At 34.7% G+C, this 72,089-nt stretch overlaps 4 protein-coding genes and 1 pseudogene across 5 annotated transcripts; 4 read left to right on the forward strand and 1 right to left on the reverse strand.

Moving 5' to 3' along the window:
* Positions 1-509: 509 nt before the first annotated feature.
* LOC143538126 (caffeoylshikimate esterase-like) lies at positions 510-3,200 on the forward strand. Its single transcript, XM_077031747.1, has 2 exons — positions 510-1,051; positions 2,657-3,200. The coding sequence occupies exons 1-2, from the start codon at positions 512-514 to the stop codon at positions 3,098-3,100; spliced, it is 984 nt and encodes a 327-aa protein (XP_076887862.1). The 5' UTR covers positions 510-511; the 3' UTR covers positions 3,101-3,200.
* Positions 3,201-19,678: 16,478 nt separating this feature from the next.
* Positions 19,679-34,454, forward strand: LOC143538131 (pleiotropic drug resistance protein 1-like; annotated as a pseudogene). The gene is made up of 23 exons (XR_013136200.1): positions 19,679-19,860; positions 20,759-21,145; positions 22,971-23,108; positions 23,212-23,300; positions 23,744-23,828; positions 23,992-24,151; positions 24,242-24,318; positions 24,671-24,724; positions 24,813-24,903; positions 25,583-25,884; positions 26,332-26,613; positions 27,170-27,486; positions 27,566-27,726; positions 28,169-28,272; positions 28,365-28,515; positions 28,602-28,774; positions 30,028-30,360; positions 30,999-31,289; positions 31,377-31,460; positions 32,155-32,600; positions 32,680-32,850; positions 33,280-33,534; positions 34,103-34,454. The product of XR_013136200.1 is annotated as a pleiotropic drug resistance protein 1-like (transcript).
* A 14,166-nt stretch (positions 34,455-48,620) lies between these two features.
* On the forward strand, positions 48,621-50,478 carry LOC143535709 (uncharacterized). The gene is made up of 5 exons (XM_077029891.1): positions 48,621-49,178; positions 49,253-49,394; positions 49,478-49,585; positions 49,666-49,938; positions 49,982-50,478. Exons 1-5 carry the CDS (start codon positions 48,621-48,623, stop codon positions 50,476-50,478), a joined length of 1,578 nt encoding a protein of 525 aa, XP_076886006.1.
* Positions 50,479-52,019: 1,541 nt separating this feature from the next.
* On the forward strand, positions 52,020-54,211 carry LOC143536938 (gibberellin 3-beta-dioxygenase 1-like). The gene is made up of 2 exons (XM_077030819.1): positions 52,020-52,488; positions 53,029-54,211. The coding sequence occupies exons 1-2, from the start codon at positions 52,055-52,057 to the stop codon at positions 53,645-53,647; spliced, it is 1,053 nt and encodes a 350-aa protein (XP_076886934.1). The 5' UTR covers positions 52,020-52,054; the 3' UTR covers positions 53,648-54,211.
* Positions 54,212-65,906: 11,695 nt separating this feature from the next.
* On the reverse strand, positions 65,907-68,445 carry LOC143535719 (replication protein A 70 kDa DNA-binding subunit A-like). The gene is made up of 8 exons (XM_077029900.1): positions 68,426-68,445; positions 68,202-68,329; positions 68,021-68,111; positions 67,797-67,935; positions 67,539-67,714; positions 67,327-67,462; positions 66,476-66,532; positions 65,907-65,915 (listed from the first exon to the last, which is right to left on the reverse strand). Exons 1-8 carry the CDS (start codon positions 68,443-68,445, stop codon positions 65,907-65,909), a joined length of 756 nt encoding a protein of 251 aa, XP_076886015.1.
* Positions 68,446-72,089: the final 3,644 nt, after the last annotated feature.

Raw genomic sequence — 72,089 nt, forward strand, 5'->3', positions numbered from 1 at the left:
GGCGAAAAGGGGCCGGGGGGTTCTTCTCGCCCTCATGTCTGTGTTGTTTGCATATATTATTATTATATATATGTGTGTGTAAGATATATATATATATATATATATATATATATGTATATGTATATATATATATATGTATATGTATATATATATATGTATATATATATTATTATATTATTATTGTAGCTCCTACACCGTTACACCCTAAAAACAAATTTTCACCCCTTACTGACTGGGCGCCAAACGATGCAAAACATCCCAATTTGTAGCTCCTCAACTACGCATAGGGTTATTATTATTCTTTTAAAATATGATTATTTGTCGGTTGGTAATTGGTTTATTCCTTAATAATCACATTGAATCAATCAAGTGAACATACAGACAATTGTCCGTTACTTTACTTTTAGTCAACCCATCCTCTATACATACACCCACCTACCCCCATCCCACTTTCCTTTAAACTCTTATTATCACCACCACCACCACCACCACCAACCACCACTCACCCGCCATGCCACCACCAACCCTCCCACCCCTCCCACCACCCCCACCATTCTTCTGGGGCGACACCCCAGAAGACCAATTCTACCACTCCCAAAACCTCACCCACTCCACCTCCCACTACCAAACCACCACAAACACCACCATCTTCACCCAATCCTGGCTCCCAACCAACCACCCCATCAAAGCCACCGTCTTCATGACCCACGGCTACGGCTCCGACTCATCCTGGTGCTTCCAGAAAGCCTGCATCGCGTACGCCCAGTGGGGCTACGCGGTCTTCGCTGCGGACCTTGTTGGTCACGGACGCTCCGACGGACTGCATGGGTATATTGGTGACATGGATAAAGCGGCTGCTACGTCGCTTGAGTTCTTTGTTAGTGTTCGGGAAAGTACGGAGTATAAAGACTTGCCAGCTTTCTTGTTTGGGGAGTCCATGGGTGGGTTGATTACTTTGCTTATGTATTTTCAGTCGGATGTTGACATGTGGAATGGTGTGATATTTACTTCCCCGCTTTTTGTTATTCCCGAAGCCATGGTTCCTTCCAAGGTAGTTTCGGTTTCAAAGTTTTAATTGTTTAGTTAGTTTCGGTTTTTTTTGTCTATAATTGAAACTGATGATCGGTTTCGGTTTTTGGAAAATCCGTAACCGAAATTAACTGATAGCTGAAATTGGTTCGGGTTTTATTTATAATCGAATAGGGGGTAAAACAGCCGGTTAATCGAACGAACAGAAACCGAACTGGGTTGAAACCGATTATGTTTTTGTTTAAGATTTTGGAAAATCCATGACCGAAACCAACTGATAACGAAATTGGTTCGATTTTTATTCATAATCGAATAGAGGTGGGCAAAAGAACTAATAAATCGAACCAAACAGAAACCGTTCGGTTTGAAACCGATTATGTAGAAACATGATTGGAATTGATTATGTAGAAACCGGAGGTTTGGAACGCTTTGTAATTTTCTCCACCGAAATCGGTTCCAAACCGGTTAAGCGAACTGAAACTGGCAAAAACCAGTCAAAATTCAAACCGAAACCGATCAAAACACGAACCGAACCGGAGTTCAACCCAAGTCGGTTTTGAGTTTTAATTGAGTTTTAAATATGTTTGTGCACCTCTAATAATCGAAATCGGTTCGGTTATTATTCATAACCGAAACCGATAACCATTTTTTGGCTTTCTTAAATTCATTACCAAAACTGAAACCGAAACCGAAATTGGTTCGATTATTTCGGTTGGTGTGTGGGTTTTTTTTTGGTTCAGTTCGGTTAGATCAGTTAATGATCCAACCAACTTTTTGCTTAGAAATACATGAAATGGAGGTATAAAAGCAAAAAGTATATGAAAATGGGATATAAAAGTTAGTAAATATATGAATTGTTGTCCATGAGTCGAGTCAGGGTGGGTTAGAGCTTGAGCTCGAAGTTAAACGAGGCAGCTCGGCTCGAGCTTGAGCTCAAAGTTAAACCAGCCTAAGATCAAACCAACGAGCTGAGCCATGACCCGAGTCAAGCTCGACTTGGTTACAAAAATGAGCTGACTCGGCTCATTTCGTTTCAAATCAAGTTTTTTTAGCTACGTTTATTCGAGCTTTTTTCGAGCGAGCTATGAACCTTTAGCTTTTTGAACATATGAAAATATGAATGGTTCAGCTTGGTTTCGGTTAACAGATGGTACACAAACAAGGTCGTAACCAATTTTCGGTTAGAAATATATTTTCATATGAATGGTTCAGTTCAGTTTTGGTTAACCGAGGATACACAAAAACAAAAATTGTAACTGATTTTATGTTAATTTCGTTTTTGGTTAATTGGTCAATTCGGTTTTCGGCGAAAGTATACGAAAATTGTGGTATAAAAGCTACATTTATATGAAAATACTAATGGTTCGGTTCGGTTTTGATTAATCAAGGGTACACAAAAAATAAGCGTAACCGATTTTCGGCTAATTCCGTTTTCGTAATCGGTTTACGGTTAAATTCGGTTTGGTTTCATTGGTTTCCAGTTAAATTCGTTTCTGCACTGCTTCATTAGTTTTCGGTTAACATTTCAGTTTTTGCTCACCCCGGTTTCGATTTTAGTTTCAACTATGACAATTAAATAAATTAAATATGTGACCTACTTACGATTCTGTTTGTTTCGGAATTGAAGCTGCATCTAACAATGTACGGGCTACTGTTCGGACTGGCAGACACATGGGCCGCGATGCCAGAAAATCGAATGGTGGCGAAGGCAATTAAGGATTTCGAGAAGCTAAAGATAATAGCAGTGAACCCGAAACGATACACAGGAAAACCGAGGGTGGGGACGATGCGGGAGGTTGTCAGAGTGACAAATTACGTACAGAACAACTTCCATAAGGTGACCGTGCCATTTTTTGTAGCGCATGGGACAGCAGATGGGCTCGCGTGCCATTCTGGATCAGAAATGTTGTATGAACAGGCTGCAACTCCGAAGGAAGATAAGACGTTGAAGCTGTATGAAGGAATGTACCACTCGTTGATTCAAGGCGAACCCGATGATGCGGTTGAGCTCGTGTTGGGAGACATGAGAGCTTGGATTGATGAAAAAGCTCAAAAGTTTGCTAAAAAATAATGGTAAGTGTTATGTTCTTGTTGAAGAATTTGCTTCAAGTAAAATTGTTTTAAGAAAACATTATCTTGTGTTATTGATTTAATGTTCGTCACGACTTTGACGAAAACTTATATGTATGTTTGATTACTTATACGCAAATTTGTTTTTCCGTATTATAAGTTTGTCGAAAGATGTCCCTGTTATAGAAATGTACATGAAACATAACCTTCGGAGCAACGTGAATGTTGACTCGAATAGTTGGGTAGCGAGTGGGCGATAACCCTCTGGTTAAAAAAAATAGACACAATCTGAACGATCATAGGGAGGTAACGAAGTCATGGAGTCTCTGTGATGACACCGTATCATGAACAGAGGCGAAGTATAGTTAGGGGCCAGGGTGGTCCCGGCCTCCTGAAATTTTGCGTAGTAGTGTAAATTTACTCGTTTTCGTATGAAATTTTTTATAAGTAGTGTAAATTTAGCCGTTTTCAATCGAAATGTTGAGCCTGCCCCCCCTCGTTTGTGAATTGTTTTAATACATTTTGAGTCAGGCCCCCTGGTATCGTAGTCCAAGCTTCGCCACTGATCATGAACAAGGGTTTAGTGCGCTAGTGAAATACCGGATTGACAGCTAAGTAGGTGGCACTTATATTGTCACGCCCTAGAGTAGGCGGGCTGGAATGAGATAACCGCAACTTGTGAAGAAAAAATATAATCTAGTGAATCCCAATAGTTGTATGAGTTATGACACAGTACTCAACCTCGGTACTAGAACATTATCTTTATGTTGCTTTTCACGGACCGAGGCTGAGTGTCGACTAATAAGCCACTAGGATTACACTTTACATGGTACATCAATACATTGTGCACTTACGCGCACCTAACAATGTTAGCCTCGGAGGAGCATAAACTAAAGGCGATGTACGTTTCGAGTCTACAACGACTATGCTCTCATTGGGTCACGTAATTTTAGTATTTGAGAGACGGGGTATGGTTTGTCGTAAACTGGATCACCGAATTATAATGAGAATCTGTAAATTTTCTTGCTTGGTCACAATATGAGTAATAGTCTAATAGACTTTATTCCAACACCTCAATACACTTTGAAACCGTTAGACGTCGAACATCTAAACGAAGGCCTATAGATGGTACGCGTCTTTAGTGTTCGAGTCCAATGTCGCATTAATACTTGCAAAACATAGTTGTTTTCTATCGGACAACTCACTCTTGACAAGGTGGTTATGCCTCTCTAGAGGGTGTGGGGAGGTTTGTTTGTAATAAACTTGATAGTTTTTTAGTAGAGGTGTGTTTTTTAACCGTACCCGAATACCGAACCCGACCTGAAGCCACTCGGACCCGAATTAGAAAATACATGAAAAACCCAAACATTAAATGGGTCGGTTATCGGGTCATTTTTTTCTCAACAGCAAACCCGAACAACCCAAAACACGAAACAGACCGAAAATTTACTGTTTTTTCTTTATAGATGTGTTTTGGTTTGGAGTCTTTGGTATTTGAAATTTATGTTGTATGGTTGTTTTGGGACTTTTGAACATCATCATACGTCATATGATGTTTGAACTTTCATGATCTTATTTAGTAGCATGATGTTATTTTATGAATAAAAATCCCTTTTTTTTGTCATTTTGCATTTAAACTCGGAAACCGAACAACCCGAACCCAACCAAACAGAATTTATATGAGTCGGTTATTGAGTCATATTTTCCTGAAAAAAAACCCAAACAAGCCAACCCGAAACCCAAAAAATTAACCTAAAGAGCACCTCTACTTTCAAACTTTAACTGTTTTCTTTTCACCATTTGTTTTTACATAAACAAAACCTGAGATGTTTTGTAAACATCTTTTGTGATATTGATGATACCATTAATGTATGGCATTTATAAAACTATTCTAAAATTATTAAATCATCAGCTCAAAATTTTTTAAATTTGAAACATGAATATAAAATTTGAACAAAAAGGTTGAAGTTAACTTTGATAAACAGGCCCGTTATATATGAGTATGGGGCCGAGGCCCTATGTTTAGTTCTAAAAAAGCAGGCCTGACCCATTTAAGGCTTAAAAAACTTATTAATCACCTCAAGTTTAATTATTTATAAGTAACCAAGTTTTAAAAATGTTTCAATTAGATCACTCAAGTTTAAAAATCGTGTCAATTAATCGCTCAACTTTTATTAAATTAAAGGTTTTAACATATTTTTTAGCCTTTTCTTTTTTGTTTATGAAATTTTTTTATCTTTTTTTTTATGTTGACGTTAAGTGGTGACGCAAATTTTATTTGTTATTTTTAAAATTTTAATATAATTAGCGTTTTTTTATTTTTTTAAACTTAACAACATATATTGCAAATCTTGACTCCCCACATCTTATCCTCCATTGGTTTCTTAACGCACAAAAAAATCGACGAGACTCGATTTGAGGAAAATTTACATGAGTGTACTAATTAAAATACTTTTAATACTTTTGAAACATGTTTAATGCTTTGTAAATTAACATTCATTCCCACCCCTAAAATTTAACTAAGAGTTACATTTTTCTAAATTACTTCTCACTTTTTAACTCATTTCATTTATTTATTTCTATTCAATTGAATAATATTTCTTTGTTTGTCTTTTTATACCATTCACACTCACCATAAAAAAATATTTGAATAATGATGCGGGGAATGAATATTGATAATCAAATTTAGGGAATTGATTTGCTTTTGCTTTTACATACGTATATATGTGGTATGGAGATAGGGATGATGGACGTGTTGTTAAAAGTGGTATTAATTTAATATGGGTTAGAGATGGGGATGAAATGTGAATGCTCTAATGTCTTGTTAAAAGCGGGTGTTAATTAGTATAGAGAAAGATATTCGAACCTACAGGAAAACAATAAATACAAGTAATTCGAGATGGATTATGAATGAGTATTCGGATATATTAGGGTTAGTTTTCAAAATTTTGTAGGTTTAAAGAAAAATATGGTATCTGGCAATACCCACATAATTTACCATAAAAAGTGTGTAGTAGTGTTGATTATTTGATCCCCTAGTTCATAATTATGACCCTATATCTATATCTATAGTATATCTATAGGATACAATACAAGGAGAGATTATCTATATCAATAGGATAGAATACAAAGATAGATTATCTGTTAGTGATAGAATATAAAAGAGAAAAGAAGAAAGAAAGAATAAAAATAGTTTGAAAGGTGATTAACATGTCCAAAAGCAAACCTAATTTTCAAAGGTGGACGGTGATTCATAATTAATTATTTAATTAAGATTAAAATATACACACACCTCTCACGTTGAGTAAATCAATATATTATATCCTAAACCACTCAAAACATATGGACACCAAATATATTCATCAAAAGTTGAATCATAGACATTAGCATGTTGGATTAGCCTGGAACTAAATAATTTAAAATAGTGAGCTCTTTATAACTGTTTTTTATAACAATTTAACTTTTAATATACACACATATATAAAAACACACACACACATAAAAAGATATTGTAGTTGTTAGGGTTGGAGACTCGAACAAAGGGTATTAGGGCAGCCGGCCCTAATTAGGGTTAGCCGGCCCTAATGGGTCCCATCTTATTTGTTTGGGCCTAACTTGGAGAACAAGTTAGGAACCCTAGATTTAGTCTATATATACCCTAGTTGTAATTGTAATCTTGTGTGCCTTGAGCTTAATGAAATAACCTGGTTGCAGCCCGTGGACGTAGGTCCCCCACTGGGACCGAACCACGTAAAATTCTTGTGTCGTTTATTTTTCTATACCGCGTGTTTATATCGTTTGTGTGTGTGTGTGTGTTGATTCCGCTGCGCCGCTTTGTTCCTAACAAGTGGTATCAGAGCTTTGGCTCGTTGTTTACACACGGTTTTGCACGGGTATCGATCGAGAAAAAAGGTAGAAGAGGCTGGTTTGAGAAGGGCTGCTACAGTGCCGCCGCTACAGTGCCGCGGTGAACAGTATCCGGCATGAACAGTATCCGGCCGTGAACAGTGATTCCGGCGGTGAACAGTATTGTCAGAGATCTTCGTTTTTCTGGTTAACAGGGCTGTTCGGGGCTGTTTTTCAGGGCTGTTTGGGACGGTTTTCCGGGTGATTTTGCAATTAGAATTCCTGTTTTGGACTTCTTGGAGTTGCAGGTTTCACTCGGGCTTTGCAGGTGAAGGTCGGGTCAGGTGTTTCGGGTTATGACATCGCGGGTATAAATGGTTTTGTTTATAGTACCAGGTTAATCTCTTTGAAGCCGCCGATTAGGGTTTGGTTATAAAACTCTTGGATTCGTCGAATAAAGGTTAGAGATTTAGTTAGTTTCTGTTGACTGTTTATTATCAACTGTTTGAGAACCGAGTTACGTGAAAATCAATATTTGGGTTTAGATTTGTCTGCGAAGTTTATTGTAGGAGCAAATCGGTCAGTTGACAATGTTCGGTAGAGAACATCCGTCAAGTTCTGGCTCGTACCATTGATGTGTTCACTGTTTCGATTTGTTTCCTGATTGCTATTGTTATAGCTGAAGACGGGATGGGTATGATCGAAGGTTTGACCGGTTTGGATTTCGGTTGGTTGGTTTTGTCAAAGGAACTTGGATGTGGTACTGTGGGATAAAACAGGTGAAAATGGAACTAGCAGGTTGGAATGCTTTGGGTTTTAAGTATTCTGATTCTGGTGTGCTGGTGACGACATAAGTGAAAAAAAAGGGAAGTCAGGTTGAAAGGTTTATTCGGTTAGGATTAGCTGATCGGGTGTACAATCGCGGAATCCTTGGTACCGTTTGCTTTCGGTAAAGCTCTACTGCTGTTAGTTATAACCGTTTGCCGGTTAGCTGGTCTGGAACTATGAAATTATTTCTTGTTCGGTGGTGATCAGCAGTTCGACATTTGAGGGGATCCGGGATCTTGTGCTGGGTGAACACGTTTACCGGGAAAAGTACGATCGGGGATAATCTCATAGAATGTTGGTTTTGGTAATGGGTTGGGATAACAGGGACAGTGGGAGCTGGGCATAGTTGACTTCGTGGAGCTGCATGGAGGTTCGTGACATTCTTTAGAGTCAATGTCAAAAGATAATGAATTCTGCTTCTGAGAATGTGTCTGGGTTGATGCATTGGGACTCAGTGAAGGCAGTGAGACTCTTGGGTTCGAGATTCTGGTATACTTCATTTCATGTTACCCACTGTAGTGAAGTATTGGTGAATCTTATTGAAGACTTTGGGAAGGTACAAGTTTATGTATCGCTGGAAGAAGGGAACCAACTTCCGAGTATTAAAGTCTTGGCTCGCTGCATCGGGTAGAGCTAAGTGGATTCATTTTGCAAGTGTGAATCCTGGAGCCACCGGGATGTAGCTGAGTGCATTCGGAGGTTTAAACTAGGTCAGGGGTTTTGGAACAGTGGGAGCACGAACCGTGTTCTAGGTACAGTTCAAAACACCGTTGGGTTTTGAATACCGGAATTCCGAATGGGAAAATCTCTCCTGGGTACTTGCAGGTTTTGGAGAGTGGTGTTTTCTCTGGGAGTCTCTGGAGCCGGTAGTTCGAATCAGTGGGAGCCGGTTGAGATTGAGGATGAGTCAATGGCGGGTTTTGCCATGGCTGGGTCATTGATGACTGTTGGGTTGGAGCTCAATGGAGCTTCAACTGGCTCTTCAGGTAATTGAGGAGCGGGCCGCTGCAACTAGGAGGATTAGATTGAAGTCTTAGCTTGTTTATGGGAACTGAGGCTTGGAGGACTTCTTTTATTTGAAATCATAGCTTGTTCTTGGGAGCTTGAGGCTTGGAGAACTTCTGACCGTGAAGTTTTAGCTTGTTCTTGGAACTGGAGGCTTGGAAGATTTCTGTTTTTAAGATTACTGGAGTTACAGGTATAGGGTTTGCTTGGATGGTGGATTGAGGATTGCTCGAGCCTCCAAGTGGGAGATTGTTAGGGTTGGAGACTCGAACAAAGGGTATTAGGGCAGCCGGCCCTAATTAGGGTTAGCCGGCCCTAATGGGTCCCATCTTATTTGTTTGGGCCTAACTTGGAGAACAAGTTAGGAACCCTAGATTTAGTCTATATATACCCTAGTTGTAATTGTAATCTTGTGTGCCTTGAGCTTAATGAAATAACCTGGTTGCAGCCCGTGGACGTAGGTCCCCCACTGGGACCGAACCACGTAAAATTCTTGTGTCGTTTATTTTTCTATACCGCGTGTTTATATCGTTTGTGTGTGTGTGTGTGTTGATTCCGCTGCGCCGCTTTGTTCCTAACAGTAGTAAGTGGTGAAGCTTGGACGAGTTCGTCTGGGGCTGGATTCAAAATGTATTAAAAAAGTCATAAACGAGTGGGGTCGGGCTCAAATTTTCGATCGAAAACGGGTAATGTACACTAATAAGAAAAAATAGGGGGGGGGGGAAGACCTGGGCCCTCACTAAGCTTCGCCAATGATTGTAATAGGGCTCGGTGTAACGGTGTTAGATTCAGTGATTAATTGTAACATAACTGTTAGAGCGGTGTCGCTGTAGTAATCATCTTTTGCTTTTATCAATCATGTTTGTTAGTTGAATTATTCGGTTTCACTCGTTTTCATCTTATGTCTCTATTTCAGATCTTAATCAATATCATTACAATTAATATTTCACATATATCAAGCTTGCTTGCACTTGAAATAGGGATTAAGTGATTAACCATAAAGGGACCTACATATTTTATATAACGCAATATTCGTTCATATAATTACTACTTTGGGCATGCACATCAGCACATGATTACTTTTTATATTTGTTTCGTACAGTGTTTCTGGAAATGGATAATATTAAAGTACTAACGTTTCAACACAGCAAATTTTTAATTATTGGCGTTTGATTCCATTCATGTGTTCAAGATCTTTTCACATGCATTGTTAGCTGGCAATTGATATGTTTTGAATATTTTTTTTGAGTAAGGAACAAAGCATAGCTACTCAGGTAATCCAATGACAAAATACGACCTCTTATGCCCACGAGGCCACGATCACAAACAACTATGGGTAGCCCAAGCCTAAATCTCATGTTCCGGGAAAACCTAGTCGCCCGAAGGCTCCACTACTGTAAAACTCAGTTGGGAACTTGAAATCGGATTTGAACTTAAGACATTGCAACCACCCGTCTAAATTTTCACTTCGCTTTAAATATCAGTTGAGCTTTTAGCTCAGTGACGTTTTATTTTGAAATTATCAAGCACTTTATTTATCTTGTAATAATTATGTAAATTTACCTCGTGCTATGTAATAAATTATAGATATCAAAATTTTCATAAAGTTATTTAGGGGGTGTTTGGGATTGTTTATTTTAGCTTACTTATATTTATTAAAAATAATAAGGTATTTGGGTTTGCTTTTGGTGTGAGAGTAATAAGTTAATAAGTTACATTTTTATAACTTAATTATTAAAAAGTTATAAGGAGTTTCCTTAAAAAATCCCAAATACCCCCTTATAAAGGTCCAGATGACAGAATTAATGTTACATATTAAGAATGTAACTTATGTATGATTTCAAATTGACATCTATTGTGTAATCAGGCTTTTGTCATGTTTATGCTTTTGGGTATATGCCGGTTTTTAACTGAACCAGATGAGAAAAAAGCTTACGATTAACGTTAGACACTTAGACAAATAATATGGTCAATTGCTTAATGCTAGACTAGTTTGGTTTTGATTCAACCGGTTTTGACGTGTTTTTGCTCACCCTTAGTTGCACACGCTAATGCAATAACTACCAAATTATAACCATTTAGGTCATACAATTGGGTACAATGAGTCCGTGAAACTCATCAAGTGCTTTTAATTAATTGTTTTAAACATGCTTTTTAGGTGTTACTTGACAAATGACAATGACACGTTTGGAAAAAGTTGGTTATTTTGATAAAAAACCCCATAAGCCAAAGATCTTGTTCTGATCAATATAGACCTTTAGATGGGGCTTTACCTTGAAGACGCATAGTCGTCTATTTTCAAGCTGATATCAACCTAAATGGTTCTATATAAATGTACTATTCAGTTTAGCAATTGCATTAAAGCATTCACAATGAAAACCATATTCATATCCATATAGTTTAACCAAAATACACACATGTCCATAAATTTTGTTCCCTTTTTTTTATGAATCTTCAAATCCGATTTCCCATATATACTTATAAAGTCATAATCAATTAAATAATACATCTTTTCACTTACAACCACATTAAATTATAAGATATCATATGAGTTTAATAGTGAACACCCAATTATAATGTTATCTTTTACTTTTGTTTCTCATATAATTTATGATATGGGTTATGGAGATTAAGCCTCTATGTAAGGTTGAAAATTAATAAAACAACATACTGTCCTTCTAATTAGGGGTGTGCAAGAAACCGATTCAAAATCAAAAAGACCGAGAAATCCAAACCGAAAAAACTGAACCGAAACAAAAACCGACGCCTGGTTTTATGTTTCTGTAAAAACCAAACCAACATTTCGGTTTTGGTTTTGCATGTAATAAAAACCGAAAAAACAGAACCGAACCAAATTCCTAAATTTTTGTTTTTTTTATATTTTACATTACGTAATTAATCATAATTTAACAAATATGTCACTCAAATATTTTTGGTCAGATGTTTTAAGTCTTTTATTTTACAATTAACAAAATTATTTATACCTAAATTCATTATTTTTAGCAAACTTTTTTTTCGGTCTAAAATTTTCCAGATCAAATGGCAAAACCCGAAACCGTACCGAAACAAAAACGAAAACCGAAATTGAAAAAATCGAAACTAAACGGTTTCTAAAACTCCAAATATTGAAGTTTTGATTTTCAGTTTGTTTTAGCCAAAAACCATACCGACCCGCACCACAAAGATTTGCTTCTAATTTATATATATGAAAGAGGACACAGACTCAATTGTGATTGATGGAATAGTGAAGACAAGAATTTGGTGACTTTTAGGAGTTAGGAAAGTATTCTAGATTGAATCTTTTAAACCGCAATTAAAATATAAAGAAAAAGATCATTGGTTCCATAAAAGAAAAAGTTTGGATAGGTTGCATTAAAGCATTCACAATGAAAACCATATTCATATCCATATAGTTTAACCAAAATACACACATGTCCATAAATTTTGTTCCCTTTTTTTTATGAATCTTCAAATCCGATTTCCCATATATACTTATAAAGTCATAATCAATTAAATAATACATCTTTTCACTTACAACCACATTAAATTATAAGATATCATATGAGTTTAATAGTGAACACCCAATTATAATGTAATCTTTTACTTTTGTTTCTCATATAATTTATGATATGGGTTATGGAGATTAAGCCTCTATGTAAGGTTGAAAATTAATAAAACAACATACTGTCCTTCTAATTAGGGGTGTGCAAGAAACCGATTCAAAATCGAAAAGACCGAGAAATCCAAACCGAAAAAACTGAACCGAAACAAAAACTGACGCCTGGTTTTATGTTTCTGTAAAAACCAAACCAACGTTTCGGTTTTGGTTTTGCATGTAATAAAAACCGAAAAAACAGAACCGAACCAAATTCCTAAATTTTTGTTTTTTTTATATTTTACATTACGTAATTAATCATAATTTAACAAATATGTAACTCAAATATTTTTGGTCAGATGTTTTAAGTCTTTTATTTTACAATTAACAAAATTATTTATACCTAAATTCATTATTTTTAGCAAACTTTTTTTTCGGTCTAAAATTTTCCAGATCAAATGGCAAAACCCGAAACCGTACCGAAACAAAAACGAAAACCGAAATTGAAAAAATCGAAACTAAACGGTTTCTAAAACTCCAAATATTGAAGTTTTGATTTTCAGTTTGTTTTAGCTAAAAACCATACCGACCCGCACCACAAAGATTTGCTTCTAATTTATATATATGAAAGAGGACACAGACTCAATTGTGATTGATGGAATAGTGAAGACAAGAATTTGGTGACTTTTAGGAGTTAGGAAAGTATTCTAGATTGAATCTTTTAAACCGCAATTAAAATATAAAGAAAAAGATCATTGGTTCCATAAAAGAAAAAGTTTGGATAGGTGCTATAATAAAACAGATTTAATTATTAAAACCAGAGTATATAAAGATGATTCGCAACATAAACTATCTTCCTATAGTGGTAACTTTAGCAGTATAATTGTAAGATAATTTAGACTACTTTAATAGCAGCTGGCCTTATGATTGACTGATATATGCTAGTGGTTACAACTTCAAATCTTATGATTATTTAAAACCTAATTTAGGTGAGTTTTTTTTTTTACGATTGTAAGATTCCTTTTTGATGGTGTTCTTGGGTTAGTCAGGTTTTGATAGGTGTGAGCACGGTTTGGTTCGGTTATTGAGTGAAACCCAAACCTAAACTGAAGCTATCGGTTATTTTAAAATACCAATCGATCGGTTTTCGGTTATCCGGTTATTTGATTATTTGATTTTCGGTTTCGGTTTCGGTTATTTTCGGTTTTTTTATTGTGAGTAGACAATAAAAAAAAGAATTCAAAAAAACAGAGTACCTCATATATATTGAATTCAAAATACAAAAACAGACACGTGTTACGTGGAACCAAACAAATACAAAGTTGTTTGAGTAGTATAGTACAAAATTCAACAAAGTTCATAATAAAAAAATACTAAAAGTTTGGCCCGAATTTTCGTTAATTATCTTTTTCATCTTCAAAGTTTAGACCTAATCTTCAGCATCTTCAAAATCTTTATCACCATCAATGGTAGACTCTTTTGATGTTTTGTTTCCGGTCATAACATCTTAAGAAATACACGTAGAAAATATAAGTTCGATTAATCGGTTCAGTTTGGTTTTTTTAATATGGATAACCGAACCTAAACCCAAAAATCAGTTTTTCGAAAAACTAAAAATTAACCGCCGGTTAATGCTTCGGTTCGATTTTTTTTCGATTATTCAGTTTCGATTCGGTTTTCTACTCACCCATAAATTTTGAGTGTCAGAAACTTAAAATCAATGTTGAATGGTTGGTATTCTATCTTAGAAAGCCACATTCGAGTATTAGCCAGTTCCAAATGCTATTAAAAGGAAATACTATTTGATAGAGACAATACACTATATATCTTCCAAAAGTTGATAACCGTTATATTATTACTTTACCAAAGCATGATTACATGTGCATTAGATTGTATAATATTGTGTTTTCAGAGATAAAATTAATTCATTTAAATAATAAATTTAATTCATTTATTTAACAACAATTTACAAAACTAATATGATCAAGTTACTCGAGCCAAACCAGTTCACAAGCCAAATCAAAATGAGTCTTTACATGAAAGAGCTACATTCGACTCAAAACATTCATACGAGCCTACGTATTCAAGCCAAATCAGCTCAAATCAAATCGGCTAGATCTTTTAATAAACCAATTGATACGAACTGATGGTTGAATCGGAAGCCATGCACAAGCTATTTAAACAACCTATTTTGGTATATATAAAAGAGAAGAACGATATAATTTACTAAAAGTTTGAAGGAAAATAAATATTTATATTAAAAGAAATACGAAAGTAATTATAACTAGAGAAGTGGTCCAGACCATAAAAATACAGTGTTCTATACAGTGTATAAATTAAATTTCATATATTCTTAGATAAAAAAATGACAAAGTAATACTTGACATTTGACAAGTCAAAGAATATTACTGTCCATGTAAACTTCAGAAAAATGGTATTAAAATCCACACGTGGTTAACGTTTTGTGTTGTTTTATTTAAACGATATACGCATGCAAATGCATGTCAGTTTGTTAATAATTATCTATATTAATTACAACTAGGTAACAACTCGTCGCAATAAGGCTGTGTACTAAGTGCGTTACGCCGCCGACACTAAATCAAAAAAGAAATTTGAAAACGTCCATAAATAATATCAACACAAGTATAGGTTATGATTCATGTGAAGCGAATTCGGGCGATATTAGTTAAATTCGATACGATACCGAAACTAAACGATTGGTAAAACTTGGCTACTGGGGCGTGAGTCGACGCAAATTCAATCGGTAACGATTAGCTTCATTACGATACCAGAACTATTCTCAAATAGATTAAATTAGTTAACCTATTTAAAACTAAAAGAGAAAAAGGAAAAAAAAAAACATGGTTATTAACATATTTAAAACTAAAAAGTAAAAAAAAAAACATAATGAAACAAAAAAGAAGCAATATAATATTTTAGAATAAATTGATTGTGACTCAATGGTAGAGCACTCACTTCAATGGTGGATCCATGATTTTTTTTCCAATGGGTTCACTGTTTTTAAATGCTCTAATTTTATACGACCGGCCATAAAAATTTCGGGTCGATTCGACGGTTTAGGTCGGTTCAACGATTCGGGTCGGGTAAGGCCATAAGGTTCATTACATTTTTTTTGAACGGCGTAAGGTTCATTAGTCATTACATAACATAAATACGATAAATTAACAAAAAACAAACATCGTCATAGAAAGGATAACATACATAAGAAAGATACGATTGTCTTTTAAAACAAATAAAAAAAACTTATAGTTGTTCTTTACGAGTTTTCATCTTTTGGAAACGTTGCATTACATCTCCAAATCTATTCTTGAGGGTTGTTTACTACTTGAAGATGATGATTGAATGTTTGATGGTTCACTTGATAAATATCTTTTAATATTCATAATGCCTACAAATCAAATTTAAACATCACTAATTTTCTAATTCAATTAACAAACTTCAACATAATCATACTTTCTAACTGTAATTTCAGTAAATAAACAATAATAATTGAAGCAAAACATCAAAGCATACCTTACTGAGTCTGTGAAGATTGGAGTTAAGGAAAGATGGAGACTAGGGATGGAGAGGAAGACAGAGGAGGCGAGGACATTGTGGCGGAAAGAGAGATGGACGTCGGCGGCCGGTGGTGGTGGGGGATTAGGGTTTGAACTGCAGGTCTGATGTCTGATGTTGTGTGTTAGCGATGGGTAAAAGTAAAAATAAAGATAACCCTAACTTACTTTGCTGGATAAAAAAAAAGGAAACAAATCGGGAAATAAAAAAAATTAAGCTGTGGCTGAGACTCGAACCTGGGTCAACTAGAGGGATGGCGGGATTAAAGGGAGGAACATTACCACCAGACCAGAGTTATATATTGCTTATGGTTTCACTCTCAAAATATATATAGGTTCACTCTCACAAACTATACCTATATTCTATATAAATTTCGGAACTTAGTGGGTTCCCGTGAACCCGTATGACACTATATAGATCCGCCCCTGACTCACTTTACTAGTGAGAGGTGGGAGGTTCAAACCTCACTATTACCAATTTATATGGGAGATATGAGGGATGACCCTGACTTGCCAGGGTTCGAGTCCTGATCTCACCCGGTTTTACAGGCTCCTCGTTGTCGTGCCATTTGGCGGGCGTGGGGTCGGGTTTTATCCGGTGAATCCCTCAATAGGTGGACCGCTAGGGGTTCCGTCCGCCAAACTAGTAGCCGGCTCGGGTTACCTTTAGCCAATGGGGGCCACGTACGGAGTACCCGGCGTTACTTAGTTGGTCGTTCAAAAAAAATATAAAATATTTTAAAACAAACTTATGGCACACACACTCAACTTTTATAGTATGTATCTGTCCATATAAATGGGTTTATAAAAAGAATCCTATTGTCATTTTTAATTTTTGATTTGAGACTTCTAATGTGTTTGACATGAATTTGTGGGTATGGGCCTCGTTAAAACCGAATAGTTCTAAAATGAGTTATAATATCTCATTTATTTGTGAAAATATTTCATAATCAAACAATAAATTTCGCGGGTTATAAAAAGAATCCTATTGTCACTTTTTAATTTTTGATTTGAGACTTCTAATATGTTTGACATGAATTTGTGGGTACGGGCCTCGTTAAAACCGAATAGTTCTTAAATGAGTTATAATATCTCATTTATTTGTGAAAATATTACATAATCAAATATAAATTTCGCGGGTTATGGGTCTCACCAAACCCAGATAGCCCTTAAACGGGTTATAACATCTCATTTATTTGTGATATGACCATTTAATCATTAAACACTAATTTCGACTTTTCGTGGTTCATGGGTCTCACCAATCCCGAATAACCCTTAAATAAGTTATAACATCTTATATATTTGTGAAACACTTTCATCATCAAACCATTAATTTCTCTTCTTTAAGTATTATTCGTTAACGACCTATTAACTCCATCACTGGCTAACTTGTGATTACCACCCACCATCGACAAACCCTAAATTTAATCATTCGTCGGAATTAATTTTTTTAAGATATAAAAACATACATAAAAACAATTAGAAAACAATATGGACTTTTTTTCAAAAAATGTTAGGCATTTATAAAAAACTATATGGGCTTTACACCAGGGACGTCCCCGAGAATCCTTAATAAATTTGGGGCCTTATGCGAGGAAAAAAATGCCCCCCCCCTAAACATAAGCTTAATAACCTATATATATAATTTATATAAATGTGATACAACAAGATAAGGTATTCAAGCGGGTGAAAGTATAGAGCTACTAACCATAGTCAGAAAAGTTGGTTGGCATTCAAACAAGAGAGAAAGAAGTCCCGATCAGGCTACAAGTGGGACAGGAAGCGAGGGCCGCTATTCCGGTCAGCTTGTTAGAAAGGGAACTAGCACCCTAAAGATAGCTACTCTCGCTTTCTAACAGTAAACTAAACTGCCTTCCGGTCGCCTCACCAACGCCTTCTCTCCTATCGGTCGAACTTTTCCATCCTCTCTCGTTGGGAAAGGGGATCGATTACCTTTCTTAGCTAGGATAAAGTCACTGTCATCGCTCTCTCCTTGATTCGCTCGGAAATCGTACCTCGCCTCTCGTCCATAACCTAGCCCGAAGCTCTCAAGCGATTGATTTCACACAAGTACCAGGACCTTCTTTTATAGGGGAGTTAGAATATGCTCTAGAATAGTCGAATGAATGATCAGTCTTGCTCCGTGCCCCTTCTCCCTCTTCTTCCGCTTTACAACCGGAATAAGGAACCTTAGAATTCACCCCGATGAAAAAATGGGATTTGAGAGGCTAGCGAATCGGAATTGTATGGAATGTCCTACTCCTGCCCGAGCTTTCCGAAATTATGATAATAAACAAAACAAAAGTGTTTGTAGTGAAATTTTATAATAGAAACACTTGACAAATCGTGAGGCTTTTCTAGCATTTTTGGAAGTAAAGTTCTCGATTAACTCTTTGTAATCCATATTTTCTAATACATTGCTCTCAATAACTACAATTGTCAATCCGTCAAATTTTTCTCGAGACATTGTGAATTGTAAGTAAAGAATTCAACAACTTTATTTTTAAAATACTTCTTTATGTTTGAAAGTGCTCCTAACATTTGCGAAAACACCTTTGTTGATCAAACTTTAGTACCAAATAAAAATATTGCAAAAACCGTTTACAAGACCAATAGATTGTTTGAGTTTGAAAAAAAAACCATGTAGTTTTTCGCTAAAGTCTATGTCATAATGTTCAAAAGAAAAAACATTGTGCGCTTCGTTTTTTTTCTAAAGCTCAGCGAGTAAAAGTCAATTGGATACAATCAAATTAATATCACATAAAATATTATAATACACAATATAAAAAATAGTCATTCTTAAAATAAAAATTTGTTGTTCAAAATATATAATTCTAGTTAATCATGTTTATCCTGTATCTTTTGATGGAAAGGGAGTATGCTTAAATAAGAAAAAAAATGCTTACACAAGGAATCGAACATATTGTACGTTCGCCATTGCAAGCATGTTAGCTATGCGTAGTGGAGGGGCTATAAATGGGGGCGAATTGCGATACGTGACGCCCAGTCAGCAAGGGATAAAAATTTGTTTTTGGGGTGTAATGGTGTAGGGGCTTACAAATAATAATAATATATATATATATATATATGTATATGTATATATATAACACACACACAAAGTAATATAATAATAATATTCCTTTTCCTCTTCCGGCGACAAAAACATCCCGCCCCCGCCCCTTTTCGCCCGAAAATCGTGGAGGGGTGAGGGCGGTGTTCCAAAACCTTCTCGCCGTAGCCCACGCCCCAACTACGCACTGCCTTAGTAACCATCTGATCCTCGGCCAACTTATTGATTTATTTAGATTGGTTTTTCTTTTATATGCATAAAATGAGAAAAAAGAAAAGTATAATTTTTAGGTCTTATGCGATGACCAACAAAAACATTTTAAATTTACAGAAAAATTACTACATTCCTCTCTCCTCACTGATAACAACTTAAATTACTCTCTATCCTATAAAAACATCTGTCACTATGATAAGCATAATGTGAATGCTCTAATCTATTATCTAAAGCTTGAGATAAGAAATATAGGTGTATAGGGGGTAAAGAATAGGTGGAAAAGAAGCGGCTGTTCAAAAAAATATATGTATAATGAGAATTGATGTAAAAGGTTATGGAGTTGTCAACATATTTTGATGGTTTCTAGATAGTCAAACGTATCACATGGCTATTAAAAAACTATTTATTCCAACAGAGCCAGTTGACTCCCATGAGGGTGTGTTTAAATCCTCGCGCCACTTAATTAAACTTGCACCTGTGGCTGCATCTCTGATATTATTATTAACTTGTATCATGGAAAACCTCTTTCTCTCTAGATTTGATCAACCTTTTTAAAACACTAAAAACCCTTTTTGATCTGCATTGATTCTTCAAAGTTTTTCATAGTTTCAAGGTTTTCTTGATCACTGGTGAGTACCCATTTTCGAAGTTTTATACATAGTTTAAATTTATCATTTTTTACTCGGTGGTGTAAATTTATCATTTTTCAGCTGAAAAGTTTTTACATAGTGTAAATTTACCCATTTTCGACTGACATTTTAAGGCTGGCCTCTTTGTTTTTCGCTCGGTAGTATAAATTTATCCTTTTCCGGCCAAAAATTTTTATACCTAGTGTAAATTTATCCGTTTCCGCCCGAAATTTTGAGTCTAACCCCTCCGTTTTTTTGCTCGATAGTGTTTTTAAACAAATTTATGTGATTTATGGTGAAACACTGAAAACCCATATAAAATATTATTCATATATGTCCTTTCCAATGTGGTGTAGTGGTAAGCAACTTGGATGGCTCAATGAAAAAAGACTGGGATCTCCAATCCTGAGGGCGTCTGGGTTTTACCACTAGTGGGCCTTCGGGTTGGGTGGGTTTTCTCCGGAACTGGAGATAACTTGGAGGCACTTAAGGGCTCCGTGTGGCTGGGTTGGGCAGCTGGCGGTGGCCTTTTGACATTGGGTCACCCTGTACGGAGTACCTAGGCAATTCTGTTTGTTGGCCGTTAAAAAATGATATTATTCATATCAGCGTTTTTAAGGAAATTTATGTTATATATGGTGAAACACTGAAAACCCATATCAGATACTATTCATATCAACTGATTTTAAACAAATTTATGTTATTTATGGTAAAACACTCAAAACCCATATCAGATATTATTCATATAAACTGTTTTTAAACAAATTTATGTTATGGTAAAACACTGAAAACCCATATCAGATATTATTCATATATTTTTAAAACTTTTTATTTATTCATATCAACTGTTTTATAACAAATTTATGTTATTTATGGTGAAACACTGAAAACATTTCAGGGTGGTTTTGATCAGTAAATAAGCATGGATGGAAGTGATATTTACAAAGCTAGTAGAAGTATAAGATTAGGGAGTTTAAGAGCAACAAGTAATGGAGCAATGGGGAGTTTAAGATCTGGAAGTACTTCTCTATGGAGGAACACTGGCTTGGATGTGTTTTCAAAATCAACTCGAGAAGAAGATGATGAAGAAGCTCTTAAATGGGCGTCTCTCGAAAAGCTTCCAACTTTCGATCGTTTGAAGAAAGGTTTGCTTTTCGGATCGACAGGGCCTTCTTATGAGGTTGATGTTGATAATCTTAAATTCGAGGACCGAAAAAGATTGCTTGATAGGCTTGTGAATACTGCTGATGAAGATAATGAGAAGTTCTTGTTAAAGCTTAGAGACGTCTTGATAGGTATTCATTGTTTCCTAACTTTCGGTTTTTTATTTTAACGGTAAATGTTATTTGTATTTTAGTTACACCGATAGATTTGAACTACTTACATGTCTTGGTTTGAACTTGTGACCAATGTTTTCAGACCTGACACATACGTTATGCCTTACCGGGTCAAAGGTCGGATTGGACTGGGAGGAAGGACCGGTGTTTGACCCGGATGATGTCATAAATAATTTAATATAAATATATAAAAAAATTATAAATATAAAAAAGTTAATAATAATAATCAACTTCCATGTACATTTACACATATTTTTTAAATATTTAACATTTATATTTCTTTCATATTAAAATAAATGTAGTTTGGCTGGTTGGTTAGTATAGTATATTCAATAATACTTAATCTCGGTCATACACCCAGTTTCGATTCCCCGGCGTCCAAACTATTTTTATTTAATTAAAAAGCTTTTTTCCAGTTTACTGGGTCCAGGCCGACCGCCACCCGAGAAACCTGGCGGGTCCCAACCGGCCGGGCCGGGCCAGGCCGGATTTTAATGCCTACCAAGTAGACTAGCCTTATATTAACAACTAGGCGAGTTATTTCCTTCAAAACTAATTTCCCAAAAACATTAGCCAGCTCTACACTCTAGCTCCAAACACTCACCAAAAGTCAATGGCAAAATGCATATATTTCTGTACTCTTTTATTTCATAAAAATGGTTGAAAGTTACTCTTTCATGACATAGTAGTCAAAATTCTATAGTGTCATAGTGGTTGCAAGTTACTCTTTTATGACATATATTTTAAAACACTTATATGTAATAATGACCATAGCAGCCCTACACTCAAGCCACCATCATCAGGTGGCGGCATTTAGTGATGACAGGAGACTAGATGAGTAGGCGACGATCATTTTCATGGCCTAAAGCACATTAGAATACTGGAACCTTTTTCGTTTTTTTTTCTAAAGACAAATGTTGTTATTCATACTCTAGGTTACATCGATTAATCTTAAGCCACTTACCATGGCATGTGTATCTAATAAATAACTAGCCCCAAATTAGCAACTAGATGAGTTATTTCCTTCAAAACTAATTTCTCAGAAACATTAGTCAGCTCTACACATAACTCCAAACACTCAACAAAAGTCAAGGACATAGATTTCTAAATTCTTTAATTCGTAATGGTTGAAAGATACTCTTTTGTGACATAAGTCAAAACTCTTTTAATGTCATAATGTTGGCAAGTTACTCTTTTTTGACATATATTTCAAAACTCTTTTGTCATAATGGTCATTGTAGCTATATACTCTAGCCATAATCACCAGGTGGCGGCACATGGTGATGATGAGAGACTAGACACTAGGTGAAGGTTTTTCCTGGTTTGAAGGTGAGTGACTGAGTGTATCCTGATGCGATGGCTTTCGCCAGTAGCTCATTTGAAAGATTCATTGACCTTTCAAAAAAAAAAAAGAAAATGGGCCCAAAGCTTATGATTTATTTCACTACCCCTTGAGCCGCCTCCTATGCTGGGATATCGATTTTAACAATCTTAATAGTGTTTTCGTTTGCATTTAGTGATACTGAATGAAATCATGCGATACGATAGATAAACACAAGCTCGAGAGAGATAGTTAATATATTTCAAATTGTCTTTCTAGGCATATAATGAGTATTTTGCACAAGACATTCTAGCTGTGGCAATACTACTATAAAACTAAACATTAGCTAGCCTCAAAATGGTTGCAAATACCCATTTGTGATCGATTTATGACTACTTTACGGTTGCTAACTAATGAGTTTGTCGTTAATATGACGTGCCACATATTTTAAGCCGGAAATCATTTGCAGGGTTGGGATTGATTTGCCAACAACTGAAGTTAAGTTCGAGCATTTGAGTGTCGAGGCAGACGTGAACACCGGAAGTAGAGCTTTACCTAGTTTTATAAACTTCCACATTGATATACTTGAGGTAAAGAATCAAATCATTATATATACATACAACTTTCTTATATCTTTCTAATAACTTCCTCTTTATAATTAACGAAATATGTATCCGTGTTTGATTGCATTAGATGTTCTTGAGCTCATTCCGTCTACTTCCGAATTCAAAAAAGCATATAACCATCCTCGATGATATTAGCGGTATTGTTAAGCCTAGCAGGTGAGCAGGATGAACATAAAGTAGAGGGAAAATCACCAAAATAGTCATTTTGAACTACTCTGGAAAAATAATCTTGACTTTAAATAATTTCCAATCAACCAGTGTTTGGCCTGTGTCTGTTAGCGCAACATATTTCAATCTTGACTCAGTGGTTTTCTATCTAGCGCAGTAGATCCATTATGTTGCGCTAGATCCTACACCGCATTTAAGAAATTGGTGCAACAAATTCATACACACTGTCGGAGCCAGGGGTCCCATCAAATTGCTATATTTGTAAATAAATAAAGTTAAATGATATTTTTGTTAAAAAAAAGTCAAGGCTATTTTTGAAAAAATATTTCTCAAGACGGCCATTTCGGTATTTTCCTTATAATGAAAAAAAACTCAACTTTGATCTTCCTTGTTAAATCTAACATGATAATACACATGTAACATGTTTATAGAATGACATTACTTTTGGGCCCTCCAAGTTCCGGGAAAACGACACTTTTGTTAGCCTTGGCTGGAAAGCTTGATAAAGAACTTAAGGTAAATGTTTAATTCAAATGACTTACTTCAAAGATTTAAACATTTTATCTTTCCATCCATTTGTTAGTTCACATTATATGACTAAGTGTTCTAAGCATTAGAGTTGAGAATAAATAGTTAAATACTTAAATACACTTATCTGTTTTTATTTTTGTACTTTTAGACATCTGGCAAGGTGACATACAATGGCCATGAATTACATGAGTTTGTACCAGAAAGAACCTCTGCTTACATCAGTCAAAACGATGTTCATATTGGAGAAATGACAGTAAGAGAAACCTTGGCTTTCTCTGCACGGTGCCAAGGAGTCGGATCACGTTATGGTTAGACTATATATATTCAATCCTATATTCCAAACTACTGTTTATTGATTTTATGATATTAAGATCATTTTAACAATTGTGGAATTGCAGAGATGTTGACGGAGTTGTCGAGAAGAGAAAAAGATGCAAATATTAAACCTGATCCTGATATCGACGTGTTTATGAAGGTACATAATAATATCTGAGTATGCCTGGGATTGAGTTTGAAAACACTTTATTGGCTTATTGGCTTTTTTAAAAAGCCAATAAGTTAAATGGTGTTTGACAATCATAAAAATTCCTTTTATTTTAGCTTTTTGAAAGGGTTAAAAAACAGTTTTCTGAAAGCCCTAAATCTTGGCTTTTTGAAAAAGCCAATAAATAACTTTTATCATATCGTCTTTATTTTCTGAATGACAAAAATTTGAGAACATCTTGGTTTATGGAAAACACTTTGATATTGCTATGCCAAATGCATGTTGGTTTTATATCGTTTTTCTTAGTAATACGAACTTTAAATTCGTTTATTTTATAATTAAGGCTGCAGCCACAGAAGGACAAGAAGCGAATGTGGTGACGGATTACATTCTCAAGGTATGAACTTTGGATCTATTTTTAGGTGAATAAATACATCAGTTATTTTAATAAAAATATAAAATTATGTAAATTGTTTCTTGTGCAGTTGTTGGGGTTGGACATTTGTGCTGATACCATGGTAGGAGATCAAATGATACGGGGAATTTCTGGCGGGCAAAAGAAACGTGTTACAACAGGTAAAACCGTAATAATGAAATTCTTTATGAAATACCTTTTCTTTTGTAATGGTAGAAATAATGATGACAACGCAAGTTATTATGCATTATTAATTAATAACCAGATACAATAAGAATAATTATGTGGGCCCAAGTGTAGAAGACTGGGCCATGATGTTCTGGAGGCCATGATGATTCTGGAGGCCCAAGATTGCGCTTCCAGAGGTGCTACACAAAAATGGGCATAACTTGGGCAACGGGCCTCCGTTTCAAGCGTGCTACCGGTCAAAATGACCGTTGGGCCTCCAGAAATACCTTTTTTGTTTATTTTTTCCTAAATAAGCCTTCTAGATACACTTTTTGCCCACTTTTATGTTTTTGTCTACTTTTTGGGTTTTCTTTTGGGCTGTTGTTGGGCCTGTGGTTGTTTGTGTCGGCCCAAGCCCATTTTGGATGTTTATTTAATATGTTAACTTACTTTGTGACCGATCATTAATCAGAATTGAATAAAAATAATTTGGATTTTCAAATTCTTGACTTTTGGGGTCAAATTTGGGGGTTTGGGAAGTATCTTCACGGGTATTCCAAGAATTAAAGTGATTAGCCTTCGGTTTTTAATAGTAAGTTGCATCAAATAATTACAAAGGAAACTTAATCAAGTCATGTAGTTAAGCTAATATGAAGAAAACTATATTTGCAGGTGAAATGATAGTTGGACCGTCGAAGGTTCTTCTTATGGACGATATTTCTACTGGTTTGGATAGTTCTACGACTTTCCAAATAGTGAAATCGATTAGACAATTTCTTCATATTCTTGAAGGAACTGCTGTCATTTCTCTCCTCCAGCCAGCACCCGAGACGTATGAATTATTTGATGACATTATTCTTTTAACCGACGGGAAAGTTGTGTACCAAGGACCACGAGACAACGTGCTTGAGTTTTTCGAATTTATGGGTTTCAAATGCCCTGAGAGGAAAGGGGTTGCTGATTTCTTGCAAGAAGTATGTTCAATTGTTATCCATGTGATTAAATGCACATTACCTTAATCAATTAGGCCGTTTGTAGTGGGGCGACAAACAAGCAAAAATGGAGCGATTTTATTTGAACACTGCTCCCGCGACAAAGGGGCGATTGTGGGGTGGGGGGGGTGGGGGGGGGTGGGGGGGGGGGATGAATTCTTGTCGCCTTGCATGTGTTTTCTTTTATTATTATTATTATTATTATTATTTACGTATGTGTGTGTGATATATATATAGGGCTACAACACCCTTACACCCCTAAAACAAAAAATATATATAGGGCTACAACACCATTACACCCCTAAAACAAAACCCACCATTTGCTGACTGAGCGACACATGTTGCAAAACACCCCATTTTGTAGCCCCTCCACTACACATAGCCCTTATAACAATTTTTTTATTTCGAACTTTTGTAAATGTGTTACAGGTGACATCTAAAAAGGATCAACAACAATATTGGATGAGAAGAGACCAACACTATAGATTTGTGACAGCCAAGGAGTTCACAGACTCATTCCAGTCTTTCCACGTTGGAAAGAAACTCTGCGACGATCTTAGCATCCCTTACGACAAAAGCAGAAGCCACCCGGCAGCTCTCACAACCGACAAGTACGGTTTAAATAAAAAAGAGCTATTGAAAGCTTGCATTGACAGAGAAATCTTGCTCATGAAGAGGAATTCATTTGTTTACATCTTTAAATTGTGCCAAGTAAGTGTTATTAATATAACATTCAAAACTGTTTTCAATCAACAATTAATCACTACTAAAAGTCTAAAACTTTAACATATCATTTAACTTTTTATTATTTAGCTTTTCTATAATTGAACTAATTCGCCCTGGTTGAGGCGCGCACATATAATGTATATATGTGTGGTCCCTCGGGTTGGCAAAAGTGAAATTGCACTAACTTTGATGTATTTTACTAATTTCGTGAAAATAACGTTAAAAGTGACGGGAGGTTAATCAGGCATCATGTGGTGGCGTTGATGGCCGAAAGACAAAGGTACATGCACCAATCAGCGGGTGTCCCAATGGTTGAGTGTTATGTGCCTTATGTCCAAGGCTTGATGCAAAACTACTATCGAGCCGGGGTCCTCACTGAAAGCAGCCTCTCTATTCCTATGGGGTAGAGGTAAGGCTGTCTACATCTTACCCTCCTCACTCAGACCCCATCATAGCTTTCTATTGATGGGATTTACTGAGTACGATGAATCATGTCTATGGTTGAACTACTCAAGATGATAATTGTTTTGTTCGGTTTCAGATGTTTATCATGGCGTTAGTAGCCATGACAGTGTTTCTCCGAACGGAGATGCATAGAAACAATATAGAAGACGGAGGGATATATACGGGCGCTCTATTTTTTGGTGTTATCATGATCATGTTTAACGGGATGTCTGAGATTCCAATGACGATCGCAAAGCTTCCTGTATTCTACAAGCAAAGAGACTTCCGGTTTTACCCATCGTGGGCATACGCTATTCCATCTTGGGTCGTCAAAATACCCATATCCTTTCTTGAAGCTGGCTTGTGGACGGTTCTAACTTACTACGTCATAGGATTCGATCAAGATATCACGAGGTTAATTTGTTTTCAACTTTTCATGATTAAAGATAACAAATTTCCGGTTCTTGTTTGCAACTTTATATATGTTGTGCAGATTCTTCAAACAATACCTTTTACTCATAGTTATCAACCAAGTTTCTGCGGGTTTGTTTCGAGCTATTGGGGCGATGGGTCGAAACATGATCGTTGCAAACACGTTTGGATCATTTGCACTTCTCATAATCTTTGCACTGGGTGGATTTGTCCTTTCACGGGGTAAGCATAAGTTATAACTTACTAGATTAAGGATGACGACTAAAAAGCTAGAGTTGTAGGCTAAGTTTAGTCATGTTTGACATGTGTCGAATTTGGATTGTTGAAAGTGGGTCCCAATTACTTTTTACAAAATTCAGTGTCCATAAAGTGTTAGCTACGCTGACGTGTCACTCGTTTATTGGACCAAAACTCAATAATTTCTTGAAAATTCTTGGTCAAAGATGTTTATTTTAGTAATATTTTTAACAAAATCATGTGAGGCCTTTTAATATTTCATTTCATGCACGGTACGAAACAATATATAATTAACATGTTAGAGCACATTCTCAGTAGATCCTCTATCTCTGTCTATATAATTATATTAAAAATCATTATGTGCTCCCTCTCTTTTTAATTAAATAATACTAAACGAATCAAATCTAAATACATTATCTCATTACAGATGATGTAAAGAAGTGGTGGATTTGGGGATACTGGGTATCTCCAATGATGTATGCTATGAATGGGATAACCGTTAATGAATTTCTTGCGGATAGATGGAATAAGGCAAGTCGTTTTACGCTTACTCTTGATCGCATTCTATATTAATAATCAGAATTTGTAGTTCTTAACTTCTTATAATTACTTCCATTTTGTAGAATGTAAATGGCACAACACTTGGGAAAACAATCATCATTTCTCGAGGGTTGTTCGCAGAAACTTACTGGTATTGGATAGCAATCTTGGCCTCACTTGGATTCATATTTCTTTTCAATATTTGTTTCGGCTTGTCTCTCGATTTTCTTAACCGTGAGTGTCTATCTTTTTTCGGCTTGTCACGTTATAAATCACATTACATTTGACCATTTTGTAACATTTGTTGTGGAATATTTTAGCTTTTGGGCAATCACGGTCTGTATCGTCAAATGATGATGATGACAAAAGCCCGGTAGAGTTATCGCATACAGGTAATGGGAACAATGAGAGCAGAAAGAAAGGAATGATTCTTCCATTCGAACCACATTCAATTACCTTCAAAGATGTCAAGTACTCGGTCGATATGCCTCAGGTATATAACTTTCTAAAGATTTATTTTTCTTTAGGGAGAATGTTTTATAAACTCCCAAATTTGTTACTTAAGAACACTCATAGATTGTATGTTTCACGATTAGATTAAAGTATTTCGGGTGTACGAAATTAACAATCAAGCAAGTCAAAAAGCTCTAAAAAGAACAAGAATGTATTCACCATTAAAAATAAAGTTCTGATTACGTGCGTTAAATTGACAAAGTAAATAACTTTATATATGGGTTGAACTATTATACTGATTGGGTTAAAACATTGCAACTCTTTGCGAAAAAGCACAACACTTGACAGTTTTAACTATGTCCATTAGTGTAAAATATCATTTTTTTTTTACTTTGGATTTTTTGATTAATATGGATTTAGACTACAAAAGCGATTACAATAAAGTGGCAGACAAACGGGCAACAAGCTGCGCCGCAACCCCCTTTTGAATGGCAAAGCCAATCCTGCTCACATATACTAATTAGCATAGTTACTATCGACTAAGGTACTAATACTCAGTATTAGCTTAGGCCACCCGTAGTGGGCGACTAAAAGGGGGCGACAAGGGCGCAAACACCGCCCCTGGGGCGGCAAAATGGGCGATAAACAGAAGGGGGGGAGGGGGGCGATGAGAACTTGTCGCCTGCTCTTGTTTATGTTATATTATTATTTTAATAGTGCGTGTGTGTGATATATATATATATACATACATATATATATGTATATGGGCTACAACACCATTACACCCTTAAAACAAAAACCCACCTTTTTGCTGACCGGGCGCCACATGACGCAATTTGCCCCATTTTGTAGCCCCTCCACTACACGTAGCCTACCACTTATCTCCACTTGCTACTAATCTTTGTTGCCACCGATAATCAATAGCAACTTATTATTGATAACTAGTTAATTTGCATACAACTTTTTACTAGTGTGACCAGCGCCATGGGTTTGCGTCTTGGAAGTCATCAGGGCGGTTCCCCTAACCCCGCCAAGGCCGTTGTTGGTGTGCCCTTGGAACCTCCATCTTGGAAGTCATCAAGGGATTTTTTCCTTAGAATTTTTTAGGTTCCATGGTGCTCCAAATTAGAATAGTCTTTAACGAGTGTCTACTCTACACATTCTCTTATCAATGTTTTCGATTTCACATTTAGTTCTAAGCAAATCCAATTAGACTAAAATGGCACTGATACAATAAAATAACCAACACAAAATCATAATGTAGTAAGCGTAATGATGTATTTGTTTTTGTAGGAAATGAGAGATCAAGGAACATCTGAAGATATATTGCTGCTACTCAAGGGTGTCAGTGGAGCTTTTCGTCCGGGTGTATTAACAGCCTTGATGGGGGTTAGCGGAGAAGGAAAAACTACCTTAATGGACGTGTTAGCAGGTAGAAAAACCGGTGGGTATATAGAAGGCGACATTAGAATTTCTGGTTATCCGAAAAAACAAGAAACTTTTGCTAGGATTTCTGGATATTGTGAACAAAACGACATACATTCGCCTCATGTCACCGTTTATGAGTCCTTGATTTACTCCGCTTGGCTAAGGTTGCCATCAGACGTTAACGAAAATACCAGAAAGGTTAGTGTATATCGGGTCTCTTATATATATATATATATATATATATATATATATATATATATATATATATAGGGTAAGAATCCTAAGAGAACTTTATGAAATTGAGAACTATTTTGAGCCAAAAAAACCACTTAAAAAATATTTGAAAAACGAAAATTTTAAAAAAGTAAAAAAACAAAAAAAATTATTTTTCATCCCGGTTTCATAAAAAAAAACCTCTAATTATACACATATGTATATTTGTTGTATTCAATCTCGATTTACATAATATACACATATGTACATTATCATTTATCTTAATTGTACATATATGTGTATAAAGAATAAAATGTATAAAATTAAAAAAATAAGTATTATATATATGTGTTAATTTTGCTAAACCGATAATTTTTTAAATTTTTATGAAACCGGGATGAAAAATAAAATTTCTTGATTTTTTTACTTTTTTTTTATTTTAGTGTGTTTTTTTTATAAATTTTTTTGTTTTTTTAAAAAGAGTTTTTTTGTGGTCCAAAATGATTCTCAAAGTTCTAAATTCCAAAATGATTCTCACATTATCCTAATAATAATTTTAATAATAATAATAATAATAATAATAAAAGTTAATTGAATGAAAAAAAAAATTTGTTATTTTGCAGATGTTTGTTGATGAGGTGATGGATCTTGTCGAATTAAATCCCTTAAGAAATGCACTAGTTGGGTTGCCTGGTGTCAATGGACTCTCAACCGAACAACGAAAAAGATTAACCATAGCAGTCGAGCTTGTGGCCAACCCATCTATAATATTTATGGATGAGCCAACATCAGGGCTAGACTCTCGAGCTGCTGCAATTGTGATGAGAACCGTTAGGAACACGGTTGACACTGGAAGAACGGTTGTTTGCACCATTCATCAACCTAGCATAGACATATTTGAAGCTTTTGATGAGGTATTTATTCAAAAGTTCGCTAGAACTACTTCGTATATATATCGTTAACATCCATACTTAATAATCTCATTTAACAATATGTTGTAGCTATTCTTGATGAAAAGAGGGGGACAAGAGTTGTATGTAGGACCTATCGGTCGAAATTCACTCGACCTAATCAAGTACTTTGAGGTAAGATATCTAACTTATGCATGTATATAATTTTCAAATATTATACAAGCTGTAAAACCTTATACAAGTGATATGATACGTGAAAAATGCTATACGGACACCTGTAGGTGGTGTAAATAGTATGTAAGTGGTGTGCGCATAGCCTGACCTTTTAATTAAAAACCTTTCGTACTTTTGATGATAATAATCAAACAATAAGGAGTAAATTGTGGTTTTCGTCCCTGTGATTTGTCCAAATCTGCGGTTTTAGTCCAATAGTTTCAAATTTGTGATTTTCATCCCTGTGGTTTCATTTCACTTGCAATTAAACCCGACCCCACTAACCCCGTTAAGTCTGGTTGTTAAACTCATTAGCCTGCCCTTCACGTGACGGTCAATTTTGCCCTTTTTTCCTTAAATACACCCCAACCCCTCACATGAGGGTGCTTGCGAATTAAAACAAGGGTTTATTTGGGGAGGAAAACGACAAAACTGCCCCTTACGTGAGGGGCACGCTAACGAGTTTAACGACCAGACTTAACAGAGTTAGTGAGATCGGGTTTAATTGCAAGTGAAATGAAACCACAGAGACAAAAATTGCAAATTTAAACTACTGGACTAAAACCGCAGATTTGGACAAACCACAGGAACGAAAACCGCAGTTTACTCAACAACAAGGCTAACTTAACCATGTGGTCATGCTAATTTATACCAGGATATCGACGGGATAAGTAAGATAAAAGACGGATATAATCCCGCGACATGGATGCTTGAAGTCAGTACTTCCGCCCAAGAAATCACTCTAGGAGTTGATTTTGCCGAAATATACAAGAACTCGCAACTATATAGGCAAGTTCTAATCACATTTTTATCATCATACCATATTTGGGCTCATTGTTTTTATATTTGCACATTATATTATCTTACAGGAGAAATATGACACTTATTGCTGAACTTAGCGTACCACGTCCCGGTACCAACGACCTCTACTACCCGACCCAATTCTCGCAGCCTTTCTTCGTCCAATGTATCGCTTGTCTATGGAAACAACGGTTATCATACTGGCGAAACCCTCCATACACCGCTATTCGTTTTGCTTTCACCACCTTTATTGCCTTCATATTCGGTAGTATGTTCTGGGATCTTGGACGTAAAAGGCAAGTGTCCGAAACTAAAAAATAAACCGAACTTATTTTGTTACATTCATATAATATATATGTTTCAACTATGCGAATTTCAGGAAAACTCAACAGAACTATCTAATGCCATGGGTTCCATGTACGCGGCAACCCTGTTTCTAGGAGTTCAAAACGCATCAGCGGTGCAGCCAGTTGTTGACATTGAACGCACCGTCTTTTATAGAGAACGGGCTGCTGGAATGTATTCCGCCTTACCATATGCGTGTGCTCAGGTGACTGACTGATAACGACTTTTAACTGTGTTTATTATCTATTATAATAATTATTATTTGAGTGACATGCGGTATTCGTCCATGTGGTTTGTTCAAATTTAATATTTCAGTCCAAAAGTTTAAAAATTATTATTTCCGTCCCTAAGGTTTTATTTACGTTGCATATTTCGTCCCTGTGGTTTGTTAAAATCCGCTCTTTCAGTCCAAAATATGTTAACGAAAAGGACAAAAATTGCAATGAAAATGAAACCTTAGGGACGAAAATAGAAAATTTTAAACTTTGAACTGAAATGAAAAATTTAAACAGACCACATGGACGAAAACCACAGTTCTCCGTTATTTGACTTATCATGTATCTTTAAGTCTTTGTTACTCGTTATTTTACCCCGTTTAAAGATACATATTCTAATATTATTGTGTTTAACGCAGATTCTAGTGGAGATACCTTACATTTTCTTCCAAGCGATCGTTTACTGTGTCATAGTTTACGCCTTGATTGGATTCGAATGGACAGCTACGAAATTCTTGTGGTACACATTCTTCCAGTTTAGTTGTTTACTCTACATGACATATTATGGCATGATGACCGTTGCCATCACGCCCAACGCCAACATTGCTGCGATCATTGCAGCATCTTTTTACGGGTTCTTTAATCTGTTCTCGGGCTTCATTGTTCCACGACCTGTAAGTTTTTTTATTTTTATTTTTATCTTTTACCAATGTTGTAAAAGTAGGATTACAAGGCTGAGTACTCGTTACAAGGTATTTCGCCGAGGTGAGATTCTGTAAATCCGCTTAGTTACTAAGAATCGGTCAAAGATGGTCAACCTCAGCCAGAATCACGTCTTATCCGTGAACTTGGGCCGATTTCGACTAAAAAAAATAAAACTTAATTCGTATTTCAATAATATTAAAGAACAAATATCATTATTTTATTAATGATAAGTAATTTTAGAATATTTTATTATTTAAAATGTATTTCTTTTATTTATATTGATATTCACCTGTTTTTCTATAAAGAGTAGTAAACTTATGATATTCGATATATATATATAATATCCAAAAATTAATTTTCTTTATATTTACCATGTCCGAGTACTCTCCGAGTACTCCCCAAGTAGTCCGAGTACACCCAACTCCCTAGTTGGCCGCCTAGGGTCCACCTAGCGACTTTTGCAACCTTGCCTTTTACATTTAATGTTTTCAACTCGATCATTGGTGTTAATGTACATAAATTAACAAATGCTAACAGAAAATCCCGGTGTGGTGGCGGTGGTATTATTGGGCTAATCCGTTGGCATGGACCATCTACGGCATGACAGTGTCGCAGTTCGGTGACTATGAAGATTTGCTTATGAACGGTGAGCCCGTGAAGGGGTACCTGGATCGATTTTTTGGGTTCAAACATGATTTTCTTGGCGTGATCGCGGGGGTGCATGTCGGATTAGTACTTGCTTTCGGGTTTATTTTTGCTTAATGCATCAAGTCCTTCAATTTTCAGAAGAGATAGATCAGTGGTTTTAAAACATTAGTTAATGTTGAAAATCCAAAATTTGTGGTTGCATTGTTTGAATATTTCATTATTTTGTATGGCTTTACTATTATCGGAGCACGTCGGCTCCTTCACGAATGCGTCAGAAAAACACACAGTTAGTTGGATCTGCCAGAAAATGGAACACGTGGTGACTTCTGATAGGTCGCATTAATCCGTCGGGTCAAAAATGGTTTACGTCGGATCCGATTGAATTTTTTTAAACATTTTAGAAATTTTTTCAAAACCATGGTTATTTTTAAAAAAACATGGTCAACATTAGCTATTTGGGGAATTTTCCCAATGAAAAATGCTTCAAGTCAAACAAGGTCTAGTGAAAATAAATTTCTACTGAAATATGTTCAAGTTGAAAGTGGTTGTTTTTAAAATAAAGTATTACAATAAATTCACCTATGTAGGTTTTATTGAGGCTAGTGGCAACAGATGGATATAGAAACATCACATAGCTCACACATATAAAGCACTTAGTGACTTTTAATTAACTTAGTATATAACTAGGTGTCTTACTTGACATGTGTTGGGACGACTTTTTGCTGTTTAATATTAAAAATTGATGCGGAATCGGTCATAATCAACGGTGTCTGCACTAAATCGTACAAAAAAAACTTGAGTGTTGTGGTGACGAATCAACACGAATTCTTTCGATCGGTATTAGGTTACGGAACTGAAAGTAAAACAAAAAAAAACATCCACACCAAAATACAACTTAACAGTTAAAATAATAATTTAAATAAAAGAACACGGTGAACAAACAAAGCACACGCATGTTACGTCCAATAATTGACACGATTAGGTAAGAATCATTGGACGGTACCAACAATAACAAAACCCCACATTTTGCAGCAGCGAATCGACAAGAATAAGGTAATTATCGACAAACATTCGACACTAAATCGTAACTATAAAACTCGGTCGTTGTCCACGATACCAACACTATATTATCTTTTGGCTAAATAGAATTTAACATTAAGAACAACACTTGAAGTGTAAACATAGGATTGGTGTCACGTGGACCAATCAAATCCACCGCGACATCAACCTATGGGTATTAATTAATTATATATAATAATTTCATGATGTTCTTGTTTCTTTATAAATAGAAAAATCATGTTTTTTATTTGAATAGTTATTTAGAATACATCAAATTATTTGAGAACAAATCTACTTGACTCTATAATCTTTAACTTTTTCTAAATTTCATTAGAATATTAATTTACACATCTCTTGATTGATTCGTTTTAATTTAGCTTATTTATTGTACTTCCGAATACTTTTTTTTAGATTTTAAGTGTTCCATTGGGGGAAAGATTTAAGATCATGCATCAAATGACTGATTTGAAACTAAAACGGACCCAAATTACTTGTTTCACTCGAACTTAGATTACAAAGGAACATGTTAGCATACTCTTATTTGGTCTTTATGTACGTGTATCGGTTTAATTTGATGAAAATTATGGATTCAATAACCAACTAGTTAATGCTTTCGACAAACGAAAAACGAATCATGTCACAATAGTTGGGTTGGTAAGATCTTTGGCCCAAATCGACTCGAATGGTTTGGTTTGACGGTTTGACTAGTTCTTTTAAAATTGTTGGTTTGAATAATTTTTTTAATTAAATAAACATGGTTCACAAAATATTAATATATATATAGCCGGTTACTAGATTCAAACAATCAATTGAACTATTATACCTGGTTTTCTTTTCTAGATCGTAATCTAATCGTATAAACCTCAACCCTAGTGAATTAACTGTTTCTATTTTCCGATTTAAACGGTTTATCGGTTTATCCCTGTCTTGAAAAGAGAAAAAAAACAAAACAAAACAAAAAAACCAAGGTGTCAAGAATATAGCCATATGTAACAAGCCACCATTCATTATTAGGAAGTGTGGGTGCAAGTACAAAGGCCACACTAGCTAGTTCTTATCATGTGCACACCTGCTTGATAGGACTAACATAAATGTCCAAACGAAACACATTGGCTGTCATGTTTTGGAAACCCTTTGTGAAAAATTCCTTCTTCTATTCGTTTAGAATAATCAAACGTTAAATTACTAAGATTAAAACTTATATTGATTTAATGTAACAATTAAAAAACTTAATAACTGTTCTTCATGGTGTATAAATTACATCCTCCGATACAAGGTCTATGACAACTGACATTTTTCATGTAACTTGTAGAATTATAGCTTCTAATGTATGATGTACAAATTATTATTGCTTTCTCTTATGGTTGCATAACTTTGGTGTGTCGAAAGCTCATAGTTTGGCCAACATATGTAGTTTCGTGTACGTTTACTAAACTCCTACATACAATTGATAGCTCTATTGGCCGTTCATAGGCGTGGTAAAATTAACGAGATCAAATTAATGCATGGTGTACAAGTAGCTAGTCCTTGGTTGGATTGTATCGTTTACATTAACATTTGAATGTTTCTAGGAGTAGGGTTCTTTTTAGGTTTGTAATCACTTGGGGGCGGCATTTTTCTTTAATCACAAATGGAGTCGTGGCACCTAGTGTTGGCGATTAAGTAGTCTGTGTAGGTGTGAAAGCAGTGAATCAGTGAAAAACCTTAATAGTATTTGGTGAATACGGATGATATGGTAAGGAGCTCATATGACCAACTGCTAATCCTAGTTTCTATTGGCAAATAACCAATTCTAGTTGGTATTGGTGAATAAACATGTCATGCATTCGTTATTCGTCATTACCAACATAAATTAAGGCCTGAACCATATTTGTCAATTCTATATGGAAATAAGGTTCACTTGGACCTTATTTCATATCCCTTGCTACGACCTAATTTGTGATTAAAAAACTAGGCACAACCCCCCCCCCCCCCCCCCCCCCAAGTGATTAGAAACCTAAATAAAGCATTGGTTATACAAAAAAAAATTATTTACATTTGCATGACTTATTGATGGGAATTAATGTATCACATGCAACATTTCATTTCTTGTTTATGCATGATATAAATCAATCACTGACTATTTGGAAAGCCCCTTTGTAGATGTGCTGCTTTTGTTAAAATGAAGACAGCTATGAAAAGAAAACATTATGTAAGAGTCATTATTGATTGGATTTGATATTTTGGAGGTCATATGGTTTAAGAAAAGAAGTGTCATAAAAATGTTGGAGCATGGTTTCTGTAACATTCAAAGAGTATATCATAACACACTAGAATTGTAGTCTTGGACATTGAATATTGCCATCACATGAAGGGAACAATCAGTCAGAAATATGTGGGAAGATCACCATTCCAACCAATTATATGCATGGCCCCAAAAAGATAGTTGGCATGTGCACCATATATGTACCTCTTAGACATGGACATGTATGATGGGCACCAACCGGTTAATGAAGGTTCAGCCTTGCCCTGACCACTGGCGGACCCAAACAGGGTCGGCCGTACAACATTATTGTTGAGTAAAGCTAGGGCTTGAGGCTTCCGAAAATATAAGGCCTTTGTTTAAAACATTTAATTATTTATATATGTCCAGAAAAACATATTAAAAAAATATAATTAACATATTAAACAATTCCAAACGTTGGCATGGTGGTTAAGATGCATGTATTCTGTTTCCTTCTTCATTCACTCAGGTTCGACACTTCATAAGTTGCTTTTTTTTTCTATTTTAGTTTCTTAGTTTTTGTTGATGTTGTTTCACGGTTGTTCTTTAGTTCCACGAGAAAGGTGGGAGATTTTACATATTTATGAAACAAAAACCAGAAACTTTGTAATTTCATATATGAAACATGAAGTTTGGTAATTTGAAAAAAATAGAAATTATAAATTCTCTCATTTCGTCTCTAACTCTCAACAAGGGCCTCAATTTTTTTTTCTTTGTTTTAGGCCTTCAAAATGGTTGGGCCACCTCTGAACCCAAATGTCGTGGACGACGATCGGCCGTCCCCTGTGAGAAAATATATTCGTTGAAATCACAATTGACCACATGAAATTTTGACACCGACCCATAAAAATATTTTCTAGGTCTGCCACTAGTCTTAACTAAACCACATGATGAAAAGTATCCAGTCTGGTTGCATCACATCATCAGGGAGTACAACGCATATTAGGCATTTATGGACTTTTGAGTGCTTTCCTATATTGCTTTTAAACTCTTCAAACAAAATGTCTCGTTCTTCACATTATTTTCCTTTGCATGTAGTGAATATAGTGAATGGTGTGAAGTCCCTTAGATCAAAATGAATAGTCCCAATTTGATGAGATATACACTTTGCATCACTTGTTAATCAACAATCGTATTAAGATAACATGGCTAGGCTTTATAAATACAAAAAAAATTGAATTACATACAATAAAACAAAGAAAAACAAGATATATACAAAAGTTATCTAGGGTTAACCTAGGTAAAATAAGGGCCAAATAAAAAGGGAACAATTCCCAAATAGCCATTGCTGATCAACCTTTTCCAATTTTAGCCATGGTTTTGAAAAAATACCCAAAATAACCATATTTTTCAGTCGGATCTCATGATCCGATGGATTAGATGAACCTCTAAAATCTCGCCACGTGTCATGATGACTGGTCTTCCGACGAAACAGAGTTTTTCCGTCGTTCGACACAATTTTTTCTGCGTTCCTTTCATCTTCTACATCTCAAACACTAAAACCTTCATATCCATCTTTCTTATTTCTCTACATAATCAAGCAAATAAATAATGTAAATCGCTTAGTTTTTCGAGAAGAACATATCCATCGTGTTTGTTTTCCTTGAATTAGATTTCTTGTTGAGAAATTCGCGCAAGAAAATCACGAACCCTTGAGTTCAACTTAGAAAAAAATCGATGGAAGATTAATCCATCGGATCCGATGGTAAAATAATTAAACCATTGGACTTGATGGTTTAATTTTACGGCGGCTCCTTCACGAATGCGTCAGAAAAACTTACAGTCAGTCGGATCTGCCCAAAAATGCGTGGTGACTTATGATAGGCCACATTAATATGTTGGATTAGCCTTTTGTTTACGTCGGATCGGCCGTTAAATTTTGGCTATTTTAGGAATTTTTTGAAAACTATGGCTAAAAGTGGAAACTTTGGTCAAATATAAACCCAACATAAAAGAGCCTGATATATATATTATTACACTAGCATCCCCCTCAAACTAGAAATGCGATAGCGAGATGGTCAATCATCTTTCATTTCTCTTCACTCAAGCATGGAAATGGTGTTCACCTCTCTACCACTATCCACCTCACTTGCACCCAATGCAACAAAAGCGGTAATGCATGGTCCATACCATATAGTGTTAAGGTTTAAGTGTATGAACTATACTATACCAAATATGATATGTGGCATGTATAGAAGATCGAGAAACAACCTCTTGTTTCTTATACGTTCTTTATAAAATTAAGTGAATCTCCAGAGAAATACATAAACCAATTGTATCAATAGATCAATGTTCTAATCAACAAAAAACAATATTAGTGGTCGGATATCTCATATTCAGTTAGTTATTTTAGAAATCAGATATTTCGGATATCCGAATTATATATCCAAAATATTTTTAAACAATTTTAATTAGAAATTTTGAATATATCAGGTATTTCGAATAGTTTTCGTATATTCCGAATAATTTACGGATATCCAAAATATATTTTTTATTCTTTAATATATATTCTTTTAATTCAAATAAATATTTTTTTTCCAGAATTCAGATATGAGTTGGATATCCAAATCCGAAATTTTATATATGGATTCGAAATTTCGAATAGTGATATCAACTATTAAAAAATTCTAGATTTCTAGTTTTGAACAACCTTGGTGGTAGTTAAATATTATGATTGGAGGAGAAACAAAGCAAAAAATGTAACTGGTGTGTGGATTGGGAAAATTGCCACGAACTTCTTCGCAACGAATGACGAATTGAAATTGCAAAATCGGATGTTCAAAACGAATGAATTTGAATTAAAAGATGTAACTATGCAAAATAAGGGGGATGAGAATGTCACATTATGTTAATTTTTGTTTAACTAAAAATATAAAGTTTTTTCTAGTATCTAACGAGTTGAATGATGCATGTTTAACACGACAATTAAAACTACACCATGTATCCCATCATATACTTGCGATTCTCAATATGTTTTTTCACCCAAATAAAACTAAGCTTTTGACTTTCTCGATGATCCGATTGACTGACACCCGTTTCCGCTGAAGGTTGCTTCATTTCTAGATTTTCATAAACACCACCATCATAAAAGTATCATCGCTTGGATCGCCTTTTTCTTGACTTCCATTCTTTTTAATGTATTGTGAAGCTTCACTAAATCTCGTATCTCAAAAGCAAAAATCGATGGTATGTTAACGACTTATAAGCTGCCATAACACCGTTGCAATATAGAATGAAATGAGGATATGATCGGCCGATTCCAGTTCTTTATTTAAAAAAGGGCACTATCTCAAATTCTTTAGATATTCTGAATTGTCCGTTTCGATCAAACCGATCAAACATACCTCGAGTTTAAACATAAAAATATAATGAGGTATTATGTGTTGAATTATTAATGTAATAGTTGCTATAATTAAACTGATGGAAAGACAAATGATGCCATATGGGCGGCCGATTTCTTGGCTTCCGTTCTTTTTAATGTATTGTGAAGCTTCTAGTAAATCTCGTATCTTAAAGGCAAAAATCGATGGTATGTTAATGACTTATAAACTGCCATAACACCGTTGCAACATAGAATGAAATGAGGATATGATCGGCCGATTCCAGTTCTTTATTTATAAAAAGAGCACTATCTCAAATTCTTTTCGATCCAACCAATCAAACACACCTCGAGTTTAAACATAAAAATATAATAAGTTACTATAAGTTGAATTATTAAGGCTGAGGGGTGTGGGGCGCTAACCTGGGCGCGAGAGCCCCTCCGCTCGTGCCCCCAGGCGCTAACCCCACACCACCGGGGCGCGAACGGGGCGCGAGCGCGAGCCCCCAGGCAGGCGTGAGTGTGGTCGCGGGAGAAGAGAGAGAAAAAGGTGTGGGGTATACCAAAAAGAGCCGTTGAGCTCGGATAAAATAAAAAAAAAACATTAAAAACCCCTATATAATACCCCAAAATCAACCCATTTCAACCATATCAAAACACAACTTCAAACTCCAAACTCCTATATAATACCCCAAACTCCTATATAATACCCCAAAATGTCTGGAAATTGGTACCCAAACCTAGATTCAGATTATATTGACGACGATTTATGGTCGTCACCAGACCAACCGATGTTTTATTCGGGGCCGCAAGAATCATCCGGCTTTCAACCATCCAACATACAACCGTCTCCTAACTTTGTTGTTCCAGAAACACAAGAATCACAAGGTGATGCTACGGGACCAAGAAGACGCGTCCACCGGAAAAAACAACTTGCAACGGACGGGCCGGGACCGGCTTCGACTCCGAGGACGAAACGGAAAACCACTCCGTGGTCATCGGATGAGAAGGAAGCCTTGTGTCGGGCTTGGATAGTCATTTCTGAGGATCGGCGTTGCGGTAATTGTTTTAACGTTTTTAAAAATGATTTTTAATAAAAAAGTTAAATAAAAAAGTTAACTGGAAATCTAATTTAATTATTCATTTTGCAGCCGACTACCAAAAAAGCAAGATTTTTTGGACAAAGGTTAGGGAGACGTTCTATACACTCGTTGGGAGTACAGAGCGAAACGCCGATATGATTTCGGGTCGGTGGTCCGAAATCAGAAAATTTGTCGGCTTGTTTACTAATCTTTTCAACAGGAACGGCGGTCGTATGAGACCAAGTGGCAGTGATGATTTGGCGGTTTACAATTTCACGGTCGAAGAGTGGAGGCAGGAGTGTTTGCGGAGGTATGGGATGGTGAAGACGTGGGACGATTTAAAGTTGTGGGAGAGGTTGAAAAGGTGTTCCAAGTGGGTTGAGCTGGTGGCGCCGGACCTTGATGCGGAAGTAGGGCCGAAACGGACTAAAACTAGTTCGTCTGGAGCGTATAGCACTTCCGCCGGGTCGGATTGCCGCGTTGGATTCGACCTAAACATTGCGGGGGAGGAAACGTCTTCACCGCCGAGGAGGCGGCCATTGGGAAGGGACGCCAAGGGGAAAAAACCGGCTGAGGGGGGAGCCGTAAACATCGCCGATCTTGTTGAATCCCTCAATAAATTCAACAAAACCATTGAGGTGGTCTCTAATGACAAAAAGGAAAAAAGTCGAATGAGAGATTTGGACTTCCTTACAAGAGACTTCAGTAACCTAAATCCGGTCGATCAAATGCTGATGGAAAAGCAAAAGGAACGTATCCGAAAGAGGTTGATCGAAGAAGACCAAGCCGAAGAATAAGAATAATGTTTTTTTTAGTACTTTAATTTTTATTTTATTTTTAGATATTAATGTGTTTTTTTAATTAATGTGTGTTTTTTTAATAATTTATGAGTTTTTTTAATAATACGTTGTTTGAATATATTTATAAAAAAATAAAAAAAAAATTCGCTGGAGCCCCTGCTGGAGCCCCTCCACACCAGGGCCAAGGGCTCCAACACCCTCCTTATCCAGTTTCTCTCTCTGTCACACGTCATAATATTATTAGCTGGAGCCCCCACTGGGGCCCCCATTAAAGCCCCCCACACCCCTTAGCCTAATGTATTAGTTGTTAGTTGGTATAATTAAACTGATGGAAGGACAAATGATGTCATATGGGCGGCGATAGAAGCATGCAAGTCTGAAAAGTGAAAACCAATAAAAAAATATATTTTGGAAGTCAGGAATCAAAAGATATTCAAGACTTTGATTAGCCAATCATAGTCTTCTTCCTATACCATAACCTCGAATTGCTCGTCATTCATATCCACAACCAACCATTTCCTTCCATTTAAGAAAGTTATAGCAAAGTTATAGCAGTTCAAAAAAGATACATATATATTAATTTTTGAAACGAAACGAAAAAAACGCGATTATTTAGAGTAACCCAATGGTATGAAGGCAACCTCATAAGTTACATCTTCTGTTTAGAGAAAACTCGCTACCCAAAAGCAGATTACGGTAACCTTGGTTAAGATTAGTGTGTTAACTTGAGACCTAGTTTGCGGCCTCAAATCCAAATCTTCACTTTCTCTCAAATAATTTGATTTATTTTATTATTTTTTGAAAGAATGTATTTTGATAGAAAAAAAAGATAAAGCAATTAAAAGTTTAATGCATCAAATTCATGTCTTTGTTGCTCCCAACTCACCCAATGTTCTTTGATCTCAAAATTACCCAAAAGAAAATTTAAGGTCTTAAGCTACCCGTTGTTTAAGGAAGCACAACTAACCTAAGCGGGGGCAGAATTAATGACCCAAGGTTTGGTAGTTGAGGAACTGGAAGATAGACACGCGGTGGAATGGCCTCTTTATGCAAGAGAGTCACTGAAAGGGCATAAAGCTAGTTTGATTATTGATTTTATGCTCACTCTAGCTCAAATCCATTCTTCTTAGCTAGGAATCTAGGATATTAGCAATGTATGGACTGCAGAAACACTTTTTTGAGAAAGAAATTTTCATAAATTTATTATAGTATTCTCTAGAACATGTCAAAATTCACAAATGATTTTTCAAATTATTCTCTTCCATCAATTATGAATTTATGATTGTAGTTACTTTAAATTATCCCTCTCTTTCAAAAGGATAGAGTCTAGCTGGTATTTAATAAAATATTATCAAATTAAAACTTATAAGAATTATTATTATTTTAAAGATCAATATTTTTTTTATATTCTAGTGAACTAGGCATTCTTGATCTACAAAAGAATAGTGATGAATGACTCCCAAGATAAATGGAAGTTCCAAGTAGGAGTTAAGGATTTGAGTTTGGTAGCTTTTTTTATGGCAAATTAATTTAACACTTGGAAGAGCCCAAAGGACGAGTCACCACATATTATTTTCTTTTCATTATCTGCCTTTCACTGAATCCAACGTCCAATTTTGTATGTAGTGTGGATATTTTTTTCAAAAAAAAACAGCAAAGGCTTAGAAAATCAAAAATCAAGATCACCATGACAACTATATCATTCTTCCATCTGAAAAATAGGATGTTTCCTCCCACTCATGAGGAAATCCATAATTAGAAAAACCTTATGGCTCAAGCCAGAACAAAATGCTCCAGACGAAATACGAACCCACGACCTCCCACAAGGAAAGTCATGGGCTACCACTAGACCAGTTGGCCTTTGATAGCATGGGAAGTATTAGTATTACATACACAATTCCTCACGACACAACATATATATGAAACTAAAAGGTTTTAACTCAGTTACTTAAGCAATATGTTTATTAAATATGTTAATATGAACACCACCACTTTATTAAATAGGTCAACTTGTACAAACACAACTCATTTAATAAACAGGTTAACCTGAACATGACCCAATTTTAAAATGGGTTAACCCCAACATTGTATTGACAACATAGCCTACGTGAAGCATGGTACGCATCATTAGATACATAGGCTCTACAGTCTACGTTGCATTGGCGTACACATCCAACATATCATTCAGTTAAAAATGTGTTTGTGGTGAATCCATACTTAACAAAATAAAGTGTTGCCCACAGTTTTTGCTTTAATCCAAAAAAAAAATTGCCATAGTTTTTGGATCTTGTTAAGCTCCCAAAGTTTTCTTTCCATGTGAATTTTCATCCCCAGTGTCTTTTTGGCTTCTTCTTTATAGCCTTAATCTATTGCACTCCTACAAGCTACTAGCATATCATCAACATACAACTATACAAGTACACAAACTCTTGTGTTGTGTATCCCATGAAGTTACCACAACTATCAGACTTCTCCTTGGAAACCAATGGTTGGTCCTATACTAATCATATGGCATGGTTCCCTTTAGACCCCGCTATAGCCTAACAGTGACACGTGTCGTATTGTCATGGTACTAGCTAACTTTATGGAATTTAGGGGTTAGGCTAAAAGACTGCCTAATGGAACTTAAAAGGGTTATGTGTCTCACTTATTGGGTTTGCATTTTTAGTAAGGCTTGACTTCTTTGCCTATTCTTGTAAAAGATATGTAACATGCTCATATTGATAACTTTCCCATAAAACATGTGTTATACATGTATTTCGTTTAATATATCAATGTTTGTTCTTATTTGTTTGTCCAAGTATCAATACAAACTTTAAAAAAAATCAAGTACCACTAATATTTTGGAGAATATGTATTTTATCTTATGAAAAGCATCAATTTGTAGGTTTAGAAACAAGTATATATCATTTTTAGGTCAAACCATTCTCATTTACCAAAATAATATGTTTAGCAAGTAAAGATGGGTTGATCATAGGAGACCCCCTTATGTGATGAGAGTAACATCGGTTTTGTTCTTGGAAAGTAATCAATCAAACCCAACTAAAGTGAAGATCCTCCTGAGTACCATAATCGGTCTACGTCAACAAGTGTCTAATTTGGTATTTATAATCTTCGTGCATTTCTTTTAATCAAGAATGGTGACTTGTATAGCTAGTTCTTCTAAATTGAAGAAACATAAGGTTATACCAAAATTGGAGCCACGTTTCTTAGTATCGTCTTGGATTATGTTTTTCTTTTCTTAATCATGAGACCTAGCACTCGAGATCAAGTAATTTATAGCTTGTGTTGGGCAAGCCGCCTTCAAAATATTATAGTAGAAACCAGTGAAAGTAAGATTCTAACATGAGAACTCTGTTAAAGGGAATTATGGGTTTACCACTGTATCACCACTTAAAAGTTTTGTCTAACTGATGTGACTGATCGAAAAAAGGAGGTTCCTTTAGGATAGCCGATATTTTGTCTAATTCGTCATTAGTGACGTGTTAAAGGTCCAAATTTACGGCAAGAATCTCAGTTATCTACATGACGATGACTCGTAGTTTAGGGAACATAAGATGGAAGTGGTTCCTAAAGAAAGAACAAAGAAATAATTAGATGAAGTAGGAGTCAAGTAGTGTTGTATTAAAGGGGATAGTTATGAGCCCACAAATGAGTTTTGTACAAGATGACACAATTCTAATTAGCCTTATAACACCAAATGATACAGATGTGTTTCTGTATTTCTGCTTCAAGACAAGACAAGACCACATGATATAAAGAGAGGCTTGTTTCTTACTTATAAGAGGACAATCTGTTTCTTTCTATTATTATCCCCTTATCATCCTAAATCAAAACTTACCCTTACAACACATATAGCATGTCATTAAAACGAATATTTGTCGTTAATACTACACGGGTAATTGATGAAAAATTAATGTTTAATAATTGATAAAAATAAAAATAAAAAAAAACAATAAAGTTATCATACATTGTTAAGAAATAGCCGTTCTACAGTAGTGTTTAAAATGATCTAAGTATGTATTTAGTTATTTCCGTCCTTCAATTTAATATTTAATAGTTATCAGCTAACAAATAAATGATAATGAATGATTTTAGGGTATAGTAGATTTTAAGTTGTGATGCTTATGTGGAGTAACACTGTAGGTTTTTTTTAAAGAGAGCAAATTAGTAATGGTATTATGTGGAGTAACACTGTAGGTTTTTTTTAAAGAGAGCAAATTAGTAATGGTAATATTGTATAGGTAAATATATAAATAAAGAGAAGTGATGATTCTATCTTTTTTTAACTACCAACGAGTAAAGCCTGGCAGGTAACTCAATGGTAAAAGGCAAACTCATACATGTCATCATAGACAGCGGTAGTTAGCCCAAGCCCACCATCTTTGGTTATGAGGAAAATCCGCCGCCCTAAGGCCCCCTGTGGTAAAATCCAGTTATTCGAACTTGAGAACTTGCGATCTTCTACCCAAATCTTACTTGCCTTCTAATGTCAGTTGAGCTAGAGCTCGTTGTCATTGATTCTATCTAATGGATTAGATATATTTTAGTCCCTAGCTTATTAACTATATGTCATGCCTTTCACAATGCATGAAGTCATCGGCCCAAGAACATTACCACGTAAGGTAATATGTCTCATATGATCAATCATTATAATGTAATCCCTACCATGCAGTTATGATATGTTTAGTAAAAATGTTTCATTTTCATGATACTAATATTTAACTTATAAAAAATATTAAACCATGTAAAACATGAATAAAATTATATTTTATTTTATTAAAAATTTAACATGACAAAAACATGTGTATGCCTTTTGGGTTGAGTAGTAAAAGAGAAAAGAGAGTTTTGGTAAAGTCTTTGTCCACGTAGAAGCAACATAAAGTTATAAATATTTGATTCTCATCAATTTGCTTGGTTTCTAACACTGAGTTTATCCAAAAGATAGAAGACACATACTTGAAAGTTGGACACCTACAAACAGCTTAATAAATTTATAAATGACCCAACTTAAAAAGAACATAACTTGAACTACGTTTGAAGTTACAAGACCATATGTAAGTAATGTACAGAAAGGTACTGACAAGCTGGATCACGTGACAAATGTTATAGGCGCTTTAGTCCAACTATCAAACCTAAATTACATCATCTCGAGTTTCATGTAATCATTTGATCATTCAATGATATTGTACTGCTTTAAGCGACATTATTTTCTTAGTTCGTTTGCTTATGCTCTACGCGAGTTTCATGGAGTACATCGGTCCGGATTAGTCGCACCTATTTAGAGTTGTGCTTGTCAAAATTAGGTGATAGTTCAATTGTCGTTGAGCTAACTTTGACCATATGTAACTAACTTTCAGCCCTTCACCAATCAATGTGTTGGTAGTTAGAAACATGTGATTATTAAATGATATGCTCATTCAAAGGAGTTTCATGGTCCTCCAAATTAAAGTCACAAATAGTCGTCACACATCGTTATATCATTTTATCTACCAAAAAAGGTTGTGTTTGTCTTATTCCATACTAGAACTTATACTATTATTATTTCTATAATTACTCAAAAAAAAATTACTTAAAACATAATAATTTTAATGGCTTATTATCTATATTAATTGATGTGTTAAAGGTATACTTTGTGTTGCTTCGTTGTCTTTTCAAATAACAATCTCACAAATCCAAAACACAATTTTTTTATTGAAAGCTGTGTGTGGGGGGAGGGGGAATAAATAATAAATTATATAACTTTGATTGTTATTTTCTTTATATTTTATCCCTTAAATACAAGAGGATGATTATCATTATACCCCACCATTTTTTGTCGTTGAGCTAGCCTGAGCACACTTGTGTACAATCAAGAGATAGTCTTTATTTGACTGCCAAGTTCATGGCTAAAGATAAATCGGTGCTTAACCTTGTGGGATCCAACCCACATATTTCTGCCAAAACCATCCAGGAGGAGGTATCAAGGAAGTATGAACTTAATGCTTCCAGACCTAAAGCATTTAAGGCAAAGGTAAAAGCTTCAAAGGAGATCCGGGGTGATTACAAAGAACAATATTCAAAATTGAGGGACTATGCCATGGAGCTCATGAATGCAAATCCAGGCACCACAGTGAAGATTGATGTTGAGTCAGAGCCTAACCCATCTTCTCAAACTAGAGTATTCAAAAGAATTTACATCTGCTTGGGTCCTCTAAAGCAAGGTTTTAAGGCATGTGGGAGGGAATTACTAGGGTTAGATGGGGCTTTTTTGAAGGGATCTTACCAAGGTCAAGTGTTAGTTGCTGTTGGGTTAGATCCTAACAATGGAATCTATCCATTGGCATATGCAATTGCAGAGGCAGAAAACAAAAGTTCATGGACCTGGTTTCTAGAATGCCTTCAAGATGATCTGGATTTACAAAGTAACAGCAATTTCACTTTCATCTCAGATAGACAGAAGGTTAGATCTGTCTTATTTTTAACCTTATGTCTCATAAATTGTTAATTAACATCTTTTATGTTCCTTCTAAATAGGGCTTGATTCCAGCTCTTGCACAAGTATTCCCAGCTGCTGAACACAGATTTTGCCTTAGGCATATACACCAGAATATGAAGTTAAAGTGGAGAGGCAAAGCATTCAAGGATTGCTTGTGGGCATGTGCAACTGCAACAACAGGTAACTTAATCAATTTATGCAGTTAATACTTTTATTGTACTTTCAAGGTTAGATCTGTCTTAATTTATGCAATTGTCAAATAGTTCCTGACTTTATTGAACAAATGGAAGAGTTGAAGAAATTTAATATTGAAGCTTATAAGTGGTTGGCTGGTATTCCACCACAACATTGGAGTAGGTCTCATTTCACAGGTACATTGTTGTTCAAATGTTTCTTAATCAATATGAGGTTTCAATGAGGTAACTTTTTTGTTTTGGTTATAATTGAACAGGAAGAGCACAAAGTGATGTTCTACTCAACAACATGTGTGAGGTCTTGAATTCAAAAACTGTTGATGGGAGAGAGAAGCCTATAATATCATGCTTGGAATTTATAAGAGAATACTTGATGAAAAGGATCATCAATGTGATGAAGGCACAAGATAAATGGAATGGTCCACTAACACCAAAGGCTACAATCATTTTAGAGAGAAATAAGAAAAATGCACCAAGTTGCATTGTAAAGTGGTGTGGTGATAAAAGGTGGCAGGTAACTGGGACTAGAGGTCAATATGCAGTTGATGTGGAGAAAATGGTTTGCGCTTGCAGGAGATTGGGAATTGTCTGGAATTCCATGTAAGCATGTTGTTGCTGTCAACTGGGATATGGTTGTTCACAAACAAGAAGTTGGTCCACTAGAGACATGGGTCAATCCATGTTATTTTATGGATACTTGGAAAGAAGTTTACAAGTACAAGATTGGGCCACTGAATGGTCCTAAGTTATGGCCAAAATGTCAGGTTCCAACAACATTGATTGCACCATTTCATAGAGCACAAATAGGCAGGCCTAGGAAGAATAGAAGAAAGGACCAGGTGGAGCTTGAAGATAATATGGAAGTTGCTGGAAAATTGACAAGGAAGGGTGGCACTGTAACTTGTAAGATGTGTGGTGATAAAGGGCACAATTCAAGAGGTTGCGGAAAACATAAGAATGTAGCTGGGGATGGTGGTGAAAGTGTTGGTCAAACTGCTACTGATATGGATTGTGATGACTCTGTTTTAGGTGCTTTGCTAGGTGATGATGGAGCTGCTCCTGCTAGTTGAAACTGCTTTGATTATATTACTTAAACTTGTTTTGTTATGCTACTTGGTTGTATTAAACATTAGTAGATGTCTTGTTGTCTAAAACTACCTAAAACTATTGCGGCTTATGTTTGCCACCATTTTGGTATGAATTAAGGGTGGATATTAAACATGTTGCTTATGCATTTTGTTGTTAACACTATGTCATGTTTTGATATTTCATCATTTGAACAAGTATGTAGTAGTATATTTCATCATTTGAACAAGTATGTAGTAGTATAAGAGCATTCCTCCATCTTAGTTGAGCTTGTAGTTCCTCCCTCTCTTGGTCAGCTCTGTTTCTTGCTCTAAGCAGTCCAGGGATAATGCGAACAGCCCGTGGGCACATAGGCGGGTCAGCCCAACCTAGAAATCCAGGGCATGTAAACTCCTGTAAAGAGAAACAACGTTTGAAACCGGACTTGTAGAGGTTTGTGAAAACTAAATGCTTACCGGATCTGGACAAGAGTAGAACCGACGGCCAGGGTTGTTATCGGTCCACGATGTTCGGACAACGGATACTTTTCCACACTTGCACACGGCCAGGGTTGATTGTGGTGATTTCAAATAAGTATCCACATCAGATTTATATTCTTCAATGAACAAGTTAATAATCTTATTTTCAGCCACATATTTGGACAAGTTAAGCACATCAACATCACTGCCTAAAGCTACTAAACCAGTATCCAAATCTTTACCTGGTATTTGAAAATGATAATATAGCGGAACATCATCTTTAAAAAATTCTAGCTCACGCAACATCCAATGGACTTCAATCACAGAAAACGCATCTATGTCCACATCATCTATAAATGCAACCTTACCATTAGCATATCTTCTACCCGGAAAGTTCCTAAATGCACCACCATAGTTTATTCGTATAGAGAACAAATTAGGTTGTCCAACTGTTACAAAAAAACAAAAACAAACACATACAAACATATAAACAGCAAAATTTAAACTGAAATTAATGATTCCAGCCTTTCAAGAATCGCAATTGAAGAATGTGCTAAACCTTACCATATCTTATACGGGGGTTAAGGTTAGAGTATTTCTTCCTTAATTTCCAAGCCATCGTTCAAACAAAGATTCACTGGTATGAGTTAAGAAGATTCTCGTCCGATCAAAACCCTAAATCACCGGTGCGAGTTGTGAAGAAATCGAAGAATGTGGGGGTTGAAGAATCGGAGGGAAATATGTGTATAAGTGAAACTGACTGTGACGTTCCATCATTTCAATGTTAAAAGACGAAAATACCTTAACTTTCTGACACCAAACGGTGAAAACTAACGGACGTTCATGTTTGGGGGCACCCGGGTACTAAAAAAACAACCTCAGGGGGCAATGGTGCTATTTCGGAACCACTGGGGGCAAACGTGCTAGTTTGACAAACCACAGGGGGCAAACGGGCAATTAACTCTTTTTAGCTCTTATTCCTTTATAAACAGTGCACACATCACACTTCACTTACCATATCTTCTTCATTCTCCTTTTACAAGTGTTCATTAATTACCATCACTATAAGTCTCTTAACAATATTGCTTTCATACCATACCCCATGACCAACCAAAACTATTTAGACTTGTACTCCATGGACAAATTGCCTGAATCACATGCATGGTTGTCACTAGACGATTCGCCTTCTTACAACTCATCAAGTCCTGATCCGGTGCCTGTGGTTAACCTCAATGATCCGAACGCCATGAACCTTATTGGCCATGCATGCAAAACTTGGGGTGTGTTCCAAGTGACCAACCATGGTGTCCCTACAAATGTTATTGATGAAATGGAAGATGCTGGTAGAAAATTATTTGCACTTCCTATTCAACAAAAGTTACAAGCGGCTCGAGCTCCAAATGGTGTTTCGGGCTATGGAGTTGCAAGGATTGCGTCGTTTTTCCCAAAACTTATGTGGTCCGAAGGGTTCACCATTATCGGATCTCCATATGAACATGCGAGTAAACTCTGGCCGAATTATTATAGTAAATTTTGGTAAGTGTTAATATATATCTTGATGCATACCACTAAAATTTGCATGCATGACCATAACCCTTTAGGCTATTTGTAGTGGATGGGCTACAAAATGGGACGATTTGCGCCATGTGGCGTCCAGTCAGCAAAGGGTAGGTTTTTGTTTTTTGGGTATAATGGTGTTGTAGCCCTATATATATATCACACTCACAAACATATATAATATTAATATATATATATATACAAACACAAGCAGGCGAGAATTAGTCCCCCCCCCCTTATCGCCCCACAAATGGGGGGGCGGTGTTTGCGCCCTAACTCGCCGGAAATTGCCCCAAATGTTCGCCCACTACGTTTAGCCTTAGTCACTAGAATTTGTTGGATTTTCATACATAAAATTTATGATCTTTTGTTTTTTTATTGAAAAATAAAAAGTAAAAAAAAAACATTGTAATGCATAAAAAACTAAGAAGAAAACGTTAGATTAAAATGTTATAGTTCCGTCACTTGATCCAGTTTTGTCACATATGATATTGATTTTTGGTGATTGATCTATTGTAGTGATGTGACTGAAGAGTATAAAAAGGAGATGAATAAGTTAGCACAGAGACTCGTGTTATTAATGTTGGGATCCTTAGGTGTGACAATGGATGATGTAAAATGGACTAGCATACAAGGAACATCACCAGCTTTGCAACTAAACTCATACCCATCATGTCCGGATCCAGACCGAGCCATGGGTCTAGCGGCTCACACCGACTCAACCCTTTTAACCATCCTTCACCAAAACAACACAAGTGGACTCCAAGCACATAAAGAAGGAACCGGTTGGGTCACGGTCCCACCTATACACCATGCACTTGTTGTCAATGTAGGTGACCTCTTTCACATACTATCCAATGGTTTGTACATAAGTGTCCTTCACCGAGCCATGGTTAACCGAACCCAACACCGCTTGTCAGTGGCTTATCTTTATGGACCACCTTCCAATATTCAAATCTCACCTCTTCCAAAACTAACAGACAAAGTTCACCCTCCTCTTTACCGTCCGGTTACATGGAGCGAGTACCTTGGTGCAAAGGCTAAACACTTCAACAAGGCGTTGTCTATGGTCCGTTTATGTGCACCTATCAATGGATTCACCGATGCAAACGATCATAGCGGTGTACAAGTTGGTTGAATACTTGTATAAGTGTATGGAACATTTTTTGTCAATAATAATGAGGATAATGTTTGTATGAAAAGAGAGTTCACAAAGAAACAAACAAGTGTTTTTGGATCTTTGTCTTGATGTAAGATTATAAATATTGAAAGGATGCATTAAAGAATCGAGTAAACGACACATGGCCGACACATTTGTGCCCCGAATAAGAAGTAAGATCCTCCTCCAAAGAAAGATCGAATTGGCTAAATCATTGAGTCTAATACAGGAGGAAAAGATGCTTCAAGTTATTAACATTATCATAAATGCCAATTTGAAAACTCCCAAAAACTGATGAGGCAAAACCTCCAAAATGGAATAGAGTTGAAGTATAGAAGCAAATTGAAAGTTAAAGAATGTGAGGTCATGGTTTGTCTGTCTGCATTTGTCCATTTCATATATATTAGCCACATAAATGAGTATTTTTGCCACATGCATATGGTCCTTACTCTTAGCCAATAACACCAATGTATATAATTATATATCATCATCCCTCCTGAAGGGAAAGTGTTAGTTTTTATAGTTTTGTTTGGTACAAAAATCCACACAATGTTACGAGAAGTTAAATCCGGTTCTAATCTTTTTGGAGTCGATGGTCTCTCTAGAAATATCCTCATTGATAGAAGTAAAGTGTTTGCTTAGATATCTTCCTCTCCAGACTCTACCAATAGCTTTTGCTATTTTTGAGATTTACTGGGTACGGTTGTTGTAGATTCAGTTCTAATCGGTTTTGTTGATAGTATTGTATCATGTCGGCTTTCTTCTCAGTGGGTTGTTGATAAAAATTGGTTATCGATATAAATACAACTGAAATGAAATTTATAAACACAATAATAAAGGAAACGATTTTATTGGTAATGTGAATGTGATTGTGATGATTTGCATTCGATCGGAGAGGGGTATTTGTACCCTCTTATAATTTTCGAGAAAGGCTATTTGTAGCCAATGGCGTGTCTAGGTACATAGCATGGGGTGCAGCCGCATCCTAAAATATTTTTTTTATTATTTTTTTAGTATGTTTGACTGAAATTAAAAAAATTATTTAGATTTTTAAAATTATACAAATATAATTACTTTTTATAAGCCAACTAAAATACATGAAACAACTAAACTAATTAATTTATACAATTAAACTTCATTTTAAACGACACTCTTTAACAATTAAATCTGAATAATAACAAAGGGATTTTCTAACATGTACTCTAAGGGCACATGTAAGAAACATTAACTATGAAAATATTCTTGTTAAAACTATAATCTTATATTAATTATACTTATCTCTTGATAACCTACCATATTTAGCATTATATTTTCATCTTTCAAATCTTACTTTCATTGATAACTATTAAATAAAATTTTTCTATTTCCTTTTAAAATTACTATTTCATCTCCCACCATTTTTATATTCATCTACATGTAAAGAATATTCAAATATGAAAGTGACTTTTGAAATTCTTATAACGTCTCCAAGTGTTGAACCAACTCAAGATCAGCTTGCTCTAGCGATTCAATATTTGGCTTGCAAAGAAAATGACACAAGCTTTGTTGTCAAGTATTACAAAGCGGCTCGATGGCGTAAGGTGGTTTGGGATGGGAAGATGGTTGAATGCACTTACAAAAACTTTGAATTTGTCGGGATACTTTGTCGTCATGTTTTGAGTGTCTTTTCCATAGGTGTTGCTTTGAAATTCCTTTTAGTTATTGGCTATCACGATGGAAACGAGAAGAGGCTCAGTTCAATAACGTCTCTCAATTACACCAAGAAGGAACTTTGGATATTACATAATCCTTTACATAAAACAATGATCCTATAACTTATGCAATTAGTTGGTTCAACACTTGGAGACGTTTAAGAATTTCAAAAGTCACTTTCATATTTGAATATTCTTTACATATAGATGAATATAAAAATGGTGGGAGATGAAATAGTAATTTTAAAGGGAAATCAAAAAAATTTATTTAATAGTCATCAATAAAGGTAAGATTTAGAAGATGAAAATATAATGCTAAATATGGTAGGTTATCAAGAGATAAATATAATTAATATAAAATTATAGTTTTAACAAGAATATTTTCATAGTTAATGTTTCTTACATGTGCCCGTAGGACACATGTTAGAAAATCCCAATAACAAATTTAAATTATTAAGTCCAAATATCATTTAACCCACCTATTTTTATTAAAAAAATTTGAAAGATCGCACTTTTTATTAACCGTCCACACCCACAAGGCCACAAGTCATCTTTTCAAACGAAAAAGTTAATCGACGACTCAGCAAGATGTCTACTAGTACCAGTTGTAGGGTTGTAATGAGTCGGTTTTGGGCTCAAAACAAACAAATAACATAGAATTTGGTTTTTGAGTTTTAATTAGGGTAATAAAAATAAGAAGTGTGAGAAACCATAAATAATTGACATGTGTCAAGTAGGGACCAAAAGAAAAAGGATATAAAGGTAATTGTACACATTTTTCTCTTCACATGCAAGGTATATGTTAATACCCCATCATTTTAGAACGTTTATAACTTTTTCGTATGATATTTTTTTTTTAAAAAAAATTCATCATAATAACAAGCGTTTTTTTATCTTTAATATGAGTACGATTTTTGTTATATAAAATTTAAAACAAAAATCACGTCATTGTGTATTTTCGCACACCATTGTGTCTTTTTTTGTCATTATGTCTTTTCGCACACCATTGTGTCTTTTCGCTTATCATTGTGTCTTTTTTCGTCATCGTATCTTTTCGCACACCATTGTGTCTTTTCGCTTATCATTGTCTTTTTCGTCATTGTGACTTTTCGCACAACATTGTGTCATTTCGCACACCATTGTGTCTTTTTTCGTCATTGTGTCTTTTCGCTTATCATTGTGTCTTTTTTCGTCATTGTGTCTTTTCGAACACCATTGTGTCTTTTTTCGTCATTGTGTTTTTTCATCATTGTGTCTTTTTTCGTCATTATGTTTTTTTAAATATTAATAACACCGTTGTGTAATAATAATATGTAAAAATAATGCTAAAATAACAACAAATTGTCTAATACATAAAACACAATGATTAATACATGTTACACAATAACTTGAAACGTAAAACACAATGGTGAATACGTATAATACAATGACCTAAAACGTAAGACACAATGGTGAATACTTATAGCACAATGACCTAAAACGTAAGACACAATGGTGAATACGTGTAACACAATGACCTAAAACGTAAGACACAATGGTGAATATATATAACACAATGACTTGAAACGTAAAACACAATGAAAACAAGATATTACACAATGACTTGAACGTGATATACAATGAACGCAATACTATTTTTCTCAAATTAAATGAATTTGTCATATGTCAATCCGAATAAAAGACAATGAACGTATTATACAATGACTAAAAGTTAATGACGAACAAAACGACACAATGACGTAATCTTTGTTTTAATTTTGTCTTTCGTATGAGTATCAATTGAAAAATATAATGATCAAAATCTATAATACAATTCATAGGAAAACTCAAACTAAAAGACACAATAAACAACAAAAAAATACAATTAAAAAACCCAATAATTTTTTTTTATTTTTATATAACAATATGATACTCATATTAAAGATAAAAAAACGTTTATTATTATGGTGAATTTTTTTAAAAAAATAATGTCGTATGAAAAAGTTATGGTTATTTTAAAATGATAGGGGAATTGACATGTGCCTTGCATATGCAGAGAGAAAGTCAACAAATGTGAGTTATTACCTTCATGCCCTTTTCATCAATTTTTATTTATTAAATTAATCTCAGCCATTCAAATCTAAGATCAATGGACTAGATTCTTTCTCACCCTTCTTATTTTTGCTGTCCTTTTATTTTAACTTTACCCTTAATTATAAACCGTTCAGAAATGTTATTTTTAATATTAATTTAAATTTGTAACAAAAAAACTAACAATTCTATCAAGACTATGAACCCATAATTTTTTTAATGTATGGGTTGTATTGCATCTAAATTCAGGGAATATGAATGTGATGAAACATTTTCTTAAATTTGACCGAAAATTTTGATTTTATAGTCAACTGACTCTCAAAATTTTCCAATACCCATTAAGAAATTTCAGATCCGTCACTGTTTGCAACAAATCTGCAACAGGAAATGATTATTGCAAAATAAAAAAAGAAAAAAAAATACACGTCGAAAAACAAAAAACTGTAAATGTTTTGAAACCATGTTGATATTTGCGTATTCTTTATAGATTATAAAATGATCTCAAAATTTATGACGGATAACAAGAGGATGTTTAGCGATCATTTTGGGCCTAAGATTAACGACAATTTGTGACTGACATCTAGTAGCTAATATCACTATGCTTTTGGCAACTGTTTTGCTACCACCCAACTGTTTTACGACCGGTGTTTTAGTGACCACTTCTTAGCATCGTTTATGACAAAATGTCAACGACTATTTTGCGACGGCGTTTTAGTGACCATGATTTTATGAAAAAAGGAACGTGCTTTTGTCATTACAAAATTCCCATGTTACATAATATCCAAATATTATCCAAATTTCATAAGTTATCCACATTATAATCCAAGACATAAAACAACAAATATCCAAAATATCTAGACATGATAGCTATGTAAATTAAGTTGTATACAAAATGTTGGAGATAATGAAAGATTTCGTGCTGCTTGTTGTAATATTATTGGTTCAGTTTTCGTATTCTCCCAAGTATGGCCTCTTTCTTATCCTTGCCTTTCTCTCTCCATTTATTTGTCGCAATTGGCCTTCTAGTTCATGGTTAAAATTTGAGATCTTTGAGATGTATGTTTGAAACCTGACTCAAGTGATTCTCTCACATTACTAATGGGTTTCCTACAGGGTCGTCTCAAGAACCCTTTAAATTTGGGACTTGAGAGTTGAGACAAGTAAAAAAACGGGCCCTAAATTCATCTTCTCAATTATGTAATAGATAATTTGACAATTTTACTAATAAGGTTTCCTTTTGAAAGACCCAAAACAAACAAATAATTATAAACATATTCCTAACATGACTCATATAAACCAGGAAATCAATGTTTTTTTTCTATAAAAAAGAATATTGTGGATATTGAACTTATGATCTTTGTTTTCATAGTCCAGGATGCTTCCCATGAACCAATGAGTCATTTTGTAGGCTTTTGTATTAAAATAACATTATATAAAATATGCATTTTTTATTTAACAATTATGGGCCTCTCGAGAGAGTGGACCTGTGTCCGTCGCCCTCCCCTTGGACCGAGCCCAGTTTCCTGCTTGATAGTGTTCATGAGTGAGCCAGACATGGAGCGTCAAAATCAATATAGACAATTAATATCCCGTCTCAAAAATGCCTGCTCATATATTAAGAGTAGTTATAATTGTTGTTCAAAAAAAATCTCCAAATTTTTTCATTCCTATCTCTTGTTCCAAGTTCCAACATCTCTATTTTTCCTTATTCTCTCATGTAAATCATGAAGTTAGATTAACACTAAATTACCAAACTCGAATTAACGTATCGATAAGCCTGGTCGGCGAAAAGTCATATTTGGGTAGTCTAAAACTTGCAAGTTACAGGTTGGTGGTTTCGATTTTATAACAAGTTAAGATCTAAGACAAACTTCCGTTAAAATAACCGTTAACTTGAATAAAATAACCAAAATACCATCATATATAATCTTAATAATAATGGGCTATTTATGTAACAATACATTTACTGTTATGAATATATATTATTGTGGTTATCAATACCAAATATAGTTAGGTTTTTTCTCCAAGTTATCTTCTCCTATATATACATATCATTGTATCATATTGTATAAAATACCATATTAATGAAATCTCCATCTTTCTCCCTACATCTCTTTCTCACATGTTTGGCTATTTGGCTTGTTTCATAACACGTTATCAGCACGAGTTGCGTTTGTAGTCGGATAACATCATCATGAGGTAAGTAGCATCTAATTAACTTTTATTTGTTTTACTTTTTTTATAACTCTCAAAATAATCAATATTGTAATTTATATGATTGTGAGTTAAATTGAGATTTATTTTACTATTTTCTAATACAATTATAAATTTTACATTGTTTAGCAAATCAAATAGTTTGGTTTTGATTTCGTGAGATTTGAAGGGTGATTGGAAACCGGGTATCAATAAATTGGAACTAGGGTCCCGTATAATTTTTCTAAGTCGAATATTATAAATGTGTAAAGTCTTTGATTTCCTAAAGAGAAAAAGAGGTTTAGGTGATTAAGAAGTTTTTGTTTTGAATTTATGCAAATTTATGGTTAGTTTGAATAAATATTCGATTACAAGATTTTCAGTTGGCATTTATTTGTTTCTAAAACAAGTTAAATTACATTTAAATACTTGATACATCTGTTCAAAAAAATACTTGATACATTATACTGGTATATTCTCTAATTTATTAATCATATTATTTCTAATTAACTTAATATTATCTTTATTTTTTATTTTTTATATAGAATGCCACATTTAATTTACAAATAAATTATTAAAGTTAATAAAATAAAAGCATTTATATGTTTAATTTATCCCAGCTTATGATCTTTTTGACACATGATTAGCACCGTACGTTTCCGTTGAGATGCGAATTTTCTATTCTAAATGTATATTCACATTTATATACACAACTTTTATATTTGTAATAAGTTTATAAAAATTTACAAATAAAAACAATAGTTTTAAAATCCAAATATGACTTGTCAGAACATTCACATATGTTATCGAAAACCTGAAGTTCTCCTAAACGTATACAAATGCACAACTTGAGTTCCATGCACAATGAGTCTTTCATTATAGACATAATGACAAATCTTAATTGCAAAGTTATGTACCATGCATGTTTAGTTTTAATTATTATAGTTTTTCAAATTTTCTGTAACAATTTAGATGGATTAAATCAAGTGATTGATTTACGAATATTGGTTCTAATATGCTACTGCAATAAAATTATTTTTTAATCTATTTGTTGTGTTTGTTATTCAATTACATATGCAATAATTAATGATCAAACCAATATAACATAATTGAGTTGATATGAACTTTATCAAGTCTCTTAAATTGCATTTAAATTGTTGATTTATGAACTAAATGCCTACTTGTGATATGTTTTCTTACTTAATTGCATAATAGAACAATATCAAATGAACCACCAAGTTGTTGATAGCTGAGCATGATATTATCACAATATCACATATTATTTATTTTAGTAATGGTTCTTTGTATCATACAGTTTCATATATGATACGTCTTATATGTGTTTGCATCCTCCTTACATTTCACGTGACAGTTTTTTTTATGTTTGATATATTTTTGATTGGTTATACCATGGTAGGATAATAATACATAAATCATATATATTTGTAGTTGATGAAAATGAATTAACTTGTTTAGTAAAGTTTTAGTAAAACTCAGTATATATGTTGACATGTTATAATATCATGTATTGTATAATTTGACTTTATGTGTACATTGTACTTTATATGCTATTATTTATTTATATACATGGTATTGAATAGAACAATTAAACCAAAGTTTTGTTTATATTACTCCCATGAAAGAGTATAATTATGCTTAGATATGACACCTAAAGTGTCATTCTTCCTAACTCTTATTATTGAAGGTTATAAAATATAACATGATAAATCTTTGCATGACTCATTCATGTAATTACTTCTCAGTACTTGTTATATGAAGAGAAGATTATTATGAGGAAACACAAGATTAAGACCATTATTCATTTGTCAAACCTCAAATATGCTCATGAATTAGCATATCATTAAAACGTATGAAGGGTTTGAAGTGATTTTTTATCTATGTCCGAGAAAATTATGAATAAACCATGAAAAGTGTTTGGTTTGATATCATTCCCCAAAGTGAATGTGAATATGCACTAATTGTTGTGATCATGGACATAATAGAAAATTTGTAACAATGATTATATTAATAATGAGATCGACTATCGGAATTATAATGTTGGTCATGCTAATAATGAGATCGCCCACCACATGTGGCAAAGAGATTGATCATATATGAGAACGAAATCTGGAAATACAAAAGTGAAATCACATGATCGTTTGAAACGATAATACAATGTTTAATTATACTTACAATCTTGTACTAAAGAAGCATTGATACATATACAATCATAAACCTAAAGTTTATGGATCATGAGTATCTTATGGCGTGACCGGTTAGACCACACCGAGTCAATGATGTGAAATTTATTGAGGAACCAAAAGATTCTTCATTATACATGTAATATTGCTCTCGAGGGAAGTCATTTATTTACCAACTGAAGGAGGGTGTGAATCCCCAGATGTTATGGAATTGAGAAAATGATACACATATCCTAACATGATACCATTTAGTGTTTTGAAAATCGATGCATCGTCTAAATGGTTATCAAGATCGCAACTTCATGTTTGCATGATCTATGGCTTAGCTAATAAGATTGCAAGCATATTATTCCATATTGGTATATTCACATTCGGTTATAATAATGAATTTTGATTCTCAAGTTAATAATGATCATTGGAATAAGTGTTGAACTCCATAACAGATTATGTTCTTACATAAATTGTATTGTTAAAGACGATTACTCAACGTCTATAATTCGTTGCAAAGGCAATCATCACGAGAGCAAAGGTTCATGTTTGTATTTGAGTACATATGATTTTACTGTCTTTAAACTAATTCACATCAAGCCAACAAGTTATGATACTTCCTCCCCATTGCAATTGGTTTTTTGTCAGTAACCAAATATTTCTCATCTAATATTTCGTATGTGTTATATACTGAAATTAATCCACCACAAGACACAAAGATGAGAACACAAAGGAAGTTGGGAATATATGTCGGTATTAAATATTATATATGATTAAAAACTTAGAGCCGTTAATGAGATATTTGCTTATGGCTCATTAGTTTTCACTTTAGTGAATCAACATTCCCAACATTAGGGGGGATTTAAAGCAGTTGGAAAACAAATTTAGTTGGAATGAATTATCATTGATCCTCAAACTAAATTATATGAACTAAAAGTTCAAAGGATAATTCATGAATAAAGATCAACGAATGAATTACCAGACGATTCACTGACCAAAAGAGAGTGTCTAGCTAAGACACCTATACGAAGTGCTAATGCTCCAATTAATAAATGTCCCGGAAGGACAAACGCAAATTGATAATAATTCTAATGCACGCTTGTAGCGTGGTAGATTGATCGGTTCCAAAGTTAAAATTTCCTCGAAAATTGGAGAAAGTAATAAAGATGGTCAAGTCGAGGTGCAGTAAAAGGTCTCTTGAAAGATATTAGACATGATGGTTCTTGAAGAACCTTAGGTACCTGAAAACAAAGAGCTCTCAATAAATTATATTGTATCATGTCTACAAAGATATATGGAATCGAAATAAAGTCGACGTCGTTATAATTTTACTTATATATATAATTAGCGCTTGAAATGATGATGAGGATCAAGATTCTAAATATGTCTATAAAAAATGATTGGCCAAAGTGGAAAAACGCAAACAGGGCAGAGTTGAATTCTCTAAATAATGGAAAGTTTGTTGGACCAGCAGTCCGTAAAACTAAAGTTCTAAAATGTGTTAGATACAAACGGGTCTCGTATATGAGTTATGAAAATTCATCAAGTGATATAAAGCAAAATTGATGGCACAAAATTATTTTGCAAAGACCCATGATTAATTATGAGGATTGAGGAGACACATACTCCAATGGTGGAAGCAATGACTTTCCGATAACTAAAAAATATGGTAATATAAAGAGAGAATTGATATGCGTCCAATAAATATTGTGATTCAGTTGATTTACAAGAAAGTTTTTGAACGATTTGAATTAACAAATCATGTAAAGCGAGTTCTCAAGAACACAATAATTTTTGTGTATAGAATCATGTTTGAATATGTTGCGGTTATTGAATATGTTGAGCATAAATGGGACTCCTGAAGAGTTTTCTAAGGTAGTTGAATATTTGAAAGGTTAATTGATGCATCTTAGCTATGGAATTCTTGTGCATCAATAAGCATACACATAGAATAAAATGTACATGATGAGCACAATATCTCAATAAACAAAGAAATTGTACAATATGGATTTTTGATATGTGATACAAAATGATATGTTAATGAGCAAGTTTATGCAACAAAAATCTTGGAAAAGTGAATGCGTATGCATAATTTGTCAAGTTGAAAAGAAGTACATGATGGATTGGCAAATGCATGGATTTATGCTTATTACGTATGGACTAAACTATTTGAATTGAGCTTGACACAAATCAAGAGATATTTTGATAAAGAGGGAGATAAGTTAAATATAATTAGTCATACTTTTATCAAAATTTCACTCTTAAAAGGTTATTAGAATCACATGATGTACATATCACTGAGAGAAACTTATGTGCTTTTAAAGAGAAAATTCTTTTTGAAAGACCTTGACACAGTGTGATTATTGTTCGACTTATACTTCGAGTATATGTATAATTATATGTTTATAAATCCATCAAAGTGCATCTAGAAAATGTTGAGACCTTTTACCATGGACAAACGAATCCTGTTAGCATGTTAAAGGATGTCTAACAATGACTTGTCTATCTAAATATGAATATTATTGGCTCGGAAATACCATAGTTAAATGCATTTGTGCATTATGTTGTACTGTTAGCTATATATGATTATTATTTTCTTTATTTATATTGATTGGTATGTGTTCTACTAGGAGACATCACAACGGGTTAAAACATATATTTCAGGTATGAAAGATATGTGTTTATATTTCACTAACCCATCAAAACAAGTTTGGTTAGTCTTGTTTATGCAGAGAAACACATCAAGGTCATAGTGTTTACCAGATGAAGCAATAGAAGTTTTCACGTGAAGATCATACAACATTATTCAACTTAAATATTCAAATGTCAAGTGACGAAGACGCAAATGATTGACTACAAAATTTTTGGGTAACTTTCATGGAAGATCATATATACCATTTTAAAGGATATATAAATCAGGGGGGACCATACGCGTTGCACTCTTTTTCCCTTAGCTATGGTTTTGTCCCACTGGGTTTTCCTAGCAAGGTTTTTAATGAGGCAACATCTCCAAGCGTATTGAGTTGATAACCAAGGGGGAGTGTTATGAATATATATTATTGTGGTTATCAATACCAAATATAGTTAGGCTTTTTCTCCAAGTTATCTTCTCCTATATATACATATCATTGTATCATATTGTTTAAAAACACCATATTAATGAAATCTCCATCTTTCTCCCTACATCTCTTTCTCACATGTTTGGCTATTTAGCTTGTTTCACAACATTTACTAAATATTGCAAGTTTTGGTTTTGTGATTTCGAGTTATGACAAATTTGTGCTCTAATACTTTCATTGAAAAATAAATTTGTTAAAAAAAATAATCAAAATACTCTTTTTAAACCACTAATATATTTAGGGTAAACAATACCAGTATACAATTAAAAAAACAACATTTATCTTTTTCTTTCTTGTAAAAGTTCATGAACAATTCTTTGCACATAAATATTAACATGTTTCAGATTAAAACAGTGCATGTTCAGAAAGGGATTCATATCAAAATATGTTGGTTTAAAAAATTATCTATTTGAAATTACTGTATATTTCAGTTTTGTTTCTTGATTTTCGACATCATTTACAAGCTTACTGCTTTTCCATGAATTACACGTCTACATTTAGGTTATGTATGCACTGTCATCAGGTGAATTATGTACCGACACTGATTATGCGGTTGATGTTAGGTTGTGCGCCAATTCCGCCGCACCACGCGGGAACCCAGCTAGTTTTATTAAAAGCTTCTGCCACTCTGCCAAACACCTAAATATTTAAAAAGCTACATCTAACAGCCTTCAGCTTTCAGCTAACAGCTTTCAGCTAACAGCTACCAGCTATCAGCTAGTTTTGCCAAACATACCCAAAATCTCTTAACAGTATTTTGTACATAAAAACCAACATACTTTATGTTTATTTTATAAAAGTCTTGTTAAATTTAAAAGAAAAAAATTTCCTCTCAAGTTATGGTTGAAAGAAATCATTACTTGACAGCTTACACTATAATAGCAAAAAAATAATAATAATGTGCTTAAACTTTCTAACGATTTTACATTATACAAACCATTTTATATGTTTTAGTCTTTTTATTTATAATTTTGAATTACGACATCTACATTCATGTATTAAAAATATATTTCAAAAACTTTGCATTGGTACGCATGAGCGTGAATGACGTAATTTAAAGAAAAAAAACTGAAAACATAAAAATGGTTTGTACAAGTTTTAAATCATTAAAAATTATAAACATGTGATTTTTATTAATATTATAATGTAATTTGTCAACTGATTTTCATTCAATTATAGAAAGGTTATCTACGGTCGATTTACAACTGAAAATTAATTCATAAAAATGCCGTGGAAAACTGATTTTAAGAGCGATTTGCAACGGCGGTGTTTTTTTTAATGAAAAACATCATTTTTATTTGGTATTACATTCACTGTAATATTATGTTATTAGGTTAGTACCCGTGTTACACACGGGTTGATATTAGATATATAACACAATGTATATAAACTAACATACAATATAATAATATATAACGATATATAAACATTCAAAAACATCCACAAAAGGAAGTACATCAAACCATTGTCTACATAATCACCTAATAGAAACAAACGATTCATTTGTCTTATCAACAACATTAAACCATTAGATATTAACATTACTTGAACAGGATGACCTTGAAAACTTCCGTCCAAAACAAAACCATGCACCTTAACCACCTGAAAAATATAAACAAACCATGGAACGTTATTAACAATTAAACCAAAAAGTTAATGAATATTATAATGAATGGATGATATCTACAATTTGTAGCTACTATGTTGAGGTCAAATAAAAATAAAACAATTTTATAACTTAAGTTTATAACCAGAAACAAAAAAAAATTAATCAATTTGGTAATTACAAATGAAAGTATATTAAAAATATAATATTAGAGAGACGGACATATAAAAGTAATCAATAATACCAAATAATTAAAATTCTAATACCGTTAATAAAATCTTCATGCTAACACAAACTAAACATAAACATAAAAGGTATACTCTAAAAGAATATATAAACATGTGGATTTTTTTAAGTTTACCAAAAACGAACTTACATCACAACCCACCAAAAACAACAAACTGTCATAACAACCTGATAAAACAAAAAAAACTGTTATAGGTGTGTATTGTACTTTTTTAGAAGCCTGTGTATATGAAGTAAACTACTAACATAAAGGCAAAAAACAAAGTCAACAATAAAGTCAAAAATTATATTTATCAAAAATCTAACTACATATGTGATCTGATTTACCTTAAACATCTGAATCAGAACCAAAATAGCTTTGAAGATCATCAAAATCATAATTTATAAATAACTATCTAACAAAAATATTACTAACATATATCATAAAGACTATATGTAAACATAAATATGTAAATACTTTTGTAATACACACAAAATGTTTATATGTAACACAAGTTTATAGAAATAACAAAATGAATAAAACTGGTTATAAAAAATTAAAGACTTTTGAAACTATCATATTATTGAAACAAAACAGCAATTCAGATGCTGTTTTGTTGATAATAAGTTTGGCATCACTGTCAAAAAGGGTCAACGAAACAACACCACTGCCATCTTGAACTCTTAGCTTAATCTTATACCTGAAATATTTTTTTAATCAAAAACATAGCAACATTTATTATTAAAACATATTTACATATACAATATAAAATATACCTAGGAGTAGGTGTAACACCCAAAGTGTTACATCTCTGATTCTTGCATTCATAAACATCTTCGCCTTCCACCACAGTCACGATCACCTTACGACTACAACTATTGCAACCGACATAGTACCATTCTGAATCCGGACAAACAACCTTTATGGTCCCGAGTACTATAATACTCTTTGGCTAAAAAAATCAATTAAAAAAATTAACATAACCTTATGTTAAAAGTTATAAATTATAATTAGATATTATTATAAAATAATACCTGCAATATAGTGCAAATTTCACAAATGTTGAAAAATGATGTAGCCATCAGAAACTCTTCATCAAGAGTAGACATCAATTTTACAGGAATCGGCCTACGAACAACACCATCAACATTGAAGTCTAAAAATTCAAACAAACTGCAAAACAAATTTATAAGGATTTAGAAATGCAAAGGAAATAATTATTGAATAAACAAATCAAGAGATATATTTTCAATATTACCGTGTCTTATAATCTTCAAACTCAGAAATACTATCATTGATGAACACACGAGTAACATCAGAACCGTAGAAATTAGACACATACGGTTCCTCTAAAAAATTAAGCACAAGATAGTCATTATGATATTAAAATAAGAAAGTCTTAAAAAAAATTAATTACATATTAAAAATAAAAAGCAAACCTTTATGGTATTTAACTCTACCAAATTGCATGAGAATAATCATATGTGATTCATCAAAATGGTCAACAACATACTTAGAGAACTGTGATACATAATCCCCCCAAAGAGTAACGTAAACACTGTCACCACTGTAAAAATCACAAATATTAGAACAAAAATTTTATAGTGTTCCACAATTAAAAAATATTAATACAAACTGACATATAAATTAATAAAAAAAGTACCTGATATCAGAAACCTCCATAGTTAATCTTGCATTTCTTTTTACATCTCTCAGATTAGAATTGTTATCTCTAAAAACTTGAACAACATGTCAAATTATATCTGGAAGACATCGGATTAAAGACTTAGAAATACAAAAAATGTTGATAAATAAAAAAAAATAAACTACTTAAATAATACCTATAGTAGCTTTCAACGGGATCTCTTTATCAATAACTGACTTGAATGAGTAAAACTTAAAACCGAATGTAGGACCATCAAACTGGCTACAAGGATTAACATGGTGTTTTGGACAAAAATCAGCTAAGGATCAAGTATCCAAATCTGTTATGTGAGGTAAGGTGCCAATTCAATAATAACGGGTATATAAGCGTGATATTGATGAACACGATGATTTGATCACGAGGGAAAAAGCCCTTAACAAAGATAGTCTTACCTCGGTCAAAACTTATCAAGGTAATCGTTGGTAAAATAGCTCCGGTCAATGATTAATAATATAATCTTTGGTCGAAGTACTTTAGTCAATGATCAACAAGGTACCCTTTGGTCGATGAGTATATGGTTATCTCGGTTTCCGGCACAAAAAACACCCCGGATGGTGAAAACTATCATCGTCGAGTTTATTAATGAATAAAAAGTGATTACAAGTGTTTGTGGAGTATATGATCGAGATTACAACGAAAGCTAGTGTCTAGAGAGAGTATTTGCTTCTGCTCTAGTGTGTGTGTGTGTGTAAGTACATGTGTGTTTTCCTATCGATCATACTCAAATATATAAGGAAAAAGTAATTAACAAACTTAACAACTTCATCCTATAAATCCGCTAGTCTTCCATTCTTCACCAACGTGCTCTTTGACCACGTGCTGATAGCCACTCACTAGCGAATAAAGCGGTAGACCAGGTCTAGATACCGTTGTTGTTATTTAAACGTCAATCTTCTAGAGAGTTCGTCCATAATCAGCTATGTTGAATTAGGATCCTAGATCCATGTTCCAGCTACAGGATGTCCCATGAGGATAATTGATGCAAGTTCGTCTTAAAGTTGATATACCTGTCTAACACATCACTGTTGGTGCATTTTGTGACCGTCGCTATGCAATTCTGATCAGCGGAATCGGAGTACGAAGTTTGAACAACTTCGCCATAGGCGAAGTTGTAACAACTTCGCCATAGGCGAAGTTGTAACAACTTCTGCCTTAGGCGAAGTTAGAACAACTTCGCCGTAGGCGAAGTTGTAGCAACTTCGCCTACTGGCCCAAGCCCAAGCCCGCGAAGTTTATATATATACGTGTCTTGTTTAGGGTTGTGCATCCAGAAAATTAAGAGTTTTGGTGTTACAGTTTATTTGTCTAGAGAGAAACCGAGAGTGAGAGTCGTGTGGGACAACCCGAGGTAGAGCTCACCTCGGGTCGGCCGTCATTTGTTTACGAGTTTGGTATGTAATTCGTTTTGATTATGATATAAAAGATCTGCAGATGTGTTTATTCCATTCGTGTGTTTGTTCGTGTTTGTGTTTGTGTAATCGTGTTCTTCGTCTTCTACACCAATAAACGAGTCTAGGAGGATTCCGCACTACTAGACCTCGTGCGGATCTCGTATCGATCGGCGACGTCCTGGGGGGACTTACAAGTGGTATCAGAGCCTTAGGCTCTTATGCTATGGTTCGAGATCTGCGTTTTGGTGTTTCTGGCACGTTTCTGATGTGTTTCTGGCCGAACAGCTGTACAGGCGAAGTTATGGGGTTCAGGCGAAGTTGTCGCTTAAATTTTAGGGTTTAGGCGAAGTTAGCAGCGAGGCGAAGTTTTAGCCAGGCGAAGTTATGGCCAGGCGAAGTTATGGACAGGCGAAGTTGACTTTAGGCGAAGTTAACGAGAAAAAAAAATACTTTAGGCGAAGTATTTTGGTGTTTTCGTCTGTATGGCCAGGTGTACACGATTATTGTGAGACCTAAGACGTTGTTCCGTCAACGAGTGAAACTTGTTATCTCTTGGTCTTACGTGTGAACAAATACGTGTCAACTCTGGATTTGGAGTTGAGGTTGTGAATGGGATATTGATTGAAACTGGATATTGACACATATTTGGGTATTTGTGGGCGATAAAATTGTTGTTGTTCGAGGTTGACCAACTGAAGAAAGTCAAATTGAACTGAAGGTTTTCGTCATTACTGGATTGCGGTCAGAGCATATTATTTATGTTATTTTCAAGGCGTTCGAGAATTGGATCCTGAAACGTGATGCTTATCTATTAAAGTGAAAATTCTGGAACAAGTTGGATTTAATCGGGAATTAAAGTGTTTATGTTCTTGATCGTTATCCCTGGTGATTGAAGATGCTTCGGATTAATTAATGGTCATGTGTGTTAGATTCTGTCAAGGTGGTTTTGTGATGAAATTGATCACTTGATGTTGAGTAGTTGAAGATTAAACCTTATCGTATGCCGACGTGTTGGTGAAGTTGTGGAGGAAGCCCAACTTCACGTGTTGGTGAAGTCAGAAGGACTCACGTGATTGGTTGAGATGATCAATTAGGCACGGGGATGCATGCATTTCAAATACCTCAATCTATATAGTCGGAGAAGCTTACACTGAAGGGGAGATCTGATATGGAAGACGCTGGGTGATTGGTAGATTTGTGAAGCTACAAGACAGTTTCAGACACGGCTGGTTGAAGAGCAAACAGAAGATCATCAGTTAAGAGGGAGTCTGTTGGTGCATGTTTTGTAACAGAGGATCTTTTGTGTTTGTTAGAATTGAGAGCAACGGTCAAAGGGGAGTCTGTTGGTGCATTTTGTGACCGTCGCTATGCAATTCTGATCAGCGGAATCGGAGTACGAAGTTTGAACAACTTCGCCATAGGCGAAGTTATAACAACTTCGCCATAGGCGAAGTTGTAACAACTTCTGCCTTAGGCGAAGTTAGAATAACTTCGCCTACTGGCCCAAGCCCAAGCCCGCGAAGTTTATATATATACGTGTCTTGTTTAGGGTTGTGCATCCAGAAAATTAAGAGTTTTGGTGTTACAGTTTATTTGTCTAGAGAGAAACCGAGAGTAAGAGTCGTGTGGGACGACCCGAGGTAGAGCTCACCTCGGGTCGGCCGTTATTTGTTTACGAGTTTGGTATGTAATTCGTTTTGATTATGATATAAAAGATTTGCAGATGTGTTTATTCCATTCGTGTGTTTGTTCGTGTTTGTGTTTGTGTAATCGTGTTCTTCGTCTTCTACACCAATAAACGAGTCTAGGAGGATTCCACACTCCTAGACCTCGTGCGGATCTCGTATCGATCGGCGACGTCCCGGGGGGGACTTACAAGTGGTATCAGAGCCTTAGGCTCTTATGCTATGGTTCGAGATCTGCGTTTTGGTGTTTCTGGCACGTTTCTGATGTGTTTCTGGCCGAACAGCTGCTACAGGCGAAGTTATGGGGTTCAGGCGAAGTTGTCGCTTAAATTTTAGGGTTTAGGCGAAGTTAGCAGCCAGGCGAAGGCCAAATGTAATCTGCAGAAACTTCGTGTTCATCAGAAATCCCAGCTCGAAAAACCCATAACAACCCCTAACACCTTCACAAACCTCGAAAAACCCAGAAATCTAATCTGCACAAACTTCGTGTTCATCAGGCGAAGTTGTCGTCACTGTTACTAGGGTTTCGGCGAAGATATAAGGTTA

The sequence above is a fragment of the Bidens hawaiensis genome, unplaced genomic scaffold (assembly GCF_021521415.1).
Source record: "Bidens hawaiensis isolate Kalapana, Puna unplaced genomic scaffold, B.hawaiensis_p1.1 tig00000780_1, whole genome shotgun sequence".
Classification (NCBI taxonomy): Eukaryota; Viridiplantae; Streptophyta; class Magnoliopsida; order Asterales; family Asteraceae; genus Bidens; species Bidens hawaiensis.

Bases quoted from the DNA above. Each gene is read 5' to 3' on its own strand.
- LOC143538126 (XM_077031747.1), top strand. From the start codon at position 512: ATGCCACCACCAACCCTCCCACCCCTCCCACCACCCCCACCATTCTTC. The intron at 1,052-2,656 runs GTAGTTTCGGTT...TCGGAATTGAAG, and splicing joins AAGCCATGGTTCCTTCCAAG to CTGCATCTAACAATGTACGG.
- LOC143535709 (XM_077029891.1), top strand. From the start codon at position 48,621: ATGGCTAAAGATAAATCGGTGCTTAACCTTGTGGGATCCAACCCACAT. The intron at 49,395-49,477 runs GTAACTTAATCA...ATTGTCAAATAG, and splicing joins ATGTGCAACTGCAACAACAG to TTCCTGACTTTATTGAACAA. The intron at 49,939-49,981 runs GTCAATATGCAG...TTGCGCTTGCAG, and splicing joins GCAGGTAACTGGGACTAGAG to GAGATTGGGAATTGTCTGGA.
- LOC143536938 (XM_077030819.1), top strand. From the start codon at position 52,055: ATGACCAACCAAAACTATTTAGACTTGTACTCCATGGACAAATTGCCT. The intron at 52,489-53,028 runs GTAAGTGTTAAT...GATCTATTGTAG, and splicing joins AATTATTATAGTAAATTTTG to TGATGTGACTGAAGAGTATA.
- LOC143535719 (XM_077029900.1), bottom strand. From the start codon at position 68,445: ATGGAGGTTTCTGATATCAG. The intron at 67,936-68,020 runs GTAATATTGAAA...TTTGTTTTGCAG, and splicing joins TTTGAAGATTATAAGACACG to TTTGTTTGAATTTTTAGACT. The intron at 67,463-67,538 runs GTATATTTTATA...AAAATATTTCAG, and splicing joins GGTGTTACACCTACTCCTAG to GTATAAGATTAAGCTAAGAG.